The sequence below is a fragment of the Varanus komodoensis genome, unplaced genomic scaffold (genome assembly GCF_004798865.1).
Source record: "Varanus komodoensis strain SLA01 unplaced genomic scaffold, ASM479886v1 scaffold9, whole genome shotgun sequence".
In the NCBI taxonomy this organism is placed as follows: Eukaryota; Metazoa; Chordata; class Lepidosauria; order Squamata; family Varanidae; genus Varanus; species Varanus komodoensis.
The window spans coordinates 7,019,653-7,082,813 of NW_025336598.1; the positions used below are offsets into that span (position 1 = coordinate 7,019,653).

General features: G+C 43.0%; 1 protein-coding gene across 1 annotated transcript; it reads right to left on the minus strand.

Annotated features, from left to right (window-relative positions):
- Window positions 1–7,108: 7,108 nt before the first annotated feature.
- On the minus strand, window positions 7,109–44,331 carry HTRA3 (HtrA serine peptidase 3). Its single transcript, XM_044418245.1, has 9 exons — window positions 43,935–44,331; window positions 33,899–33,998; window positions 31,209–31,431; window positions 27,620–27,814; window positions 26,779–26,811; window positions 19,335–19,449; window positions 12,616–12,664; window positions 12,046–12,141; window positions 7,109–9,099 (listed from the first exon to the last, which is right to left on the minus strand). The coding sequence occupies exons 1-9, from the start codon at window positions 44,329–44,331 to the stop codon at window positions 8,934–8,936; spliced, it is 1,374 nt and encodes a 457-aa protein (XP_044274180.1). The 3' UTR covers window positions 7,109–8,933.
- Window positions 44,332–63,161: the final 18,830 nt, after the last annotated feature.

The window sequence follows — 63,161 nt, forward strand, 5'->3', positions numbered from 1 at the left end:
TTTCTTAATTGTAGACAACTTTGAAGGCCCATGGAGCATCCTTTGGCCTATTCAGGGAATAAAAACAGCCAAAGAAAAGGGAATCTGGAATCCATATTTCATTGTATTCAATAATCTGTATATTGTCTTTGACATAGGTGGTTTTCCTTCTTCCTATGCACCCTTGAATCTAGTGTAAGGGGCCTTAATTGTACCAGTCTCCTGATACTAAAGCAGGGCATTCCACTGCATGCCCCTCCCACCCAAGGCAGACACCCAACGTGGCCTTCCCAAAAGAGAATGCAGTGGTTACAGATCCAAATACTCCACGGTGGTGGCACTGAAACAAAGATACTAGGTAGTGCAATCCATGAAATCTACTGCCTGTTAGGTATGTAACCCTTCTCCTGGCCATCTCTTAAACCTTACATTCTTTTGCTATCCTTCTATAACCCCTATAGGTACCTGACTGCTTTCTCTCCATCTTTTTAGTCTCTTTCACGACCACTGAAATAGCCACAGTTGCTGTCCTCAGTCTGAACAGTGAGGTGCAAATTTCCCCAAGTGTTTCCCTACTGACGCCAAACCTCTTCTAACAATCTGTGTGAACTGAAAGAAGAGCACTCCTATGAAAAAAATAAGCAGCCCAGCAGAGACCAGTTATGTATGTACTTATTCTTGCAATGGCTTTCTCTTGCTTTAGGCTCTCTTCTATGTCACCTCCTGTCCTCTCCCTTCAGATCAGTCTTTGACTTACTTCAATGAATCTCTAGAGCAGACTTCCCCAACCTGGCATATCCAGACATTCTAGATTACAACTTCCAAGCTTCCTTGCTATGCTGGTTGGGCCTGATGTGAGTTGAAGTTCAGAATACTTGGAGGCCACTATGTTTGGCCATACTGACCTGGTTCTCATTATTCCAGGGAGTAATAATACACACTGGCTTATTTCTTCCCCCACACATAGGCAACAAGCCACCCAGAGCCCTACTATAGCTCATGGATTTTGGATGGCTTGTTAACCAAGCCATGTGCTGGGTTCACATAACATGACAAGCTATGTTGCCGAGGCTAAAAATGCTAATTGCCTGCTGGCAATTAGGATGGAGAGTGGAAATAAACCATCATAACTTAGTGCCTCTCCATGGTAATTGACCTGGTTCACACAATCACTGCCATCCATCAATGGCTGTGTGAACCCAGGGAGGGTTCTGGGTGGCTTGTCAAACATACCAACAACCCCTACTTGCTGGGTTCATAGATGCTGGGAAGCTACAGTGTGCTTCCACCACATCCCAAATATTCAAACTGTCCACCACTTCCACAAGAAGTCCATCAGGGAAATTCACCCATGGTGGCTTCTTATGTATGAACTGGGCCCTTAAGTCATGCTTGCTGAGTGCCCTTCTTGAAAAATCTCATTTAAACCAATGCACCAGTTTCCTTATTGATGCCCCCAAAGGCCAGTAAAAAGCCTCCCAGAAAAGCTTCTGTTCACCCAGAGATGTGCATACAGTAAGAAGGGCTTCCACAAGTGAAAATAGCACAGTCAGGGAAAGAAGCACCAAGCTGTCCCTCTTACGTGCAGCCTCTCTAGCCCATCCCTCGAGAGCCCAATACACCTTGAAGTCAGCATATGAACTGAGAAAACCTGAGTGTATGGCATGGAAGGATTAAGTGATGATCTCCACACTGGTGGTCTAAGGTGACAAAATTTTCCTTCAGAACAACAGAGTGCTTCAGTGCAGGGAGGGCACTCAAGTTTACAGTCTCACCCACTGCTCCTGAAGCATCCAGAAAACATGTACTCCATCTTTTTCAAGTCATCATTACGTCTGTGTGTGGTCATCCATGACTTTCTCTGCTCAGATAAAGCTCTCCTTTTGAGGTCAGGGTTAGAGATGAACGGAGGGGGGGCTTTAGGATGGAGGATCCATCCTCTGCTATCATCTGTCCTCTTGTGCTAAGCAGATTTCTACCCCTGCTTTATGACCTGCTCTTGCAGGTGATGGAGACAAAGATATGTGTTTACGCCCCTTTGTGTCAGTGCCCTGTTGCAGATGATCCAGAACGCAGGAGCGAGAGTCTCCTAGGGAGATTGGAAGGCACGGCAGTAGGTGTCTAGGAGTTGTCAGCTAAATGCATCCCTGATAAAATTGCCTACTTCTAATCTGACTTGGATACTGCTTTCAGGAACACCTCATAAATGTGTTACATTATTAATGTTCTTCAAAACCTGGCTACCTTTAGTTTGAAGAAAAAACCATTTTATGACCTGGACCAGAACATGCATTCAGTCCAGACTGGGGCCCTGTGCAGCTTCCTGTCTGATATTTGCACATGAAGCTGCTGTTTGCAGACAGAGGTGGGGAAATGGTTTGGGCTCCAGGTTAAAAATATCAAATGCTATTTATAATGCAATCGTAGTCATCTTTACTCATAAGCAAGTGTGTACAGACTTTCTGCCTGGCATTTGTAGCAACTCTTTAATGAGTTTAGTTTCTGCGCACCAAAGTCAACTCACATCAACAAGTTAAGACTGCCGTACACCACAGCCAACCATACACAGAAGTGGGGCAAAATGGCAGCTCCTCTGGGTCACCTTAGAGCAGCACTGAATGTTAATCAAGAGGCAACAGGAAGCCCAAAGCATTCATGCTGCCTGTCCCCCTGCTTCTCCAAATAATCTATACGGAATCATCTCTAGCCCTCCTCCAGGAACTGAGAACTGTTTATATCTGTCAAGGGGCAGAGGAAGTTGAAGCTAGATGTAGGTGCATGGGAAGCAAGAAGAACTTGCCCTTCCCAGCCCCACCTCAGCTCACTGTTTCAGGGAGCCTCCATCCAGTGGGTTGTCACATGCTTGATACCGTTTCCACTGTCCAAGGTTCACATCACTGTTCATGGAGCTGCAGCTTAAACCAGCACATGGAACCCCAACACTAGGATAGTTCTTCAGGTATGTGTAAAGCAGGGGTGGGCAACTTGTGGCTCTCCAGATGTTTTAGTCCACAATTCAAGAGAAATCCTACCAATCCTTAGGGATGCTGTGAGTTGTAGGTCAAAACATCTGAAGGGTCACAAGTTGTCCACTCCTGCTCAGGAGTTTTACTTTTCATGGTAGTTTATTAATGGAACCACAAAGCAGTCACTGACTCTTTTTTTTGGCTAGGTAGTTGTAGCAACTCAGTTCTGCCACTGCCCTGTTATTCTTTAGTAACCATAGAAATGTAAGAGTTGCCAAGACATTGTTTTCAAACAACTGAAGGATGAGACAGTTGCTAGTTAGGACTGTGATACTTCCCCACTGTTCTGACCTCATTCACTGGCAGTGAGAAGGTGGCAAGGATTATGGTGTTCCACTGTCTCAATATTTATACCTAGACATTGAGCCACTGGTCATTTCCTTCCAACACACATCAGGTAATAACATCCTGACCCTGTGTTTGACTCCTTATTTTAGCTTTTTTAATGTGTCTCCATAACTTAAGGTAGCTCCAGGCATGCACTATCAATAGAAACAGCAGGTTGTTATATGCAGGTTTCCCACTTGTGTGAAGCAAGTTATTAATTCTCTCCTTAAAACAAGGTCTTCACAAAGGGGTGAATGGGCTCTGCGTGCATCTCTGGCTCCTCTTTGCCATTACCGTCTTCTGCCTTGGCTTCAGCAGTGATGCGGATGTAGACGATGAGCGGGTGCCTGCCTCAGGCCCAGCAGCTGCACAGGAGCACTCGCACCCGCCGTCTCCTCTACTGCACAGCCTGCTACTGCCCGTTTTCAAAATCCAGTTAACAGCTAAGCTTTCCTCACTTGTTCCAATAGTCAAATATACTGCGTATGATAGCATTCCCCAGTTTGTGGATGTTTTGGAGTACAAATCCCAGAATTCTTCACCATTAGCCATGCTGGCTGGGGCTGATGGGCATTGACGTCCAAAATGTCTAAAGGCAGAAGGCTGGGGAAGGCTGGTCTATAGACCTGGGATATTATACTGCAAACCTTCTGAACCAAGTAACTTGTTTATTCTTAGAATTTTCATGAAGTCTTGTGCTAATGAAGAAGAGTCATGTCACAAAAGTTTTCTAATTAATTATGATGGAATGCAGATCAAATTCTGTGTAAACGTATTGGGCTGATGAGGTATCTTTCTGGAAATAATGGAGTGAACTAGCTAATGAATCTCAAATGCTTTCATTCTTTTGACCTCTACTTGACCGAAACAAGTTTCTGCTGCCAGAGGGTTTTTTTTTCCTCCTTCAGACTAAGCCCATTCTTGGATGGAGACTCAGTAACTGGGCGTTTCTAAAAGAAAAAAAATCCTTGTTTTACATTGTTAGCCAAGTACTTAGCTGTCCAAAAGTATGGCCTATAAATGAATGGTAACAAAGAAAAGAAAACTCTACAGTGGTGAAGTTGGAAGGGACTTCAGAGATCATCTAGTCCAAGCCCCTGCTCAGCACAGGCTCCGCACAGCAAGATGCAGCCACAGCATCTCCGATAATTGACCATCCGTGCTCTGCTGAAATACCTCCAGCCAAGGAGAAGCAACCACCTGCCAAGGCAATCGGTTCCCCTGCTGAGTAGCTCTTACCACTAGGAAGCCTCTTCTAATGTTTAGCCATTTAGTCTGTTTCCCATTTGAGGATTGAGTTTGGGTTGTCAGTGAACCATGGGTTCTTGTTGAAACATTACTATTGTGTTAGATTGTCTGAATCTAGCCAAGCTAACAATCCATGCTGAACTCACAGTCAGGGTTCACATGTCATAACAAACAATTGTGTGTTGTTTTGTAATGACTGTGGGCATCTTATATTGTCTGGATACACTTGTGATATGCCACCACAGCTTGTTTCAGGCCCCAAAACAATGCCTAGAAACAATGGTCTGTTGTATGGGTTCTGCTTACTGCAATTGTCTTTCATGACATCTGGACTCTGGAAAGCCATTTTTCTCTGTGTGGTGGAAAAACACCTGTGGGAAGAGCAGAAACACCAGGCATCCTTACTTGTCGTGGCTTTCCAGCAATACATATGTCTTTGCATGCGTTGGTCCTAATGGTGGAGTGCTGTGCCAATCACACTGTTTACTTTCTGAAATAGGGAGGAAGTCAGTAAGCAGTAGAAGCTGACGGGGTTGGGGGAGTCACATCAAGTGATGATTTTAATGTTAAAAGCAAATCTTTTAGTGCTGAAAGATGTTGGCATACTCAGAAGGGGTAAGAGGGAGAATCTATCTCAAAATCTCAGAGGATCAATCATGAAGAGGCAGCTGACCTGGCCACAGAACATTCCAGTAATGAAGGGGTTGTGCTTGTGGCAGCTTGTGGGAGGCATGGCAAGAGGAGGAGGCTGGGAAGGGCAGGAAACAACAGAAACAGCTGGAGTTCTTGCTCATCTGTCAGGGAAGAAGTGGGAATGTGCTACCAGTCATGGCAGTCCCCTACCCTTGCTGGCTGCAACGTGTGAACTAGGGTTGTGACAGTCCTCGCTTCTGTTCATCAGACTTGTACTTGTGACACCAGCAACCTTCTCCTGCAGTGCGTGCAGCACAAAGGCCGCAAACCATGTGCATAGAAGGGGATGCCACTTGCCAGAAGTAGTCTTGATTCCTGGTGGGTGCCTGCATGCATACTCAGCACGCTCAGTGCCAAGTTGGACTCACAGTTGTGAAAAGCAGGCTAGAGTACAGGGAGACAAGCCAGGGGAATCCAATGCCTTCTCACCCTCAAAGTGGAGTCCTCACACATCCCTGTGAACCCACTCACAGGTTACAATGCAACATCAAACGTGGGTTCTCTCCATACGTGTTTGTGGTTAACAAGCCATGGCTTGTTAGCACAGCTGGGCTCATAGAATCATTGAATGGTAGAGCTGTAAGAGGCCAAGAAGGCCACTGGGCCCAACCCCCTCCAGAGTGCAGGACCCCGAGTCAACGTACCCCTCTCAGATGGTAATTCAGACAATACAACTCACATTTCAGCAACAACCCACGTTCAGCAAACCACACTCTTGGATTATTCTGTTGTCTTGAGCTCATGTCTTGCACAATACATCAGCTCCTCCGTGTGTGTGTGTGAAAAAATAAATGTCTTCCTTTTCTTTTGACCACTTGGTAGAAAAGATGGCAATTGTTGTATTTTTTTTTTACTTGAAATGTATACCTATTTGTTTTTCTGCTGTTTGTGTAAAAGAGTCATTTCATTTTTTAGGATTATGCTGATATACTGTCCTTTTATTATTTTGTAATCTACCTCAAATGGTCATAGCAATAGGATATAGACACCATAAATCAGGGATGAGCAATGTTAGAGGATCCTAAAGCCAGTCTCTCCTGCCGGAAAGCACAGCCCCTGCTTCCACTGATATTGTCCATTTAGCAGGGAGGGGGAAAAAGGCTGAATTGTAGCACTGAAACAAGGAATGAACACTCCATATGCTTTGTTTTCAAGCAAAGGGATTTCTTCTTGTCATTGTGCGATAAATTTGGGGGCATTTGGTGCCATTACAGATTTGGGGTTATATGTTTTCTTAGATCATTACGGACCTCTGTAAACAGCTCAAAGATAACTTGGATTAAAGCACTGTCTATTAGTATGTGAATATAAGTAAGCACTGCAAGAAGGTCAGAAGAGTCAGTTGTAAGAAAAAGAGTAGTTGATGCTTTCAGGATGCAATTCCACAGCCTCCCAACATCATATGGGGAGATTTGGATTATTAAGAGTCCCACCTCTGAGGTTCTGCAACCTCAAGCTGAAGTTCACCCGCCTCACAGCGGGCCTACCAAAAAGCACACCCCTGCTGCTGCAAACTGGCCTTGGAGAGGAAGTGAAGGGGTAGCTTGAGAGGCTGTGAAGGGAGATGGCTGGTGCTGACAGCTCTTGCCTTCTACCAGGGCATCCCAGCCACTTTCCCTTCCCCTCTGCACTGAAAATCGCTGTCTGGATGAAATGCAGATGCAAGAAATGGCAGCCACAAAGACTGCTACCTCCATACCTCACTCCATGAACTAGATGGATGCAAGTCTTCCGGTTCAGACTGGCTTGTGCCCTAAAGCAAGCTGACTGTCTCTTATGGAGCAGCATTCCAATATGAGCTAGTAACAGGAAGGTACAATAACAAAACACAAAACTTTTCACTGATGTAAACTTTAATCTTCGTACAGTAAGAACATACAGTACTTGTCCTAAGTATACAATCTATACAATAATGCTTTCCAATACAGAGAAAAAATAATTTTAAACCCCTGAAAAACTGTGCACTTCCTCAAAGTTTTAGCTTTGTTTGGCACATTCTTTTGAGTTTATATTAGGCAGTAATTCTATAAGAATCATTTACTACATTCCACTTCCGCATGACCTCAGTTTAACACTAGCCTGTGACTGAGACCAAATTAACCATATAGCCTAGTGGAGCAATAGCTAAGCCTGTATTAAAATATTTTTTTCCTAAAACTTCTCTTGCACTTGTGGCTGGAGAAAACAGCTTGGAAATGCGTGGGCTTCATCAATTGAAATCGCAGTAAAAGGACTCCTGCTGTTGAAGCATGAGGGCAAGGGAGTGGTAGCCCTCTCCCTAGCAATTGCATGTGGCACAACTGCCCATCTGTTCCTGGTAACCCCTCCACCCCAGCGCGCGCGCACACACACACCCATATATCCAGCTTTCCTGTTCAGTTCATCCTGAGCATCATGGGAAATGGTGTTCATGAAGGTAGGACCCCTTCCTAAGCTGGGCTTTGTGACAGGGTCCAGCTTCTGATTTACATATCAAAAGGGGCCTCTCCATTGTGGAGGGGCAGCTGTGCCCCTGCCATCCATCCCAAAGCACTTCAGGCCTGTTGTGGCAACACACTGGAAGTCACAGCTGTTGTGCATTCCTGGCTTACAACACGTCTTCATGTTTGCACATCTGGTTACACTCCTCTTGCTACACTCACACCATTTACAAAGAAATCCACATGTTCCACACTGTGTGTGTGAGGACATGCACATATATGTGCATAGGCAGGCAGCCCAGTTATGTACGTCACAATTTCTTAACCTCATTTGCAGACCTGCTGAACTGAAATGGCTTCCCAGTCTTCACTGAGCTTGAGATATCTGGAACAACACTTCCAGTGTGTGCTATCCTCTGTTGGGTGAAGTTGCTCACTAGTTCTGGGATGACAAATACGACATCATAATCTGGGCTTTCCTATGAAGAGAAGTGACTTCACAAATACCATTTCTGTTTATTTCTATTCATGAAAAAGGGATCTTGTGTGCTCAGCTACAGCGATGTTGTAAATTTGACATTTGTATATATATGATGCAAAGTGGAAAGTCATTGCTTTTCTACCTGCCACGTACTCTCGGACAGTCACTGCCTTGAATCTTTTTTAGCATTTAATCACTCTTCTTTCTTTTGGTATTTATCATTGCTACATTTTGTTGCCATGCAGAACAAACAGGCCATTTTTCAATCAAAGCAGATCACTCCTGAGTCATCCTGGCTTATACTACTGATCACAAAGCACAGAAGGGCAGCAGGCTAGCTCTAGCTGCAGTGATGCTTGTGGGACGGGGGACAAATCCAGCACAGAGTTTTGCAGAAGTCGTCTTCTGTCGGTTAAAGTCTGACCCTAAGTAATCAGAAATAGCTTCCTTAAACCACAGGAATGGTCCCTGCGAGCTCCTTTCATATACAACCATCTTAAACTACATGAGATCCAATATTTATGCAGAACTAACATAAGGAATCTGGCTCTACGCTCAATGCAATGACTTGAAATATGCTGCCATGCTGAAGCCTCATTCACAGTCGACTACCAGGCACAGCACAAGATCTGGCCATAATAGCAGTTCACCTTGTCATTAGTCAACACCAAGGTGTAATTGCTGTCAATGTAAAGGAGGTATCTGAAGTTCCAAAATAAAGGCGTTTAGTTGTGTCACAAAGATCTTCCTCAGTTTGATTTACATAAGTACTTCAGGTTCTATGTTAAACAACAAGTCGTCATTTCCTCTTCTGACTTCAAGTAGCAGAGGGGATTCATTCATCACTGCCTCCTGCAGGTCAGCAGCAGCTGCCAGCACACGTCCATTCACCTTCACAATGATATCTCCGTCCTTAATCCCACCTCTGCGGTGCAAAGAGAGAAACCATTCTGAGTGTTTGCTCATGCACCCTTCTTGCTACAAAAGCAAGTCTCTTGCCCGAGCATCATGTCTGCAGGGGCTTCTGCACTCTGCCAGAAGGTTCATGGGCGGACCTAGGGCCCTTGCCTCTTTATATGCAGCACATCGCTTGCTGGCCTCTTTTCAGGGACCGCACTGTGTGAGGCCCTGAGGCAGTGGGGACACAGGCACACTCCTCATGATGGGGAACATGTCCATGAGCTTTGGTCACATGGAAACTCAGGCTGGCCTTGCAAGAAATCCTTGTTTTGAAAAAGCAAGGATCAACAAGGAGCGCTTTGCAGCATGGTTCCCAAAGAAGCACTGCTCTAGTCAGACTGCACTGCTAGCATACAGTCTGCCTTTCTTAAGCATAACAGTTCTGCTCACCAGAGGTGCCTCTGCCTGATTTTCAGGGACCCTGCCCTCCACAAACAATGGCTTACACCATCAGCAGGGTCCTCTGACCCCGTTTAGCATTTTTAGGGGGCTGTGGAGGCTGCCATGCAGAGGAGGAACACAGAAGTCCTTTTCTGCCAGCCTGGTTGCACATGTGAGAATCCAACCTGATGCATTCCCCAGCAGGTCATATCATCAAATAATTTCCTTTTCTATGAACAAAGTTATTCTAGGATCAAACCTCCTTCACTTTTAAAAGGGAAGTGTTAAGATGCTTATACAGTCACTCAGGTACCAAAATATATGGACAGCGTGCCAGCTGTGTTATGGACTACAAATCCGCAGATGGTGCTCACTTCCACATGCCCACACCTTCCCCTGCTCTTTCAGCTTTACTGTTTTTCTCACTCAATGCCCAGGGTTGACTCAGTGTCATACCAGATTTTAACAAGATATGAAGATCAGAACCCTGATGTTGTTGTTGGCTGGAATGGTGCCCTTTCTCTAACAGACAAGAAGAGGTATGCTCCCCAAGGCCTGGCTAACTTGTAAACACTTAATCCCTCAGGTGGTCTCCCAGTAGGGTGATGATGCCCCTGAAGCGGATGGCCCTAAACGTGACAATGCCAACACTTTAGGATTGTTTCCACTTTAGCCAAGATGGCACCCCCATGGCTTGTTTTCAGAGCAGTTGTGCTCCCTTCACAGGGCCTGAGTATGTGGTAGGGAGGGAGGTGGACCAAGTGTGGGGATGTGGACATGACAAGAGGAAACTGCTTTATGATGGGTAGAGGGAGATACAGCACAGGCTAGGGGAATGTAGCCAATTAGCACCTCTGCCATGTTCCAGCCCTCCTCTCAATCACAGGTTTGCTGGTTGCCCTGTCAACCTGCCTTTGGTTCTCCAGATGCTGCTTTTACATGCCCAGACCTCCCTCATCCACAGCTTAATAGTGTCCTTAACAGGACTTGGGTGGCTGAGCAAGGAGGAGTTAGTCTCTCCTAGTTGTGTCCACTGGGGTACCTGGTACAGCCAAGTTACACCAGAGGGCTGAGAAGGGCAGCTATCTCTTTCTCCAGGCTCCCTGTCCATGTGACTCCTAGTTTAGAGTGTTTATATCTTGCATTGTACCAGGGGGACAGATTAGGGATTCTGCACCGGATTCTTCCTGTGACTCAACAGTTGCCTTCCTGACCTGATAGAGGGAGGCATTAACATCCACGCCAAGGCCACTCTATCTGGATGGCTCAGGATTGTATGGACTCCATGGCAACCCTAGGACTTTCCTGACATGTCACTGGCCAAGCTTAAGTAATAGGACACTCTCTGTTTTTTGTACTGGGCATGGGGATAGTGAGCTGAAGGTGGGAGACTTTAAAATAGATCCTTTGTCATGGTCTGATCACTGAAATTTAGACTACTGGTGACAATTCCTCCCCAGAGGATGATGGATCTGGATAGTTCCAGAGCACTCTATGGAGTTTTCTGGTTGATATGGGGTTGGTAATCCTGTCCAATCCCTGGTTGATCACTGGAAAACAGAGATGACCCAGGTCATTGACATGATTTCTCCTAAGTGCTCTCTCTCTAGTAGAATTCGTACAGTTCTCTGGTATACCCCAGACCTGAGAGCAATGAAAGAAAACAGGAGACAGCTTGCTAACACTGATCTTGATTGCTGCCAATGCCACAATATTCTGTCTAAATTGGAAGAAAAGCACAGAAAGCAAGAAGTCACTAAGAAACTAGGTGGCTACTTCATTCCATCATGGGTTTTAGTGTTTTCTTAACTTGCAATGAAAAGATGATCCAGGCTCAAAGATCAAGGGGAAGTGGAGATGTACAGAAGCTAAGGTGTAGACCATGTTTGCTGCTTATGTAGTGTTGGGTGTGCCTTAACTCATTTTTCCTTTTTAACAGATTAATAATTTGTGAATACCCTAACTCCAAGAATTTAGGATCAATGGTTTTTAATCTTAGAATACTTTCATACATTATTAGTGTTTAAAGTGTACAAAATATGCCATCTAAAAAGACATTTTGCTAGCTTTTCCTATATACATCTTCATAATCATTATGATGATAATAATCACCAGAAAAAACTAAAGTTTGGAGAAACTCATAATAAGTACAAGTTGCACCCAAAGGTTCCCTTCCTGGAGAAGGAAGGAATCTTTGGATGAACTCAACAACTTTACCTTTCAAAGTGTTCTGATAATATTGATAGGAAATTTGCAAAAGTATTCTGAAGAAGAGAAGTTAGAGAGGGCTCTTTTTGCCTTCCAGATACACATTATGAACCTCATAGCTGATTTAAGATTAGAGCAGCCAAGACTGTACAAAAATATTTTAACATGGAATAGTATAAGATGTACTGCTTCTGAAAAATGAAAAGACAAATTTCTAAGATAAAAATAAAACAAAAAAGTCAACCACAAAATCTCTGTGGGTTTCCTTTGGATATAGTATGTTTAAAGTAGAGCAGCAGCTTCTAGCTTGGGATCCACATACCTCTGTGATGGTGAATTTGGAACAACTTCATATACATAAATTCCACTACTGACATCTGGAAAATCTGGATCATTAAGCTTAAGTTCTTCCACTAGTCTAAAAAAAGAAAAGCATAAGTATTACCAAAATCAAACCATTAAATTACTACAGCTGCTGCTACTTTAAAAAAAATACCCTTATACATTGTGTCTTTTCTTCTGACAGAAGCTTTTGAAGAACCTAAGATTTCTGGCCCTGATGGATTCTTCAAAACAAAACAAACTTACTACATTTACACATATTTTAATATTTGCATCAATGAAAGGCAAGGTGGGTAGGCAGAGGATGTTTCAACAGCAGGAGAAACAGAGACAGTGATGGTACAGGCACAGTATTCCAGAGGCAATGGAGAGTACGGTCTCACCAAGTAAAAGCAACTGGGCAGGGCAGCCAGCCTCCCTAGATTTGAGGAGGGGAAGAAGGGGGAAGAAGGGTATAAAAATGACTAGGAGAACTCTGTCTTCCCAAGATGTTGAACATCTTGATGCAGCTCAAAATGTTCTACAGTCATGTATATTAAGGGAGACTTACACCGGTGTTATGGTCAACATCCTTAGACCAATGAACCGTTTTTTTCCATCTGGAATAAAAAGTAAAATTCTTGTTAATCATTTTTAGTGGTTCCAAGAAGAAATTCAGTGTGAAACAGAATTGTGTAAAACCAAAATGTGACATGAACCTTGATGGAGCTTCTCAGTGGAACACAGATCATCCCCTTAGGCTTTGAAAATCTGCTCTGTGGGCTATAAATGGCCTCAGTTGTCATTGTGGGTTCGCCACAAGCCTAAGGAGAGAAAGTGTCCACCTGCTCCTCGTTCAAGTGGCAACACTGTGCATGGCACAAGTATGCCACACAAGGAGGTTTGATAAGAGGTTGAGGGCCAGACTTTGCCCCCTAGGTAGCATTCTTAAGTATTCTTCCCTTAAAGCAAGACAGCCTCCCCTCACCTGGGCCACTCCATGTTTGGAATGTCATTCTTCATCAGTCCCAGGGAGCATGGCCAGTAGTGGGAATGCTGGGCATTGTAGTCCAGAATATCTGGAGAGCAACAGGCCTAGGAAGATGGCAGTAATGAACTTTTTAAAGGGAAAAGGAGAGGGGAGAAGGCCAGTTTTCCTGCTTTGTTGGAGTTATCTTTCACTGTATGGACAGCTAGCTGGAAGGTCACAACTAATGTGAATTAGAGCATCAGACTATTAGAAACATTCCATTCCCCTTCAAGAGACATGGTGGTTTCTATGAGGAAAAGCTGGACAAGCTGCCAAGTTTTTAAAATATTAGGCAGATTCCTTTCGGGGAGGGCCTTATAAATATACCATTCCTATATACCTATTTAGCTAATAGTCAAACTTTCACCAGACTATTTTTGAGCAAAAAGCAAATCAGGAAGATAACTCCCTTATATGAACACACCATTTCTTGAATCTTTCTTTTGCCGTATGACTCTAGGGCAGCTAAGATGCCTGACCTTTGGATAACTAGCATATAAACAAACCTATTCAGGCTTTTCCAAAGCTTCAGTAAACACCAAAGTTGAAGAGCATTCTGGCCACCCCATGCAAGGCCTCTCTTTATGGAGTATCTTTTCTACTCATGGGGGCTCCCCATACCCCCCATGACGACTAGTTTGTGTGACCCAAAAATAATTTTCTCAACTTTCAGGATTTGCTGTGCTGGCAGCCTTACAGAATTGCTCCAAAGAGGCAAACCACCTGACATGTAGGCATGATGAAATCAGCCCAAGCAGGAATTTCCAAGACAAATCCTGCAAGGTATAAGGCAGATGCCTGCAGATGGGTATAGTGAGAAGCAGCCTGTGTCCTTCTACATAGCCTGCTTTGGGGGTTCATGCTATGTATACCATGAATCTTCAAAACAAAGTTGGAGGTCTTCCATTGGTGAGTAACAGTGCAACCCCCTTTCTAAAAGTGTGTGTGACTGCCACCATTACAAAAATGTCCCAGCATCCATACTGAGGTACAGCTGGCTTGGTACCTCAGTCAGTTTTCACAATGTATATGAAGTTCTCAAGAGTGGTGAATGCACTTCAAACACTATAATTAGAACATCATAGGAATGTCACCCATAACCATTATGATAATCACAATGGGAATCATGAAACGAAACCCACGGAGAATCCCTTCTTCATTCCGTATGTCCTACTGCAACCTCCAAGAGCCAAATCAGAGGAGAAGCTGATGAAATGTGACCAGTTCTCCTGTTTCTTTAACTTTATTTTCAAAGAAATGCAATTCCTCTGTTAAGGGTATGATGAATCCTTCCAATGCCCATGCGGTTGCATAGTGGAAACAGGGTCACAGGGATGTAGCACCACCAGTTTTTTAATTAGCAGGAATACTGACATCATCTGCCATGTACTGTCCTAAAAAATTGATTTTCTCTCTGAGCTGTCATTCCACAATAACAGAGAAAGTAACAGAAACAATACAGTGGTCCCTGTTTTAAAGAGAAGCATTTTGTGAGGGTTTTACAAAAGTCCCATTTCTAGTGGAAATGGAAACTGCCAGAAATGGCTTGATATGGATCAACACAGCTGCCTGCATTTGTGGCTATGGCTAAGGAGGGGAGTGCCCTGAGGAGAGCCTGCACTTCCGAATGTGTGACTACACAACTGCCCCATGCCCTTTTCCTCATGTTAGGTGTTTCCAGACTAGGCTTTTATCATGCCATCACCCTGCCTCATTCATGGCATGTTATCAGGCCATCCAGATGACAGTGACTTCTAGCACTAAGTTTTCCATGTTTTCCCACTGCTTTTTTTCCATCTAATTTCTTACTGGGAAAAACATTACAGAGAAAAGGGCAGAATAGCCACACAATGCCTTCTAACTGTTACCACTAGGAGCCCTTGGTGGGGCTGCTGCAGAACAACAGGGGGAGGTTTCACTGGAATCCCCTTTCCTTGTGCTCAGTCCAACTGGAGGTCTTGTACTGCTTTTAAAATAGACTGAAAGAGGCAGAATGGCCTTTCATGCATCTCCAATGTCTTACCTGATCCTAAGACTGATCCTCCAATGTCTTATTTGATCCTAAGACTAGCCAACGCTCTCCTGATTCTAACAGTTATGCATCAAGGGAGGCATGTGGGATTTCCTTCCCACTAACACATGCTGCAGATTAAGGCTGAGTATCTTTCAAAAGTGGCTATTATCTGTATGGTCTTTATAACAGCATGTCTTGTTTCATTTTAATTGATTGGTTTTAATGTTGCACTGGTACAGGAATTTGTTTCCCATGTTGCTTCTCAGATCTGAAGCATGTTTTGGCTGAAATCAAAGGAAAACTAGAAAAACTAAATTGAATATTAGGGTTAAGGTTACCCTGGAACATCTGAGGCAGCAAGATTAAAAGTCAATAATGAGGCGAGGATATTTTACCATTTTCTGTTCAGATGCACCACCTGTGAAGTACTAGAAAGGGATTTCTCCCAAAAAGCTCTTGATTTGCCCCATTCTTCTACAATGTCAGGGGTCTCCATTCTTAACGGGGAACAGCTATTAGGTGAAGAGGTGATGTGCTCCCAATGACCCTCTTGCCCTAAACTGGGCAACAGGCTTCCAGACTCATGCACTGCTGTACAGCCATATACAGTGGTACCTTGGTTCATGAACTTAATCCGTTCCACGACTCTGGTTGTGACCCAAGTCAAATTTCCCCATAAGGTTCAATGTAAATAAGGTTAATCTGTTCTGTAACTATTTTAATCAGAAAAATTTGAAACAAAGTGACAAAGAACAACAAAGTAACAAAGTACTGTACAGTACAGTGGAGAACACTAACCTAGTGTGAGGGGAGATTATTGTTTTGAGGGAGAGTCGCCCTCCAGAAGGTCATTGGGGAGATCTCTTTCAGGAGTTTCCTCTCTTTGTCTCTTAGCTGCAGGGTCAATTTTGGTGAAAAATCTGTCTATAGTCACTTGTTTTTTCCTGTGCTGCATAACCCTCTGGAAATGAGAGACCACGTTATTATTCATCAGATTCAACACTCTGTTCATTACATTTATGTTGGGGTGGTGCTTCTCAAAGAAACCCTGGCATGGGCACACTCCTGCAGGAAAGATGGGCGCAATCTCGGCACAATCATGGCCATCTCCACCCCCACCCCCCGAGTGGGGAGATGGCCAGGATTGCAGTTGCATTCGTGCAGGGAAGACGTGTGTGATCACGGGTATGCTCCTGCAGGAAAGACAGGTGCAGCACAGCCGTGATCACTCATGTGTTCCCTGCACGAACGCAACTGCGATCGTGGCCATCTCCCCACTCGCGGGGGTGGGGATATGGCTGCGATCTTGGTCGCCACCCAAAGCAGAGTTCGTGACCCAAATCAAAATTTTCATGAAATTTTTGTTTGTGATCCAATGTGTTCGTGAGCCAAGGCGTTTGTGAGACAAAGTACCACTGTATATGAACAGATGTGTGCCAGGAATGTAGTTCTCTTCACTGATCCAAGAATTCTTTAACCTTTCCAGAAGGGTCAAAATTTAGCTGTTCAGCAGGTGAGAACAAAGAAAGAAATGGTGGCCATTTGGTCCTTTCCAAAATTGCTTTATTATCTGGAGTCATAATCATCCATACATTCTTTTCCCCTTTATTAAAATATTCTCCAGACAGGCAGTAATTACTTCTACAGCTGGAGCTGGAGCTTTTTCTGGAGCTGGCTGTAATAATATCAGATATTACATATTCATTTAAAAATGCTTTAATTGAATTTGATATTGACTTCCACACTTTGAATGTAATCCATTGGTCACAGCCAGATACTGAAATATGAGCAAGAAAAAACCCCAACAACAATGTAAACTGGCAGTTTTGCTGGCTGGCTAAGCTCAGCATCCGGGCCTCAACCCACACTTCTAGCACTTCATTGGCCTCACGTTGCATGGCTTCCAATGTTTGGCAGGAGCACAGCAGATGCCAGAGAAACAGCTTATTGTGCTACGTCCACTCTGCTGGTTAAGCACTCTCCAGAGCACTTGGTCTGGCAACTCAAATGAGCGCTTGTTGCTAAAAGATTATGTGAGGAAAGGAAGAAAGGAAGCCAGCACAGAATGCAATGCAATGAAAGGCTTATAAAGTACTCAGCAACTTACCTCACAGTAAGTTGTTCAAATACACTGGAACAGCCAGTTTCACATATGGAAACATTATCAGGCCTAGGCTCACAGAGAAGCCTTAAAAGGCCATGAATCTGGACAGGTACTTCACAGTGTGAAACACTTTAGAAACCCTGATTTGCAGCACTGTTCTATAGCTCAATGGGATTTAATCCCAAGAAAATGTGTGTTTGACTACAGTGTTAGCCAGCCTGTTACATTGATGGTCCACCAGCAGAGTAATTCAGTATATTAGTTCCCATAGGTTGAGAAATACTCTACGGCTCTGGGGATGACTTTATAAGAGACCAGATAAACAAATAAGAATACACACATGAGGCCTACAACACACCTGCCAGAAGACAAAACCAGAAGGGAAAGGCAACTATGTGGCTGAGTGGGCAAATGTTGTCCATGGGGTCGCGATGGGTTGGACACGACTTTGTGACTAACAACAACAACAACAAAGACACCTGCATCCCAAGGAACTGTAGCCCCAGTGCCAGAAGCAAAACAGGCACATCTCCTGCCCTGGAAAAGCTACAGTTGCTGTTTCTGCTCAATGGATGATCACACTCATTGTCTGGACTAGTTCCAATCAGTACAGGGCTTGACATAGTCAACTTTCAACGTACCAACAATTAGCTGAAAGGCCGCAGTAGTGGGAGAAATCCAGTTATTCTTCCTATGAAACACTATTAACTTATTTGATATTCCTTTGATGTTTATTTGACTCATTTCTTACCCTACTGAGTACCAGCTTGAGCTAGTGAAGTAAGCCTAATCTTGGAGCAAGGCTAAGAGAGGAGTCAGTTCAGTTCCTGTTCTATTTTGGCTTTCTTTACCAGAACGGCTGAGCAGAAGCAAGAGGTAAGAAGAACTAATTGCATTTCTCATCTCATCTCATGTTCTGGAAGCAAGCACAGCCTCCCCTGCAAACACTCCTAAAGGGGGGGAGGGGTTGGCAGGAGGCCCAGCAGTGCTTGTAAACGGGATTCTAACTTCTGTAAATGGTTGGAGCAGAGCATGGTTGGAGCATGAGGAACTACTGTACATTATACCCACTTCTTTGGAGGTTGCTGCAGAGGCTTCACAACACAGCCCTAGGCATGTGTTGCACTGTTCATGAGCGCAGGAAGCGCTATCCCAAATAGCACTCACAATCACATGGCACATTGTTCAAACAGTTGCCCTCATAGTACTTACGTGATGTGTGGCAAACTATGTAGCTCAGTAAGTCAGTCTGACATTTTGCTTTTATTTGGAATTATGTGTAAGTGTGTGCGTGCATGTGTGCGGGCATGTGCATTTGCTTCTTTCCTTTTTTTATATGTAAATTCCATTATTCCGTTTGGACATGTATTAGTTTAAAAGGAATTTCTCATTAAATTCTTCCCCACATGAAAAACTGCAGTTACAAAACCAGTGCTTGTGTTTTTGGGGACTTTTGAAATGGGGGTTGTTAATTTTTGTGTTTCTAGAAAGCCCCTAAGAAAAGCCCAAAGCACCTTTCTTGTTTTCTTTCCTAGGGCTGGAATAGAGGAGTCCTTTGCAATTGGGCTCAGAAACTCCCCAAACAGCTGGGCTGACTAGGATACATCAGGAGATTAACCTACTGGTGGCAGCCTATCAGATTTTTGGTTTTTTTGAGGGGGAACCCCTGTAAATAAGGGAAAAACCATCCCTCCTCCTGGTTCCATAATAGGGATAGAGAAAAGCTATATAAAATAAGATCAGCAAATTATGCCTGAAATGAGGAGGCTGAACAATGATGCCACCAAAGGCTATGTCTGCTTAATTGAAAGTTGCATTGGGAAATTCCCTGCCGCAAGGAAATCACTCAGGCAAGGACTTTAGCAATTTCCAAAGAAGGATCGGGTATCCATATAAAATGAAATCAGAAACTGCCAACTGCCAAGCACACCTTGGTATACCACCATTTTGCTTTCATTCTCACCTCTCTCACATATTCCCTGCAGGTAGAAATTCTGGAAACTTCTGCTCTAGGTCATTATCCACCCTGCAGCCATGTACATATGATACTGGAAAACTGTCATAGCGATATAGGGCATATTCTTGAAAAACAAAGGTGCACTGAAACAGATACAAGGCATCCTACTGCTTACAAATGTTTACCTTTACTTTGCTTGTCATAATTCTCTGAGAGAAACTGAGCAATTCGATCAGAAGGAATAGCAAAGGAAATTCCTGCAGTCACCTTTAAAGTATTGATGCCAATCACTTCTCCATCCTGTTGAAATAAGATATGGTCACAAGTTTTATGTATTGTTTTTAAAGGTTTTAACTTTAAAAAGAAATGCACTCATAACCAGCCTAATTCACTCTTCCCAGGCAAATACGTAAAACAGAATGCAACTCTCATTTGGTTTTTGCACTTCTCTAAATTTTGCAATGTAGTTTTCATAACAAAACATGTGTACAGATACATGTACATTGGGAAATATAGTGTACAAAGGGTCATAGTAGGGAAAATGATTGCAAAAGTTCATACATGAGGGGGAAATGTGTACACTGAAATGCATACGAAAACTGTATGAAAAAGGCAGGTTGCTTACCGGTAACTGTCATTCTTCGAGTGGCCATCTGTGCATTCACACATTATAGGTGCTGCACCTGCACAGTGCCTGTAGCCGGGAAGATTTAACAGCTTTAACAGTTTTTGGTGGGAACTCTGTGCCCTCCCCCACATAGTATCAATGGGCGGAGTGCCCGCCATTTCTCCAGTCTACTGTAGACCGTCTATTCGCCCCCAGGTGGATTCGGTGAATCGAATTCACAGTAAATGACAGATAAAATAGAGATGCTCAAGTAAGTAATCATATAATATATAGTGTATATATATATATATACTATATCATATAATATATATCTATACTATATAGGTATAAGAGTGTAGGAGAACAGACATAAGTAATTCTTATCAACCCAGTAACTGACACCAAGTGGGGCTGGTGGGTGGGTTGTGTGAATGCACAGATGGCCACTCGAAGAACATCAGTTACAGGTAAGCAACCTGCCTTTCTTCGTCGTGGCCTCTGTGCATCACACACATGGGTGATTAGCAAGCTTACCACACCTGGAGGCGGGACGGTGTCATCACTGAAGAACTGAGGAGAGGACTGCATGGCCAAAAGAACAGTCCTGTCTGGCCCGAACATCTAGTCAGTAGTCTTTGGTAAACGTGCACGGGGTAGTCCAGATAGCCACCTTGCAGATGTCATGCATAGGGATGCCAACAGAAAAGGCAGAAGAAGTGGCAACAGCCCTTGTGAAATGACCTTTAGGCATCACAGGTAAGTCCAACTTGGATAGACAGTAGGAGAGTTCAATAGTTTGAACAATCCACTTAGAGAGTGTCTGAGAAGTGATCAGAGAGCCTCTGTTGTGTTCAGAGTATTTGACAAAAAGGCATTTAGTTTTCCTGAAAGACTCAGTCCAGGATCGATAGAATGCCAAACATCAGCAGACGTCCAGTGTATGTAGAGAACGTTCTATCGGTGTCAAGGGCGTAGGAAAGAAAGCCAGCAAGATGATATCTTGATTGATGTAGAAAGGCAAAGCGTCCTTAGGAAGGAAGGTCGGGTTGGTACGGAGAATGACTTTCTCTTTGTGAAAGTTGAAATAAGGAGGATCAATCCGTAAAGAACAGAGTTGTTGTTGTTGTTGTTGTTGTTATTATTATAACAGTTCACCAGCCCTTCTAGCTGAAGTAATGGCTATAAGGAAAGCCATTTTCCAGGATAAAAGCCGTAGGTCCATAGTAGCTAGCAGTTCGAACAGAGGTTTGGTGAGAGCCTGGAGAACCACTGAGAGACTCCACATCAGTACCACTGAACGGATTGGTGGTTGGAGATTCTGTAGTCCTCTCAAGAAGTGATGAATGAGGAAATGTGAGAACACTGATGAGCTGGATATGGAACCGCAATGGTGTGAAATAGCAGAGATATAAACTTTAATAGAAGGCTTAAGTCCATTCTGGTGTAGAGAAAGAAGAAATTGTAAAATGTTCTCAATTGAAGCTGATAGAGGAGTGAATTGGTTGGTTAACACGAACAAAGTTAAGCGTTTCCATTTAGCCTCATAGGAGCAGCGAGTAGCTGATCTTAGAGCAGATTGGAGAATAAACTGTATGTCAGGATGGAAAGTGTCCAGATTCAATGAAGAACTAGGTACCGATGTTGAAACCGGCTGAGGAGGTGGGTCAAATCCAACGGATTTGTTGATATTGAATAGACAGCGTCAGTCATTGAATAAGCCAGGCCATAAGGTACAGAGAATGTAGATCCGGATGTTGAATGGCACTGTGTTGAGTGAGAAGATGTGGAATCAGTGGAAGATAATGAAAGGTGTTTCTGGAGAGGTGGAGAATGGTGGGAAACCACAGTTGACAGGGCCACCAAGGTGTGATGAGAATCCCTTGGGCATTGTCTTGACTGATTTTGGCTAGAGTCTTTGTTATCAGTGGTACTGGAGGAAATGCGTAAAAGAATCTGTTCGTCCGGGGACCATCAGTGTGTCTCCAACCAAGTTTGGACCGATGCCTGCCCAGGAGCAATAAATTGTGCATACTGAATTGTTGCGGGTGGCAAACAGGTCTATGTCTGGTGGGCCCCAGCGTTGAAAAGATGTTGGCAGATCTGGTGATCCAACTCCCACTCGTGAGTTGTCGACATGCATCTGCTGAGGGAGTCCGTTTCCTCATTGTCAGCTCCTGCCAGATGAACAGTGAGAGGGACAATCCTCCTTGCAATACACCAGTCCCATAGACAGAGGGCAAGATAAGCCAGCAGGGCAGATTTTGTGCCTCCCTGTTTGTTGATGTAAAACACTAAGACTACATTGTCCGAAGTGATCTGAATGACTTGGTTCCAAAGGAGATTCTCAAAGTACCAGAGGGCTTTGAAGACTGCCAGAAGTTCCAGATAATTGATATATCTGGAGGTCCTGTGTCCCTGCCAAGTTCCCTGAATGCAGAAGTCGGAACAGTGTGCTACCCATTCCGCAAGGGAAGCATCAGTGTAGAGTGTCAGAGCCAGCTGAGGCTGTCGAAATGGGACCCCAACAGATAAGTTGTTCTCCACGGTCCACCATGACAGAATCCAAGGCAGGTGGTTGAAGCAGGCAATGAGGTTGGTCGTGTTGCGGATGGAAGAGACGGTTGAACCATAGCTACAATGGTCTCATCTGCAATTTGGCATTGGAAACCACCAAGACCATGGAAGCCATATGTCCAAGCAGCTTTTGTACGGACAGCGCGGAAACAGTCCAATGCATGGAGATCCGATGAATGAAGGAACACAGCTTGTCCTTTTGAGCCCGAGGGAGAAAAGACGGGTGGAAAGTGAGTTGAGGCAAGCTCCGATGAAGTTGATGACCTGTGAAGGAACGAGGCAGGGTTTTTCAGCATTAATACACAGTCCAAGTTTATCAAGGAGGGCACAAATAGTATCGATGGCTGCTAGGAGACCTTCCCTCAAAGAGGAGATGATCAGCCAGTCATCGAGATAAGGGTAGATGTGGATGCCTTGTAGCCTCAGATGGGTGCAGACAGTGAGGGCGATGGCACCGATGAGACCCCTTCAATCGCAATCGACATGATGTCTTGCCATATTTAGTTGTTCGATGGCCAGCTGCATGGCTTTGCAGGTAAAGACACGAGTAAGGTCCCTCTGCTGTTCTGGGGAGACTCGAGGTGATGGATTCCAGCTTCTGCTTCAGAAAGTACTGCTATCTGGCCATTGTAGCTTCATAATTGAAAATGTGAACCCTGAGTCCCATGGCAGCATAGATTCGGCAATACATCATGTCGATTTTGCAGCCTTCCTTATCTTTAGGAGTAGAGTGCTCCTTATTTTCCCAACCTTGAGAGGACTCGATGACAATCGAGTTAGGCTTGGGGTACTTCAAAAGGAATGGGATGTCTTGTTCCCGAACCTTATACGTGGACACGAGTGTTCAGGTCAGGTGTGGCTGGTTTGGTAACTGTCAGGTGTCAGTCATGGCTTGCCGAAGAGTCGTAATAAACGGCAAGGAGATGGTAGAAGACTCTTCCTTCCTGACAATGTCATAGATGTTATCTTGGTTGGTATCGGTGCGATTCTGTACATCGGTCTTCAACGACCTGGTCAGTAGAGCCTACAGTTCTCTGAAGCTGGAGATGCCGGGACCCTGTGTGGAGATGACCGCGTCAGGTGAGGTAAGATGCCTGCTCCAAGTCCTCCGAATCCAGATTGGAATGATACGGGGGACTGGAGGATGAACCAGCTGGAGAAGGAGGAGGCTGGGGGAGAGCAACCCCCAATTCTCAGAAACGGATGAGGTGTCGAATGATGTGGGCGGATGAAAGGCTTGGATAGTAGCCATACGGTGGGTAGTAATCCCATGGGTAGGACTGAGATGGGCTGATGTCACCGTATGGCATGGGCACCCAGAACTTAGAAGGTGGAACCGGAGCGTGCTGTTGTTGGTGAATCTGCGACTGAGGCGGAGCCCGCGGAGAAGCCTCAGGAGAAGTCAGCACTGGAGTTCAGCACTGAATGTGCCAATGGTAGTCCAGTCTGAGATCGTGGAGGTGAGTCCCGGATCTCACCATCAGACATGGACCCTCTAAGAACAGCCTATGAGAGGTCTGGAGTCAATGGGGCCAAGATGACGATTCTCAGAGGAGATCCTGGTGGGGTCAGCTGCATGACTGATTGGATATTCAGACCGGTCAGTGTCGGGATCGGAACAGCAGTCAGTACTGACGGAGTGGCTGAAACCGAGTCTCCTTGTGGCCGCTTGGCAAGCTTTTTATGCTTGCAATCCGATTTATCTGCCTTGTCCTTCTTGGCTTTCTTAGGCGCCGAAGGTTCATTGGATCCAAGGTGCTTTCTCTTCACCTTCTGCTTGTGATGACGAGAAAGAGAGGAGCGTTTAGTCTCCTTAGGAGTTGTACTATCAGCCGATGGATGAGGAGGAGGAGCGGTCGAGACCTGATTAGAGGCAACCAAAGCCTGGTTCCATGGGATCTTCCAAAGGCGGTTCTCCCGATTCTTACGGGCCTACCTTGTAAAGGACTGGCAATGGCCACACTTATCAATCCTGTGGCCTTCCCCCAAGCAAAGAAGGCACAGGTCGTGTGGATCAGTGGGGGACATTTTATTTATTTATTTTATTTTATTTATAACATTTCTATGCCGCATCCATCGCAGAAGCCTCGGGGCGGCTCACAAGGAAAATAAATAATCATAGAATAGAACAACATTAAAAATTCGGAGAATCTCGGCCATAATTTAAAACCAATAAATAACAACAACCAATTAACAATTAAAATATCATTTAAATAAAAAAGTCTTGGCCTGGCACCGAAAAACAAATAAGGATGGTGCCAGGCGGACCTCTCTGGGGAGCGCATTCCACAGGTGGGGCGCCACCGCAGAGAAGGCCCTCCTCTGGGTACCCACCCTTCTAATGTCCTTCACAGAGGGCTCCCGGAGAAGGGCCTCGTCCGCCGATCTCAGGGGGTGGGAGTGCATATATGGACGCAAGTGCTCCTTTAGATAACCAGGTCCCAAGCTGTTGAGGGCTTTATAGGTGATAACCAACACCTTGAATTGGGCCCGGACTTCAATGGGGAGCCAGTGAAGCTGACGGAGAACTGGGGTTATATGAGAACAATGCCCAGTCCCCATCAGCAACCTGGCAGGTCTATTTTGCACCAATTGAAGTATCCGGACCGTCTTCAAGGGTAGCCTCATGTAGAGCACGTTACAGAAATCTAATCGGGAAGTTACCAATGCATGTGTCACAGTTGCCAGGCAGTCGTTCTCCAGGTAGGGACGCAGCTGATGAATCAGCCGAAGCTGAAGCAAAGCGCTCCTTGCCACCGCTGTTACTTGAGCTTCTAATGACTGCTCCAGGTCGAGGAGCACTCCCAAGCTGCGTGCCCTGTCCCTAAGAGGGAGTGCAACCCCATTCAGGACAAGGTCCAGGTCCCCCATCCCGAAGCCCGACCCACCTACCAACAGGACCTCCATCTTGTCTGGATTGAGCCTCAGTTTATTGGCCCTCATCCAGCCCATTACCTCGGCCAGGCACTGGTTCAGTACAGCCACCGCCTCACCTGGATTAGTTGAGAATGAGAGGTAGAGCTGGGTATCATCAGCGTACTGATGATTCCGCAGCCTACACCTCCTAATGACCTCTCCCAGCGGTTTCATGTAGATGTTGAATCTGCCTTGGTCGCCCTGTACAATGACCTGTGCAGGGAGAGAGACAGGGGGAGTGCGTTCCTGTTAGTTCTCCTGGACCTCTCAGCGGCTTTCGATACCATCGACCATGGTATCCTTCTGAATAGGCTGGCAGGACTGGGAGTTGGAGGCACCAAGTGGCGGTGGTTCCGCTCCTATCTCAATGGCCAATTTCAGAAGGTGGTGCCACAGCATAGGCCCGATAATGGGCTCTCAAGTGTGTTCGGTCAGATTCATCCCGTGATTTCCTCCACCTACGCTCTAGATGTCTCCCAATTTTAGCCCCGCACTGGGAACACTTACAAAATGCCACTCGCTGAGCCACTGAAGAAAAGAGAGGATAGCGAACGAGAGAAAGATATAACAAGAATAACGATAGAAAGGGGAGAAAACTAGAACGGGGGGGGGGGATTAGGTAGTTATAACTTAGGAAAGGAAATTGAACAAGAGAGAAAAGCAGAGAGTTTATGCAAACAACGGCAAATATAGGTACAAGAGAAACAGTGAAAGGCTTGAGGCACAGCGAATGGTGGTTGCAAGGAGACTGGGGAAATGGCAGGCACTCCGCCCATTTATACTATAAGGGGGGAGGGTGCAGAGTTCCTGCCAAAAACCATTAAAGCGGTTAAATCTTCCCAGTTACAGGCACTGCGCAGGCACAGCACCCATAATGTGTGATGCACAGAGGCCACAATGAAGAATGTGTACAAATACAGACTTTTAAAAATTCACAAACTGATGTGGAAATGGGATGGAATGTACTTGTGCTTGAAAAAAATGAGAAGGTTACAGAGAGCAAAATAAATTCCCTATTTCTGATGTTGGACTGATGCACTGGCCATTGTACCTTGCCCACTGGACCAGAAGGTCAGGCTTCTACAGCATTTTCAAAATAAATAAACAAACCCAAGGCATCTGCCATAGCTCAGTGATGGAGCACTGCATATATAGGGGTGTCCAGCATCTTTGTTTAAGGAAAAGCAGGGCTGGGCATGACCTCTCTCATCCTGAGACTTTGGAAAGTCTCAGCCTGGTCATGAAGAGTACAGAATCTAGTTTAGATTAGGTGAGACAGAGATAGTGTTTTTGTGGCTCTGTCTGCTTTACACTCCTGTTTTCACGGCTTGGGAAAAAAAGAACTAATAGACTGTGATTTTGTGATTTCTGAAAACATTTGCTTTCACCTGACAAGTCCCCCAGAACTACTGGATTTGAGGTAATAAAGAGAAACATTTTAATAAGTATTTTGGATTTCCCCCATTTTGAAACAACCACATTATGTGAACAAATAATTTTAATTGGGCTCTGTTAATGTAAGAAGCTCCTACCAAGTTTACCAGTGGTCCTCCTGAGTTTCCGTACTGTAAAATAATAAAAGAAAAGTGAGCGTACATTCAAAATGTCAAAATTGTATTGCAGAGGCATGTATCCATTAAGCAGACATTTCACATTCTGTGCCTCACAAAGAGATTCACACATACATTTCACTGACTTGGGGCAAATTCCTATGTATACTTAAGAGAACAAAATCTGACAACTGGGATGATGGCTGGCATATAGTTGGGAGTCACAGTAATTTTTTCTGATTAAACTTGCATAGGATTGCACACTTATTTGCTTAAGGATCAAATTGAAAGTTGTAGGAAAATCAATTCATGTTTTTTCATTAATCACATGTTACTGCCTTTTGCGTCTACATCTATAAAAAGCCACTTTGTCACACTAGAGAAAGGCAAAAGTAGATGAATTGGACAGCCATGGAGCTGTCCTCCCACAGTTCCTCTCCTGTCTGTCTCAGTGTTTGTACTCACACCTGTGGGAAGACCAGGTAACACATGAAAGAGTTGCACCAAATTCTACAAGCTTAAAAAAACAAAGAGATAAGTTGAAGCATTTATATCAATAAATAGAAAACATACCACTATACTCAAGTGGTCTTTGTAATTTTACCATGTCGACTTAAGGTAGTTTTGAAGTAGTGGTTTCTCTGAAGCAGCCAAAAGAACTATGGCAGGATGTGCTGGGTGCCTGCAAACTAAAGAAACTGCCAGCTGCGATACTTGACAGCATTTCCTTTATCAGTGATTTCACAGATGGGCTGACAGAAAAGGACTATCTCTGGTACTTCAGTAGTTTAGAGATTACTGAAGCCACAGAGCATTCACTTACATTGATAATGGCATCAGTCTGAATGTAGTCCATATCAGAATCCTTCAAGCCCAGCTCCTTGCCATCACGTTGTGCTGTGCTGACAATGCCTGTTGTTACAGTGTTCTGTAATGCGAAAGGGCTCCCAATAGCCACAACAAATTCCCCAGGCCTCAGATCACCAGACTGGCCCATTGACAAGGCCGGCAATTTTTTCTGGAAAGCAAAAATCCTGGTTATGTCTGAGCAAATCAAATTATCATGCTCACTTCTGATAAAGTTTGGTCAAGCAGGAAAGGCTATTCCTGCAATCAAAAGTAATGTCACAAAGGGTGGAACTATGAGTGTTTTGCATTCACATTTTTTCTCAACAATAAAGTTCACATGGTTACTCTGAAGGAAGTCCCTACCACTTACAGTAAGGCGTGTGTGTGTGCGTGCGTGCACACACACCATGCGCATATGTCTGTCTCACACCATGGAAGTAGAAGGCAAATGTAAGCAAACATGTACCTGGATTTTGGGAAAGGCCATTTTAATGAACTCAGAACAATGATTAAGTCCTATGGCAAGTGCCTACAAAGAAAAGGAATCCAAGATGGGTGAGAATTTTTTTTTAAAAGGGAAATTCTAAAGGTGCAATTGTAAACAGTTCCAACATGGAGCAATGGTAGAAGACAACATTCCATGTGGGTTCACAAAATGCTTAGAGATTATCTGAAAACAAAAGGGGGCATGTATAGGAACTGGAAGAAAGGCCAGGCTACAAAGGAAGACTACAGGCAGGTAGCATGGAATTGCAAGGATGGCATCAGGAAGGCTAAGGCTAGGAAATTGATTTTATTTTTATTTAGCTCAATATTTATATACCGCTTCATTCCCTTAGGCTCTGGGTGGTTTACAAGAAATTCTAAAGGAATGAACCAAGACTAGTGAAGTGACAAAAAAACCGTTGTCAAATATGTTCAAAGTAAAAGACAGAGGACAGAGATGGGGGTTCAGCTACTCAGTGTTGATGGCAAATGATAACAGGTGACCAAAAAAAGAAGTACTCAATTCCTACTTTGGCTCAGTCTTCTCCCAAAAGAAGATCTATGACCTTATGAATAAAGGGAAATGCAAGCTGAAGGAACAGGATGGCAGCTCAAGATTGATAGACAAATGGTCAAGGATCATCTAATTGGGTTGAATAAGAGCAAATCTCTAGGGCCCAATGAACTCCATTCTAGAGTCTTAAAGGAGCTGGCAGAAGAACTCTCAGAACCCTAACCCCAGCCCTCTCAGAACCATTGTCTATTATCTTTGAGAAATTATGGAGAGGACAGGGAAAGTGCCAGATGACTAGAGAAGTGCTCATCTTGTCTCTATCTTCAAGAAAGAAAAAGAAGAAGAACCTGGGTTCTACAGACCAATCATTCTAACCTCCAGCTCTGGGAAAATTCTGGAGCAGATTATAAAGCAATCAGTCTGCAAACACCTTGAAAGCAATGCATTGATTACTAGAAGCTAAAACAGATTTCTCAAGCATAAATTCTGCCAGACTCAACTGGTTTCATTTTTTGTCTGGGTAACCTCCCTGAGAGACTGTGGGAATGCTGTGGACATAATTTATCTAGATTTCAGCAAAGCTTTTGACCAAGTGTCCCAGGATATCCTGATGAAAAATCTAGCTAAAAGTGGGCTGGATGGAACAACAATCAGGTGACTCCACAGTTGGCTACAGAATCAGACTCAAAGGGTGCTCATCAAGGACACCTTTGAGTGAGGTACTGCAGGGTTCAGTCTTGGGCCCAGCACTCTTCAACACTTTCATTAATGATCAGGAAACGATGATCAAATTTACAGAAGACACAAACAGGGTGGGATAGCTAATACCCTGGAAGACAAAAAGAAGATTCAAGGTGGTCCTGATAGGTTGGAGACCTGAGCAGAAAACAACAGACTGAAATACAATAGGAACAAACGTCAAGTTCTACATCTAGAAAAAAGAAACCAAATGCATCATTACAAGATTGAGAGTACTTGGCTCAACAATACTGCAAATGAGAAAGATTTTGGAAGTGTTGCAGATTGCAAGCTAAATGAGTCAATAATGTGATGTGGCTGAAAAAGGGGCAAATTCTATTTTTGGTGGCATTAATAGGCTCAAGTTTCAGATTCTGGCTTAATATCAGGAAACATTTCCTGACTGTTAGAGCACTACGGCAATGGAACTAATTAACTAGGGAGCTGTGGGCTCTCCCATACTAGAGACATTCAAAATGCAACTGGGCAGCCATCTGTGAGGGATGTTTTAAACTGGAGTCCTGCACTGAGCAGGGGGTTGGACCTGATGGCCCTCTGGCCCTTTCCAACTCTGCTATTCTATGATCTCCTGCACTGTGTCTCTAGCACAAACTTCATAGACTGAACTCTGTTTTTCAAGCCTGCGCCACCAACCTTGCCATCTGAATGAATATTCAGTAAGGACCAGGCCCTACATAACCTAAAGAACTTGCATGCTGATGTATTTATCTTACTAGAGAAGACATACCAGGTTGGCTATGATTGTAAGTAGCCTTGAGTGCCATTTCCTTGCAGAAAGGCTGAAACACATGAAATAAAGGCCAGAAAAGGGTCTGAAATTTGGAAAAAATATTTGATCCACTTCAAGTACAAATTTAATTTGAATTTTAATTAACACATGTTCACATGGATGGACAATGCCTCAAGAAAGAGACAAGGGCTACAAAAGACTAGACTTATTGGTTTATATGCAATCTGTATTTGGCAAATATTGGGTGCACTTATTTATTAACTTTACAAATGGGCATGAAAATTAAAATTGAAGAGTGACTTAAAAGCCTGACTGGAAAGAACAGACTTCACTGTTCATCTCAGTCAAAATAAGGAAGGGACCAGTCTTACTTTGGCATGAGAAAAAGGTTCCGTAAGCGGGGTGCTGCTCCTGGAAACATTCTGTCTTGAGTATTCACCATGCTAGTCTTTCTTGGAGGTGGACGTATTACAGAACTTGGGGGCAGGTTCATATGGAAGGAGATAGTCCTCCAAATAGCCTCACTTGAAATAATCTAGGACATTACTGGACAAATCACAGCACCTTGAATTGTGCCCAGAAAAGACTGAAATCCAGTTAAGTTATTCTAATACTTCAAAGTACAGTATACCCCTGTGAAGTCGCAGGTCAGCAATTGCTGCTTCGGTCTTTCGCTGGATTTTTCTCCAAGCGAGTCCAAGCCGATCTCCTCACTGTGCGGCTGCTTACTTGCAAGGATATTGTTAGCTCTGAGTTTGGACTCGCTCGGAGAAAACGATTTCTGCGTGCGCACGCACACCCCTGCCCCTGCCTCACCATGCGCGCACACCCGTCCCCCAGTCCAGCTCGTGCCTCTCACCCGCACCACCTTGGCAGCCGGCGCCCATCGCCGGCACCAAATTCGCAGTTTTTCACAATTCGCAGGTGCTTTGGGGAACGTAACCCCTGGGAATTTCGAGGGACTACTGTACTCTTAAAGTCTAGTGACTACATCCTGCACTAGCTATAAATTCCAAGCACTTTTCAGGGGTAGCTTCATGTGTAGTGCACTGCAGTATTCTTTTCTCAGCTTACCAGTGGATTGATTTTTATTGTTGCAATGTCAGATTTTTTATCAATGTCTTTGATTGTTGCTTCATACGTATCCCCATTCTGTAGTTGCACTTTTAACTGTTGCCGTCCAGTCACTGTACTGCTGCTGGAGACTACATGGGCATTGGTTACAATTAAACCTGTGTCTGACATAATAAACCCAGATCCACTGGAAAGAGGAACATTACGGCCAAACAAAGGATGCCTGTAAAACAAATGCCAAGGACATCTGTTAATCAAAACAGCTTACAGAAAAATATTGAAGGACACAACAATTATCTACATTTGTGTTTCAGAAACCATCAAACACAGGCAGACACTGCCTTTGGTTGATTTTTTATTTTGCCAAGTCCTTGCTAGGCAGAGTTTGTGCTTGCTCATGATGTTTTAAACAATCCTGATTATTTTTATGTAGTGAAGGAATGGGCAATACACAACCCTCACATGCAGGCTCCTGTGGCCCTTTTTGTGTCCCTTATAACCCACTGCTGCTGTACTGCCAAATTTGCTGCTGAAATGCAATGGTACAGCTGAAAGTAGAAGCAGCCTTGCCTTCAAAAGCCAAGAGTACTTTGCTACCAAAATTCAGTGGTGTGGCTGTGCAGATGAGGCTGTTCTGCTATTGAACAGCTCGTACGGCCTCTCTTGTGCCACTTAATTTCAACAGCAAACCACACTTTTAGCTTTTAAAGACAGGATATTTTTCCTTGCTGTTGGTGCCACTGCACCACCAAAGTTTGGCAGCATAAGTCACTAAGAGCAGGACTGGGGGAGCAATGTGGCCCCGCAATACTGGGAGTTGTCCACATCTGATGCATTGGCCTATTTTATGGTTATTTTGTAACTCGGTTGTGAAGAACTGGTTCTAAAAGGTGGAATACAAATATTTCATAGTAAATATTTCCTAGTGTCTTTTTATCTTTTGAAAAGCAGCTACTCACATAGATTGAGGCTGCAGGGTTGGCCGTGGACTGGGTTATGATTACTTAACTAATTTATTATTTGATTTCTAGCCTGCCAGCCACATGGCTCCCTGGGTGGGTTACAACAGTAAACCATAGAAAAACACAACGATCAAATAACAATAAAACAACAAGACAAAAAAATGCACCGTACCACAAAATGGGGGCGGTAGCCACAACTGATGAGCAGGTACTTCGGATCCAAAAAAATCTGGACAGACTATGGAAGTGGGCAAGGGGCAACACAATGGTGTTCAATGCAGATAAGTGCAAGGTCTTGCACTTAGTGCATAGGAATGGGTGTCATAAGTACAGGTTAGGAGACAAATGGCTGGAGAGCAGCACTTGTGAAAAGGATCCTGTGGTGCTGGTCAACTACAGACTAAACATGAGCCAGCAGTTTGATGCAGCAGCCAAGAGGGTAAACGCCACCCTTGGATGCGTAGCCAGAAGCACGGCTTCTAAATTGAAAGAGGTATTACTGCCACTCTATACAACTCTGGTGCACCCACAACTGGTGTGTTGTGGTCAATTCTGGGTCCCTCATTACAAGAGGGATATAGCAAGGTTGGAAGCAGTGCAGCAAAGGGCCACTAGGATGGTGGCTGGTTTGCAGGGAAAGCCATATGAGGAGAGACTGAGGGAGCTGGGTCTCTTCAGCCTTGAGGGGAGGAGCCTCAAAGGTGGTATGTTAATGTCATACAGGTACATGAGGGGGTGCCATGCAGAGGTGGGTCATGACCTTTTTTGCCCTGCAGTGGAGGGCAGGATGTGTTCCAATGGAGCAAAGCTCAGGGAACTAAGGTTCAGTTTGGATGCCAGGAAGCACTTCCTGACGGTTAGGACCCTGAGGGTATGGAATGGGCTTCCACGGGAGGTGGTTGAAGGCCCAACGGTGAGGGTGTTTAAGGAAAGGCTGGACATGCACATGGTAGGCATGTCATGAGTGGAGCTGGCTGGAACCAGGGGTCAGACTAGATGGCCCAGAAGACCCCTTCTGACTTAATTCTGTTAGTATGTTTCTATACCAAATTCTATTAAAATGCCACTGAAAACAGATTAACACTTAAAATACCAGCAAAATAAAAAGGTCTTCGCATGAGCCACCAGTGGAGGGATGCAGACCTACAACTTTGGGGGATGAACAAGTTCCATCTAGGAACTGATGCAGGCAGAGAGTCGAACTCATCACCAGCATGATGATACCAATGCAAACTGGTGACACAGAGCAGGGAGCAGCAGCTGCTTTTAGGGGAATAAAAAAAACATGGGGTATCAGGTCACAGATATACTGCATCACTTGTCCAGTTGCAACTGTTCCCTGTGCAAAATGATGAAACTATAGATTTTGAACCATTCCTGCAGAGAAATCATTACCTCAAACTTGCATTTACCATGAAATTTACTTTTCTGGTATTCCCTGCTGCCATTTATACCCAGGTTAACTTATTATGCTCACACTAAATAAGCAGACCATTCCCTGGCTACTTCTGCCAACAGGCTTCTCAGTGCCGATATGCAATATAAGAGATAGGAAGTATTTTACACAACTTGGTGACACAACCAAGTCTCCACACAGACATTAATTTAATGCATGGGACCCATATGCAATTCTGGAGCAGCTCTGTAGTTATCTGTTAAAATAGATAATCTTTATATATTTAAGTCAAAATTATTTTAATTTTTTATCCTAAAATGTTAGCAACTCACCTTAGGAAAAGTTCAATATGTACTACTGCTGGTGCAATCTTCTCCACCACATCTGCAATGAAGTTAAACTTAAATCTTGGGCTGTTTGGCTTTGGATGACCTATACTAGCAAAAACATGTGGACATCTTATTAAGAAACTATATATTAATACAGATTTTGCTTATTGCTATACAAGTTGAAGTTGCAATGCAAACATTTTCCTTGTACTACAAGAATGTTTTGCCTGGATAACTGTTTCTACTCACAGGGAGTGCCATTGCCTATATTATCAGGCAGGAGCAAAAATAATGCTGACATGTAGAGATGCAAAAGGATTGTGATTTCCTTTTGTACCACAAAAGTAGGTAGACACACACATCCCTATCATAAAGGCGTGCTAGGCTGAGCTGAAATATAGAACATTCTGTCAAGAATTCAGTGTCATCAGGCAGAGCTCACAGAACAGTAAATTAAGTGGCTGACAGGCAATTCTATGAAAAGTCCATATGGGCAAAAACAAGGGGCCCAACTCATGGGTGAAACAGCCAGCACAGATCGAACACCACAAGCAGACATTTCATACACTTCAGAGTGGAAAAAGGAAATGGTCCACCAAGTGATGTCAAAGCTATATCAAGTACTAAGGGTTTTCCCAACACTGGAACATTTGGTTCAGTTGCACCCCACACTGCACACTCACCAAACCTGAGTCCTCCTCCGACTTCCATCTCTCTGTAGACCCATTATATGATTATCTTTTATTGTGATTTACTGTGGCTGTTTCCTACTGACTGGCATGGACAAATGACAAACAGTTATGAGCGGTACTGGTGGGAAGAACTTCAGTCTGCAGAACAGTGTGGCAGCTTTCCTTCCCCACTTTCATTGTTCCAGGGGAAGGAAAAAGGAGTCTTCTGTTCACAATCAGTCAGGCTGGATGGTGAGCTTTTAGCTTTTTGAAGAGACACTTTTGAATTCATGCCTATACAGCTGTGCATTTGGGAATAACTGCGGAGTTTCAGTGTCAAGAACAGCACCTGCCCAGTTGCAGAGTTGTGGGCAACTGCTGTAATGTCTTTCTGTTTGTCCTAGTGTGATAAATAAAATGGAACGTAAGGACCATTGCCTTCAGTACTGAGTAAATGGCTATGAAAGGAATAAAGAGAGGGAAAGGGTATGCTTGAGACATACCAACTGGAGCACTGTGGCAATGAATAGCCCTGGCTTTCCTGTTGGAATGAGAGAAGGGAGCATGGGGTAGATGCTGACCAAAAGGAGAAGGGATACCCTATCTATGATAAAGGCCTGGAGTAACTCTTGCTGCTCTCAGATTGCAGCTACAAAGAGCAAGACACTTGAAAAAGCAAAGTAGCTCTGAAACAGGGACTGAAAAAAGGAATAATGTACTTTATTTAGAAACCTATAGCCTGGTGTTTTCAAAAAGAAACCCAAAATGACTTACAGAACTTTAAAAAAAATGCATACCATGAAACCAAATCTAAATTATGAGGAAAAACTGGTGATCATGGCAACTGTGTAAGGAGGAGGATTGGGAAAGGCATTGCAGAGGAGGATAGAAACCAAAATAGGAGAGGAGGCAGAAGCAGCAGGAGAAAAAAGGAGGCAAGAATACAGTGCGGCATGTGTGGAGAGAGAGAAGAAAAAAAGAGGGGAGAAAAAGCCAGTCTCTCAGAACCACTGGCTATCATCTTCGATAAATCATGGAAAACAGGAGAAGTGCCGGACGACTGGAGAAGGGCTAATGTTGCCCCTGTCTTCAAAAAGGGGAAAAAGATGAACCTGAGAACTGTAGACCAGTTAGTCTGACATCAATCCCTGGAAAAAGTATGGAGCAAATAATTTAAAAATTCATCTGCTTAAAAAAATAATAATAATCTTGAGGAAAATGCAATGATTAATAGAAGTCAGCATGGATTTATCAAAAATAAATCCTGCCAGACTAATTTAATCTCATTTTTTGACTGGGTAACTACCCAAATGGACAAATGGAACACTGTGGAAATAATCAACCTTGACTTCAGCAAAGCTTTCGACATAGTGCCACACAATATTCGGATAAGCAAATTAGCAAAAACTGGACTAGATGAAAAAACTATTAGGGGGATCCAGAATTGGCTGCTAAATTGGTCACAAAGAGTGATCATCAATGGCACCTTCTCAAATTGGATGAAGGTAATTAGTGGGGTGCCACAGGAATCAGTCCTGGGCCCAGTGCTCTTCAACATCTTTATTAATGATTTAGATGAGGAAGTACAAGGAAAGATAATCACATTCACAGGTAATACAAAACAGGGTGTAATAGCAAACACCCTAGAGCAGGGGTCCTCAAACTAAGGCCCGGGGGCTGTATCCGGCCCGCCATGCCCATTAGGACCCACTGCAACCACACACATGCCTACCGCCGCCCACCTCACCCCGCATGCCGTTTGCTCGCTCGAAGAACCTTCTCAAATTGGATGGCGGTAACCCTGACTGCTCTTTAGAAGGCCAGATACTGAAGATGAAACTCAAATACTTTGGCCACCTGAGAAGGAAGGACTCCCTGGAGAAGAGTCTAATGCTGGGAACAATAGATGGCAAAAGAAGAAGGGGGCGACAGAGAATAAAGTGGCTAGATGGAGTCACTGAAGCAGTTGGTGTGAGCTTAAGTGGACTCCGGGGGATGGTGGAGGACAGGAAGGCCTGGAGGAATGTTGTCCATGGGGTCACGATGGGTCGGACACAACTTCGCGACTAACAACAACAAGAAGTAGTAGGGTGCCACAGGGTTCAGACCGGGGCCCAGTGCTCTTCAACATCTTTACTAATGATTTAGATAAGGAAGTACAAGGAAAGTTAATCAAATTTGCAGATGATACAAAACTGGACAGAATAGCAAACACCCTAGAGGACAGAATGAAATCCAGGGCAATCTTGATAAACTTGAACACCGGGCTGAAACCAACAGAATGAAATTCAATAAGGACAAGTGCCAAGTCCTCCACCTAGGAAAAAGAAACCAAATGCATCAATACAAGATGGGTAATACGTGGCTTAACAGAACTGGACAAGAAAAAGATCTTGGAGTAATTGTGGACAATAGGTTAAACATGAGCCAACAACGTGCTGCGGCTGCCAAAAGGGCAAATGCTATTTTTGGATGCATTAACAGAAGTATTCCTTCCAAATCACAAGAAGTAGTAGTTCTTCTATACTCCACATTAGTCAGACCGCACCTGGAATACTGTGTCCAGTTCTGGGCACCAACATTTAAGAAAGATGCAGGTAAATTAGAATAAGTCCAGCAGAGGGTGGCAAAAATGATCCAGAATTTGGATACACTGCCCTATGAGGAGAGACTGAGGGAACTGGGCATGTTCAACCTGGAGAAGAGAAGACTGAGGGGTGCATGATATCCCTCTATAAGTATCTCAAAGGTTGTCACAAAAAGGAAGGTCAAGATCTTGTCTTGCTAATGCCAGAATGTAGGATATGGATTAATCAAATCAAGTTGCAGCAATCCAGATTCAGGCTGGACATCAGGAAAAGCTTCCTCATGGTCAGAGCAATACAACAGTGAAACCAACTGCCTAGAGAGGTGGTGGATGCTCCCATACTGGAGACATTCAAAAAGAACCTGGACAGCATCTGAGTGGGATGGTGTAACATAGTGTCCTGCAACAGCAAGGGGTTGGACTCGATGGCCTTCATGGCCTCTTCCAACTCTTCTATGAAAACCTGAGGACTAAGTGGTGGTGAAGGGGAGAAAAGACAGGCAAGGAGAAAACGAAAAACTGGAATCTCCAAACTAAATGCCCATGGGCCCAAATGACCATAAGACACATGGTTCTGTAGATCCTCCAAAATGAGAAATGTGTTCAAAGGTCCTAATAGGTCGTCTAGTCCTGCATTATATATACGGAGGGCAAGCCATTTACTCCTGCAAAACTCAACACACAATATTTTGAATTGGCCCAGAAACTGGTACAACTGAATGGTTAATCCAGCAGATCTATACTGAACAAACTGAAATTTCTAACTTATCCTCTAAGCTAGTCTATGTATAATGTATAATGCAGTGCAGCAATCAAACTGGGAGATTGCTGGGTGTGAATTCACCAGGCTATCTCAGTCCAGATAGGCCCCAAGCTGGAAGAAGGGGCTCCTAGCCATCGAGGCCATTGGTGCCTCAAGCAATAATGATGGATTTCTAAGCACCTGAAGGCAAGCTGCTTATCTGATCCTTCAGGGAGAGCTGAACCTCTCCAGAGCATGCTGAACACTACTCTCAACTGGGGAGAAGATCAACAAAATATCTCTGTCTTCTTTGGACTGAGCTTGTAATATTGGCCTTATCTTTATTGGTCATTATCCTGCTCAGACACCTGTTCAGGACATCCACTGCCTTGTCTGGGCTACTTGAAAAAAGGGACCTCAGCCCACATCCTGAGATAACTTTTTCCAGTTGCTTCACATAGATGTTAAATTGCACAGTGGATGAAATTGATCCCTATGGCGCTAAGTGACATAACTATCCTCAGTGGCACTGTCTGGAAATGACAATATTAACTTTAATTATTTTTACTGATTAACAAGGATATGCTTTAAGCTTAACAGTTTATGTGTTTTCCAATCCCCATTTAATTCCCTAATCATGCCTTTTTTTTAGCACTCTTCCAATGATCTGAAATCCTCCCCAAATTTTCCTCCCAGTGTTTTTTTTTTTAAATCTGAAGTGTAGTGGAAAATCCTATGAGACTTTTATACCATTCATATTTCTATATACACAACTTGAGCCAGTTATTAATTTCAAGATATGGGCTTTCGTCTCTCCTGCCAAGTATTAATTCAGAAAGATTCCATCAGCCTTATCAAAATTTTGTCAAGTGGCTTGCTTTATTACATGAAACAATTATTCTTTCATTTAAAAGAATCACAGTCTGTTATCCATTTATTTTCATGACTTAGCTATGCAACAGAGCTGTGAAATAGCCTGTTGTTCAAAATCTCAAATATTATTATTCTTTCCCGGGAAAACCAAAATAAATATTTTTGGACTGTCTGAAATGTGTAGAAAACAACTAAAATAAGAACACCCACAGTTTTACATGTTTGCATTTCTAGCCAGTGATGCAGATTTTCTGAGAAATTTTGGATGGGAAAGTTTTCCAAAAAAATTTGTGTTGTGCTAAAAAGCACAGGTTTACTGTGTTTGATTTGCCTTTAGATTTTGTTTTTACATGTATATCATGCTAACTTTACATGGTGTGTGATTATCTGTAGCAGATTTCCAATTGTCAAAAGTATTTACACCAAAATTTTGCTTAGAAAAAAGCATCGATGCACTATACCTAATTATGCCAGGGTTAGGCAAGATACAGCCATTAGGCTGGCATGACAGTCACTGTATTCTATATATGCTCAGCCCATAAGATGAGGAGAATATCAACCAGAAATCCAAACTCAAAACAGCATAGACGTGCCCCAGCACATACCCATCCATCACCACATGCACAACGCTGCCACAGCACCCCTGCTCTGCCAGCCCCAGTGGTATAATGACCCCAGAAGTGCCTGACTAGAAGTTCCAGAACCTCGTCTTTAGGCAGAAGTGCCTAATCTATTTAAGCTGTTCACAAGCATCATTTCAGAGAGCAGCACACAAACAAAAGTGCAGGACAGGGCAGCCATGCAATACCAGGCCCATAAAGTAAGCTATGCACAGACAAGGGTTGGGTGGGAAGAGGAGCAGGGGGCACTGATGCCCTGCTGATTCTTTCTCCTCCCCCTGGAGGGGTTTCCTCTCAGGTGGGGGAGGGAATCGGCCAGGTGGCACCACCCATTCAGGGCAGCCCCACCCCGCCTCTTGGACTGGCTCCTGCTCCAAAAAAACATCTCTGGTGCAGGAGGAACTGAGACTCTGACATTTGCACCAAACTAGAACAGCTGCAAGCTGTGCTCTCTGGCTAGCTGCTTGGCAAGGGCAGCAACTGCTGTTCTTGCCAAGTGGCTCTCTTGTTCTGGGATTTCTACCACAATGGGTCGTGTGGTCCAAGTTCAGATGACTCAACAATTAATTGTGGCAGGGAGGAAACCTAGAACAGACCACTGTATTTTATAGTGACTGGCAATACAATAAGTTGCAATGGCTGGTTAGCACAACTGTGTTTGGATAGCATGACAAGCTACCTTTTTTAACATCGGTTACTTGCTGTATTGTGTGTACCCATTCAAGGAATTACAAGGCAAGGTCAACAGCATGTCTTCACTTTGATGGCACATATCTATAAAATTACTCATAGGCTCTAGCATATCAAATCTGCACCTGTTGTTTTACTGACAAATATACAAGATTGCATGGCTGTAAGTAAATGGAGAGGAAATTTATGTTATGTTTCACCTCCATTTATTTCCAGCCTTGAAATCTGCATGTACATATGCAAACAACCCACATGACATAGCTTATTTACATGGTAGGTTGCCATGTCAAGTGAACTCACCCATTGTGTGAGGCCAGCTTATTTTGTGCAAAATGACCTTTTGTGTACAGACAACCCTTTCTTGATGTTTCCGCTCACAAGACTATTCCCGTCTGAGTTCCAAGGGCAGAAAGAGACACCTCCATGCCACCCAACTGCCTTCCCCCAAGCTTTAAGCTAACGGTTTCCTTCTCTTCTTCCAGAATGACTGGAAGCTTCCATTTTAAAACTAAATTTAGTTTCCACTTACATCCAAGAGGGGCAAACTGGTTAAACTATAGCTGATTACTGAAACTACCCAGAGTTAAACTCTAGTTTCTGATTCTGGCTTGTTTCAATAAGCCATCATTTAAACTAACCAGTTTGGATGTAGTGAGAAAACCCTGCTAATTTAAAAGTGGATTCATCATTCCCTCTTAGCTGCCTTGTATATACAGGGGCACTACATGAATTTGAAACTCATTCCCATTCTGCTAAAAGTGGGTTTAGCATTATGCCCAAACTCAACCAAGGTCTCCATCAGTCATGAAGATCTTGACAGAAATACAACTAAGAATGTTGCTTTTAAGCAAGCTAATATACCAAGCCTCATTTCTGTCACAAATAAACAATGCAGATGTGCCCACTACCAGTTTGATCTTATGCTTATAGGTGAGCCACAGTGAATATGATGTGGCTCACATCTTCGTACATGCAAATTGATTTGCAACTATATGGCCTAGCCCTAGCCTTTGATTGATTGGAAGGATGCACCACAGTGTCCAGCTGGCCTTTCTTCCAAGCAAGAGTGCACAGGGTTGCTATGTTCAAAGAAAAATATCAGACCTGTGCTCAGGACATCTTATGCATTTTTGAAAGTCCTCAATGGCATTGCTCATGTTTACAAAATTACTTCTGGGAATCAGTTCCCTTCAGGGTCAGGGATCACTACACAATGCAGTGACTGAACTGCAGCTACTTTTGCCATGCTAGCTAAATGGAACCTTCATACACAGAGGAATGAAGAAGAGGCCATGTGCTGAGGCCAAGCCAGAATAGAAAGGCCATTGCCACATTCATGTCTTCCTGTGAAATTCTTGAAGCTTCTGAGTGGGTGCTAGAACTAATGGGCTTTCATCTAGTCAAGCATTCCACTTCTGATGTGATCCAAAGCCAGAAGGTAAGAGCAAGAGGTGACATCTTTAAAAATTGTGTATCAAAATCACCCAACAGGGAATGTAAGTTGTAGTCTAACATTGTAGATTGAGCTGGAACCTGTGCCATTATCTAGAATGATTAATAGCGTGTTTTAATTTATTGGTGCAACCTCAATTTGGCAAGCTAAAGAAGGAGAGGCTAACACTCAGGCCCAGTTCAGACAGGAACCAGATTCAATAAAGCTATGGATCCATTACTGGTTTGATAACGTGGTTTGTGGAGCATCCTTAATTCATAGCTTCCACCTTCAGATATCCCAGGAAAATGATTTAAGAAGCAGGTGGGAAGCTTCACCCAAGCCAGGCAGGAAAAGGAAAAAGGGGAAGGAGGAATCTTAGGTGTATACAGTTCCTCCCTGGACTGGTGAACTATGGTTTATTAGACCAAGATTGCTACACCTAAGATGGGCTATGGCTTTTAAAGGGGCAAACACCTTGGAAAGGATGGAAAATTAGAGCAGAGGGTGGGCGTCATTTAACCCATACCCTTTCAGTTCACTTGCCTGTCAACTCCCACCCTGCTTAACTACTCCCCCCCCCCCCAAAAAAAAGCTTCTAATGGCCTTTCTGGAGGCCATTCAAGTCAATGCATAAAACACCTAGTTTGTGCCCAGGTCAAGGAGCATGGCACACTCCAAGCAGGAAGGTTTCTTCATTCTTGCAAGTGCAAGTACGAAAAGGAGTACTCAATCCTTTCTTTAGGCCTGCTGTTTTTACCAGGGGAGGGGTGGGTGAGTTCAAGACATTTGCAGGTTTATCACTAGGAGATAAAGGCAGCTGAATGGGGTGTGTTTTATAAAAACAGCTAAGAAGGGAAGGACCAAGTATTCTCTTCCTTCTTGTCCTTTTTCTGCTATAAAGCACCTCCAGCACATGGTTATGATGGAGAATGAACTGCTGGGACTTCAGCATCTACAGCTACAGTAACACATACATGTAATTTTCCTTTTCTTGTTTTGGATACAAAATTTGCTTCCATTTTATACTAAAAAAACCGATGTAGCAAAGTTATGCAATCAGACTGTTTATTTCTGATGAGCATGATGGTCCACTGAAAGAAGTTATTGGCTGGAATGCTGTTACTAAACAACTGAGTTAGCACAGAATGAATGATCTGGGCATCACATTTGCTCAAGATCCTACCAGGATGTATGTCCCTACCTCACCTCCAAGGGAGCCATGAGAGCAGGACTTTGAGACAGGAGTCCAGGGCCCACTGAGCAGAATGAGGAGGATTCCCAAACACAAATAGGATAGTTGGTTAAATTTTGAAATTAAGTATGTGAAGAGGAGATGCCAGGAAAAACATCAAATCCAGAGTACAAAATTATCTAATCTAACTGCACCACTGCATTTACAAACACATTTACAAACATCTTACTACCATCAACAAGGCCTTAATATTCTTCTAGCTTCTCTACTGTGCGTTACCATAAAGAAGGAGAGAAAGCAATTCCTGCCAGATTGGTACTGACAACTGTGGTTACTTTGGCCCTGAAAGTAGTTAAGATAAAGAAACTGGAACAATGGCTAAAGAAAATAAAATGGTTTGAATTATGAAAATTTTGTATCGGGTTATGCAAATGTGCCATTCAAATGTTTGGCTTTCCCCTGCAATAGCTTGCAAAATAATAATGTATGACAATTCGGTGAAGGTGGTATGGTAGAGGCAGAGTTTCAAATGGTCAGCACACTTATCTCTTTTTCAATCTCTGGGGCAGCAAATTTTGCAGGGTTTAGAAGTGCAGAAAACCCTATAAAATCTGTTCAGTGGAACTGAGAGTGGGAAAAGTGTCAACACCACTGACCTATCATACCACCTTCAATTCTTTGAAGAACTCTGGTAGTTCTCTAGCTTTAATCCATGCTGCATTTCTCAAGTGATAATTAAGAAGCAGATAATCAAAATGGCCCTTTGGAAATAGAAATTGTTGAAAGATATGAGGCCTGTAAAAGATCGAACAGTAGTGAGGAAACGGAAGATGTCACTGTTACCATACAACGGTTGAGTTTATTGGAGTGAGAATGACTCCTATGACTAAGCAGATGTCTGCATTTCCGGTCAATACTCAGCAGTCCGTTTCTACATTTCATCCCCACTTATTAGCCATCTCCCAGGACCAACTTGAGCCTCCAGTCTGCCACTGTTGGCAATTTTAGAGTAGCAACACTGCATTACCACATGGGTTGCGCAACTCTGCGGGGTTCATCCTACCATCGCAAGCCCTGTGCTAAGGAACTCTACTCAGGTCTGAAGCCTGGTGGCGGCAGCAACAACAACACACTAGAAATGCGGCAGGTAGAACAGGACCTCCTCGAACCGTCCGCACCAGGTCACCGTCGAAGGTGCAAGGAGCTAGTACGTCTCTTCTTGCTCTTACCGGCTCGGCAGGCGCCCTTCTGGACGTGGCGAACAGGCGGGAGCCCCTGCTGCAAGGCCTGGCGCTCGGCTGTTTTCAGGCGGCACACATTGGCATAGGTCCTGCCGTCGCTGCCGCAGACGGGCGCCCTGAGCTTGCACAGGCAAACACCCTGGTTGGGAGCCTGGCCCGCGTCGAGGAAACGGCACTGGAGGCTATCGCCGCACGGCGGGTCCTCCGGGCGACCGCACGCCTCCCCCTCTCCCGCCGCGCACACCAAACAGCAGTTGCAGCCGTCGGGTACGTAGCCGCTCAGACAGCTGGGGCTCGGGCAACGTGATACGTCGCAGCGCGCCGGACATCGCTCTCCCCAACTCGGCGCCAGCAACACCGACAATACAAGCACCAGCGCCCTCATCGCTGGCACAGTGCAGTACACAGCTCGGTTCAAAAGGCGCCGTCAAACAGCAGCCGCGGCGCGCCAGGCTCTCCCAGACTGTCCGACAGGAGCGCAGACCCAATCAGCGCAGCACAGCGGCGAGGGCCGTGCCCATTAAGGGGCGGGGCTTGCGTGCGCTCCTCCCGCGCGGGACTCCCGCGCCGTCTGTACTGCGGCTTGGTTCAGTTCTTCTGGAATCCTGCTTGGTGTTTGGATTGTGTATCCGCAGTAACCTGCGAGAAGAAACACCACGTAGCCGGCGGACGGCGCTGGCAGCAGCTCGCAGCTCGCTTGCGCAGTCCTGAGTCGGGACAGACTGTTTTACTGGCTAGCGAACCAAAGTGTCCGTGCCGGTGACCCTGTTTTCAGTTAGCAGAGCGCCAGAGTGCTCATTCACGAAGGAACTGGGGTTTTGTTAGGTGACTGAACCTTCTATCTTCTACAGTGCGGGTGACTAAAAGCGCTTATTGAAACGAGAGGCTGTATTTCCCTAAAAGTTGCATCACATTGTCTACCTCTTTCCTAACGAAGAAGGGAGCAGCCCATGAATCGGAAGGCAAGTTTTAGAACTTCGCTTTTTTAAAAAAAATGGAATTGCAAAGCAGGCCGAAATGGGCAAATTCAGCCTAGACAAATGGGCCACATACAGTTCAGTGTAAGCATAAATGCAAGTAGTGTAAGTGATGTTGGAGCAAAACATGCTTCCATTATACCGCGAAGGGATCGAGCCAGCCGTGACTGACCAAGATACAGAAACTGGGAATTGTGCTGGATAGCTAAGAGGAAACGTCCATCCAGTGTGAAAAAACGTTGGACATAATTAGAAAAGGAAGCAAAAAGAAAACTGCCAATATTACACTGCTCTTATTCAAATATTTGGTTTATTTGGGCTGCCCCTGAAAACTGAATGGATCCTGCAGGCAGAGCAAAACACAGCAACTCGATTGCTAAAGGGACAAACTGTTTCAAGTGCCTCACCCTTTGTTACCTCAACTGCCCTGGCTGCTGGTACATTTCTGGGCATGACACAAAGTGCTGGTAATTACCTTTCATAAAATCATAGAAGAATAGGGTTTGAATGGGACAGAGGACCATAAAGGCCAACCCCCTGTTCAGTGCAGTACTCCAAGTTAAGCCATCCCTCTCAGATGGGCTGTCCAGTTGCATCCTGAATGCCTGTAGTGTGGGAGAGTTCACAACCTCCATAGGTAATTGGTTGCTCTAACACTCAGAAATTTTTCTGAATCTTTAGCCAGAGTCTGGCTTCCTGTAAGTTCAGCCTTTATGCCATCTCCTGCCATGTCTGGGATGATGAAGAAGACTCTTATCCTTCCTCTTCGTGACAGCCTTTCAAGTACTTGTAGAGTGCTATCATATCTCCCCCCCCCCTTCTCAAGTCTAAACATGCCCAAATCTTTCAATCTCTCCTCATAGGCTTTGTTTTCAGTCCCCAGATTGTCCTTGATGCCCCCCTCTGAATCCTTTCCAGCTTGTCTTTATCTTTCTTCAACTGTGGTGCCTAGAATGGGAACAGTAAGGCCTAACCACTGCTGAGTAAAGAGGAACTAGTACTTCATGGGATTTGAATGTAATATTTCTATTAGTGCAGCCTAAAATAGCAGTTTCCCCTTTTGCAGCCATATGAATATGTTAATTCATATTCATATTGTAGCTTGTTACCTACAGTAATTCCAAGATCCTTCTTACTTGCAGTATTGTTGAGCCAAGTGTTCCCTATCTTGTTTGGTTTCTTCTTCCTGGGTGCATTTGCCCCTATTGAATTTCAGTCTGTTGTTTGCAGCCCAGCACTTCGATCTATTATGATAACCTTGGGTATTCTTTCTTTCTTCCAGGTGGGTACTAGCTATCCCACACAGTTTTGTGTCATCTGCAAATTCGATAATTATTCCCTTCCTCATCCAAATTATCAATAAAAATGCTGAAGAGCACTGGGCCCAGGACTGAACCCTGCAGTACCACTTGCTTGAAAAAGTGCCATTGATGAGCACTCATTGAGTTCATTTCTGTAGCCAACTATGAATCCACGTGATAATTGCTCCATCCAGCCCACTTTTAGCTAGTATGTTAATCAGGACATCATGGAGCACTTTGTCAAAAGCTTTGCTAAAATCAAGATAGATTATATCCTCAGCATCCTCACAGTCTGGCAGAGAGGTTATTTAATCAAAAAATGAAATCAGTTCGTCTGGCAGGATTTGTTCTTAAAGAATCCATGTTGGCTTCTAGTAATCACTGCATTGCTTTCAAGGTGTTTGCAGACTGGCTGCTTCATAATCTGATCCAGAATTTTCCCAGTGGTTGATGTGAGACTTTCTTGTCTATAGTTCCCAGGTTCTTTTTTCCCCTTTCTTGAAGATAGAAACAACATTAGACTTCTTTAGTCATCTGGTACTTCCCCTTTCTGCCCTTCCATGATTTCTCAAAGATAATAGACAATGATTCTGAGAGTTCTGCCAGCTCCATTACGACTCCAGGGTAGAGTTAATTGAGCCCTGGAGATTTAAACTGATTTTGCTTGTATTGTTCAGTGTCACTTGCCATGGGACTTTACTTATCAAATCAAATTTTATTTGTTTTGATAGCCCATAGGCCATGCACCACAATTTAATATTTTAAAAACACATGTCAAAAATTAGCTACATTTATAATACATGTTTTACAAAAACTGCTCAAAAGTAGTTTTAATCTTACAACATCAGGGAGGGGTGAATATTTTGACAACTATTTCTTTAAAAACTCTCTCTTACCTTTTTATATTTTGGGCAGTAAAAGAAAATGTGTAAAGGTGTTTCAAGCTCTGACAAGGGTCAGTTACAATAGAATTAGTTTGGTGGTACCTTAAGAAATCAGCCCCTTTTCTGGGCAGTTGGAAGCACATTGCAACATGCAACCATGTAGGATTGTCTCAACTTTGGAAATGCCAGTATGTTAAAGTAGAGCGGTAGATCAGATATCATGGAGTGTTTAATTCTCAATGTAAGGGGGAGCATTTATGTCTCATGTTCTCTTGAAACATGTTCTCTTCTCCCAGTTGTCCTTAAATAATTTTTGTATGAGTAGCTTCTGCCTTTTTCTGCCATTTTCCATAAGCCCAGTTTGCTTATTTTTGTTTCTACCACGTTATTCCATATCAAACAGCAACACTCTTGTATTGCCAGTGTAGTGAAAGTTGGAATTTCTTCAGTGTTTACTAATCAGCATTTGAAATCAGCATTTAATTATGGTCTTCCAAATCAAACTTGAATTTTTTGAAGCCCTAGTTTAAGCCGTATCACTGCAGAGGCAATACAGGGTGGCAAAAAAAAAAAAAAAAAGCTTGCTGGAGTTTTCTGAATTGCTCTAGGAAGCAAAAAACCAAATCTGGGAGCTGTATAACGGATGAAACAGCACCAAAGTTTTGTATACCTTCAAGAGAGTTGGCATATATTGACTACTTGAATATATAAAAATCCTTTTCAAGGCTAATAAGCTTAATTTGACTTTGTCCTTAAGATATTTAACATGCTTAAACAATGTTAGATTTGGTTGGAATACAATTCCAAGGTATCTAAACATGTTTACCTGGTGTAACATATGTGCCAATTTTCCATTTTTTATTGGATCATTTTGTTGCTTTGGGAAATTCCATAATTTTAAATTTGTCTTCACTTATCTCCAATAATTCTTCATTACAATAGACAACAAAAGCTTTAATAGCACATTTTAAGCTGATCTGAATTCTCAAAAATAAGACAAGGTCATTGGCATAGAGTAAAGCAGGTACTGATTGGTTGTTTCCCAGACATATTGCATGGGTAACAACATTTCATAATCCTGGAACAAACTTGTTTAAGTGTAGGTTAAATAAATGGGGTGCCAGAACACAACCCTGTCTCATACCTCTTTGAACAGGTATAAAGCTAAATTCGACACCCTACTATTTAGTTTGACACACAGCAGATTGTTAGAGTAAAAATTGTAGCAATCTATTGGGACATTACTTATCATTGTTCTCAGTTTATTAAAATAATCTTTCCTGAAATCCATCATACATGTTTGGATACATTTGGCTTTTGCTTTCTTTACAATCAAGAACTCAAGTGTGGCATGGTCACTTTCTCCCAGAAACCTATCCCTTGCCAGCAGTCCATCTTCTAGGAGGTGTAGCCTGTGGTCCCGGAATCCAGATATCATGTTGGCACCACCTTCATAGCCAGGCATTCACTTGAAGTATTTTCCTTTTATTGTCTATTCCTCTTCCAAGAACTGGAAGGATTGAAAAGAAAACCATCTGGGCCCCATAGTTCTTGACTTTCCTGCCTAAAGCTTCAAGTGTGATGTAATTTCTTCACAGCTCCTCTTGGCAGTGTCATTTATTCCCACATGTAAAAGAATGGAATACAGTGCATGTTAGTGGACTGTATGAGCCTTGACAATATTTCAATTATATCACTAATCTGTCCCTCAGGGAGACAGCATACCCAAGAAGACCACAGGCTTTCCTGACATACATGTGTTTCCACCTCACCCCTCAAAAGGAGTCTCCAACAACTAACAATCTTCTCTTCTTGTTCTTGCAAGCCTTGGTATCATTGCCACCACTTGGTTGCCTTTTAGCCTCTTGTTCAATGTAGCACAGGATGATTTGCAGTTCTTTCATGGCAGGCTGCCCTCCAGATCCATCCTCAAGTAACTGGAAGCTTACTGAAAGTTTGATAGTTCTACTGCTTCCAATGGTGCAGAGTGTCTTCTAGATCTTATGCACCCATCACCCTTTTCCAGGGAGTTTCCCCCTCATTTTCACTTCCCTCGGGATTATCCTCTCTGCCTCTGCTTGCTGTTGCACTTCTAGCTTCTGAACTGCTCTTAACTGTTGTAGTTCTACCACTCTGTCTAAAAATGTTCATCTTCTTTTATTACCTTGAGGGTGGACACTTGCTGCTCTAGTGTTCTCACCTTTTCTTCTAACAGGGCTACTAGCTTGTACTTGTTGCACATGTAGGCCATGTTGACCTCAGGCAATTAAAGAGACATAACACAGACACTGCAGGTCACTGCCACTGGGGAGTCTTCTTGGTCCATTCTTTTTGCTACCATTTTGATTCTATTTTGCTGGGCCTGTTGTAACAACCGGTGCTTCCTCCTGTCTTCCTTGAGGGTTAACAAGATGGTCCTACTAGTAAATGGGTGTGTGCTTCAACAAAGAACACAGGAAAGGGGCTAAGGGGAAAGAAGAAAAAGGAAAAAAAGTTAGGGACCACCCCCTTCACCTCCCCTGCTGAACTCCACTGCCAAACTCCCTGTTTGTTCTCCCTGTTCACTTGCTCAGATCAGTCTCTCTGGGAGCTTGGCTGCTTGCATCACTGAGTCCCGAGACCAGCCAGGCAGATTCCTCTGATCTACTCAGCTAGGAGTCAGGAACCAGAAAGAATCTCCCCACCCACACAACTGCTGTTAGAAATCAGGCCAGTCCCTTTCAGTTGCAGCTCTCAGGAGCACATGGTTACTGAGTGAATCTAGGCTCCTTACCCTTTGCCTCTGCTTTTGCTTCTTCTTCCACTACAAGTCCATCACCAAACTCCTGTTTGTTTGCTCTGATCACTCATTCAGTCTCTGGGAGGTTGACTGCTTGATTCCTGAGTCCCTAAACCAGCTGAGGCAGCTTCCTCTAGGAGTCAGGAACCAGAATGACATAGGACCACAACCAAGCTGAAGAATTCCAATCTAAGACAACTCTTGTAATAACTTGAAGTGGCCAGGAAAGCATTACTATATCTCTGCTCCCAGGGTAGAACTACAAATCCAGTATTCCTGCACAAGGGACAAAGAGAAACTTCTTAGATCAGTGGCTGAAACATGAAGTTTTCTAAGAAAACACAGAAGACTGATTTTTTTAATTTTTTTACAGAGGTTCTCTTTGCCATATTCTAAACCATAGTCCAGCCACCCTAACGAAATCAAAATGACTAGCATTCCAAGTGTCAGGACTCTTAACAGACATGCACACATGCTGTAGAGTTGAACAAGGCCTTGTAGGCCATCTGCTTTCTGCAAGCAAGTACAAGGTTAGGATGCTTAAAGACCTCCAGTGACTAGTTATTGGCTTAGTTGCTCTTATCATGTAAAATGCTTTCCATCAACTATAAACTTCCCTCCTATGGTCCACTAGTTCTAGCTGTATACTCTGAAACAGCAGAGAACACGCCCTTGGCTCCTTTTACATAAGCCCCCATCAGAGTGCTATCATATTTTCCCTCAGCCTTCTCTTTTCCAGGCTAAATATATCCAGTGGCTTCCATTCCTCCGCTTCCTGAAAGAGGATGTTGTTAGCAAGACATGCCAGGATCCAACCTTTCACGGTGGGAATGGGTGTCCATGCTAAGTGCCCAGTCCAGTCAGCTAATTCTAATAATGTTTTCTCATTCCAATGAGCTTTAATTTGTAGTAGGGATATATGAGAGCTGACTAACCTATGATGGCCATGTTTGCACGACATGAGGCAGACCCCAATAGCCCCTGTTGGGGGCTGCATATTCAAAAGGCTGGCTGCATATGCCCAGCCTGCACCATGGATCACCATGAGTTAAATAAACTCTGAGTGTCCTTTCTTTTTACCTCCCTGTGTAGAGGTATTTGAAGTTACAGTTCACAGTTCAAGCTGATTTTTTTATGGCAGATGGAGAGACTGTAGAAGCTGCCACTCTCCTCCTACCCTGCCTGGTCTCTGCTAGCAGGCCTTTGCACAGATGGAAGGCTTCATTCTCAGTGTTCTCTGTCAAGTGGCAGAACAGCTCCTGGTCTCTTTTTATTCTACTTAATTGGTTCTTGTATTCCACTTTATTTTTTATTGTAATGTTTGTGTAAATCTTAAATATTTGACAATTTCTCTGGAATCTTTCCAATGAAAGACAGTTAATACATAGCTATATAAATAAAGGTTGTTATTATAATATTGCATTTATATCCTGCCCCTTTTCTTTTTGTGCAGAGCTTCTCTTGTCAACATGGAATCACAGCTGGGTGCCTATGGATTTGTGATTTTTTTCCTGCATCTGCTGTTCCTCACGTCTTTCTGGTGGAGCCAAATTCACACTGACATGGAGGCAAGGCATGGATGCTACTTCCATACCCGTGTGGCCTATGGTAATTTATTAGCAATGTGGAGTTATCACTGGCTGCCGGCATTAGTGTACAGACATCATCCATTTAAGGGTTGGGAGGAGACAAGTCCAGATGGCAACAGGCCTTTCTTACTCTTGGAACAGAACCAATTAACTGAGCAATCCATGTGTGTGATTATCATGCACAACTCTTCTTCCTTTCCCTCCCCTTGGCTCAAAACCATGAAATACTTGAAACTGTTGTAGTCTCTCTCTCTCCTTCTTTCTCAGTCTCCCTTTCCTCTCTGACTTCATCCCAATGCCATTTCCTGCTGCATGCTGTTGTTTATTCTCTCTGGCTTGGCTTCGATGCCTGGTGCTGCATTTGACCTGGAGGCCTCTCTGACTTAGAATTTTAAAAGAAGTATTCCCATCAACAACCTCTGAAGCATGTGATTAAATACAGTTAAGACAATAGGTAAATTGCAGAAAACGGGAACCAAAAAAGCTGTGGAAAACTATAGTTTAGCAAACAGAGAAATATTTCACATTCTGGTCATAACTCATCTCTGAATCTTGCTAACCAAAACAAGTTCCAGCTAGCTTGAGTTTTCAATTGCTACAGAATGGACCCTTTATTTAAATCACCATTAAAATTTATAGAAATTTATAGTAGTAGTCAAAATTTTCCTCCTGTTCTACACTTACAGAAAAGAACCACCCTGGCCTTCACCAAAACATCTTTCTGAGAGCCATTCTCATGGGTAGGAACTTTGTGACATCTGTTTCAATCCACACTTTGTGGAAACAGGCAGGATTATTGAATAGGAAAATGTTATTTTAATTTACCAGGATTTAGATCTTAAGAGTAACTGCATGGAGTGCACCAGGATGTCTTAACATGCACACATGACTTCTCTCTCCCCCCGCCCCGTCTCACACACACACACGCACGCACGCACGCACACACCGGTTAGAAAACACTGGTCTACAAGGACAAAGCCTCGGAAATGAAAGAAGCTATATTGACCAGAATTGGGTGACTAATAAAGGAAAATTAAGGCCTGAGTATTAATTGGCTCCAGTTTCCAAGATACAGCTTCAGGTCAAATTAGCATCAAAATAATTCAAAATTATGAGGGGGATGTGCGATTATGCCCCATAACTTTTCTGCAAAATGTGATATGGCAATGAGAATGGTGCCACACCAATCATTCTAAATTTATCTTTTTATTGATACCAATAACATAACTTTCCATTCATTTATTGATTTTTAATTGGGGAAACCATGCAAAAATAGCAGTTGCTACTATGATTGGTGGGTTTTCTCCACACCATTGAGACTGCGAAAGGTGTGGCCTTTTTCTTCTTGTTTAGCCAATAAGTTGCACATGTAATGCAACAATAATGAGGGGCCCAACTCTTATCCTGATCCCCTATTTTGCATCCAAAATATAGGTGGTATGCCTTTTTTTACCACTGCTGTCATGCTGCACTTTGGAGATGCAAATGTAACCTCGCCACAAATGTAGCAGAAGTTATCTGCATTGTTTACACAGTTTCGAGGCATCTTGGCTTCTGAGGGAAAATATCACGCAACTGTTCCTTGGAAATGTTAGGCAATGACTTTTTCACAAGCCACCAGATGTAAGCATATGGTGCGTTGATCAGACCAAGACAAATGTTCCTTGCAATAAAAGAACAATAAATTACAGTTAGGTAATACTCTTTAGTCGCAAAGTGAAGATAAATTTATGCACTTCCATGTGGTACCATTTTTATTGTTCTACCCTACTTTGTCGAGCAGTTACGCGGCATCATGATCATCAGACACTTCCCTCCCTTTTTTTTTTGAATAAGTTTTATTTAAAATTATAATCCTAAAAACAAAAAACAAAAAAAACAAAACAAAACCAAAGACAAAAAGAAAACTACAAACAACATCCAGCATCAAAAACATCGAGCCCGCTGGGTCAGCCCCCACACCCTTCTTTTTCCATTTATGATAATTTAGAAACATATCTAAATCTAAGCCAAGTCCTGTTTCCTTAGCCAATAATAAAAAGAGTCCCAAGTTTGATAGACGTCAGTATCTTCTTTCTCCTTCAGTGATAAAGTCAATCTATCCATTTCTGCACAGTCCAGAATCTTTTTTAGAATCAGTTCATCGGTGGGTAATCAGTGTTGAGCAAATGCAGTCCTTGCCGCAGTGGTTACATGTAAAATCAAATACATTTCTTGTTTACTAATATTCTCTGGTATAATGCCTAATAAAAAAACTTCAGGTTTAAAAGCTAAGGATTTTTGTAACATTTCCTCAAGCCATTTATGTATTTTAATCCAATACTTTTTCACATTATCGCAAGTCCACCACATATGATAAAAAGTACCCAATTTATGTTTGCATTTCCAACATCCATTTGACATATTTGGAAACATCTTAGCTAATCTATTTGGCGACAGATACCATCTATTAAACATTCTATACAGGTTTTCTTTATACGAAGTTGCTAATGTTACCTTAATATTTCTCTCCCACAGCTTTTGCCACTTTTCTAATTCAATATTATATCCAAAATTTTGTGCCCACGTTATCATAGTTTCCTTAACTTGTTCATCTTCCATTTTCCTGTCAAGTAAGAAGTCATATAATCTTTTAATCATTTTCTCATCTGATTTAAGCATCACTTGGTCAAATGCTGTTAAATCCTTATAAAAACCCCACACTTTACAATCTTTAGCATATCTCGATTGTATCTGCACCTTATGCCACCAAGAGATATTAGATCCCTGTTCTTGTGTTTCTGGATTTAATTTCAGACTTCCATCCTTATCCAAAATATCATCATATCTTATAATCCCTTCAAAATTCAATGCATTTGGATACACAAAAGCTTCCATAGGTGAAAGCCATCTTGGTAATTTATTATACAGTTTTATCTTTAACTTTTCCCACACCGACATTAATGATTTTCTAATATAGTGACTTAAAAAAGAGCCATGTGACTTGGCCTTCTCGTACCACATATAAGCATGCCAACCCATTTGCAAATCATGCCCTTCAAGATACAAAATTCTCTTATTTCTTAAAGTTATCCATTCTTTTAGCCATGTTAAAACAGAAGCTTGATAGTACAACATCCAATCAGGGAGCCCAAAACCCCCATTCTCTTTAGCTTCCTGAAGTATTTTTAATTTAATCCTTGGTTTCTTCTTTCTCCATATAAATCTTGAAATTTGAAAATTTAAATCATTAAAAAATTTTCTATCAATTTTTATGGGAATCATTTGAAATAAAAACAAAAGCTTTGGTAATATATTCATTTTAACAAGTGCTATTCTTCCCATCAAAGATAATTGCAAATTAGCCCATTTTTCCAGATCACTCTTAATATCCTTCAATAGTTTATCATAATTGTCTTCTTTCAGAGTAGTACATTTAGCTGTAAGATAGATTCCCAAATACTTAGCCTTTTTGACAATCTGCAGATCTACTTGTTCCTGCAGCATTTTTCTCTGGTCTTGTGTAAAATTTTTAACTAACAGTTTCATCTTTTCACAATTTATTTTCATCCCCGTAACCTCGCCATATTCTTCAATCCTTTGTAGGAGTTTAGGCATTGTTACAAAGGGTTCCTCTGTTATGAAAACCAGGTCATCTGCAAATGCTTGCAATTTGTAGCTTTCATCTCTAATTCTAGTACCTTTAATATCCACATCATCCCTGATATTTCTATTCAACACTTCTAAAATCAGTATGAACAACAGAGGTGATAACGGACATCCTTGTCTTGTACTCTTTTGTATCTCTATAATCTTTGTGAATTCCCCATTATATTATAATTATAATCCTAGCCGACTGCTTTTGATAAATGCTTGATATCGCATTAATACACTTTTCACCAAACTCCATTTGGGCCATCTGTTGCTTCATAAATTGCCAGCTGACATTATCAAAGGCTTTCTGAGCATCCATAAATAATAAAGCCATTGGTTTTTCCATATATATCTCATAATACTCTAGGATATCCAAGATAGTTCTCAAATTATTCCTCAATTTTCTTTTAGGCAAAAAACCATTTTGGTCTGAATGAATAAAGTCTATTTAAAACTTGTTTAACCTTTCTGCCATTATGGAGGCAAAAATTTTTATGGAGGCAAGTGTAAGAATATTGCACTTGCACAAGTTCAACTATTAAATTTTTGTTGAAATGCTTAGCAAAAACCATTGCATGCCTCGGGGTTGCATTTTTTTTTTCTCTAAAAAGGGGTAGCCAGCCAGTGATAATGTCTGTAATATGTTGCTTGGACACTTTGGAGGGGCTGTCACTGGCTGTCAAATCAAATATCATGGAAACTGCTCAGTGCAAAAAAGGAAAAGGTTTAAAAGGGAAAATGTCGCACAAAAAGTATCTGATCATTGTGCCAGGGAGAGGGAGACAAATCAATTCTGCCATGAGGAAAAGAGCCCATGGTGAACCTAACCATCTGTCAGGTACAGGATAGGTTGTTATCAAAACAACCAACCTACGGTGGCTTATTGCCAGTGTGGACAATTGTGAAAAGTAAACTCACCATACGTGTCAAGATCTATTTTATTTCTCAAATTAGAAGGGAAGCAACAATATGAAAGAGCAGCCGGATTTAACCTGGATGGGATGTGCTTCCTGGGAGAAACCAGAAAGTAGTTGAAGAAACATCCATTGTTTCTGGCCTGCAGAGAGAAAAGCTTCAGCCCGAAAGAGCTCCATAAAGGGGCCTTATTTAAAATGAAACCTAGAAATTGTTTGTAAAGCAGAGTCTTTTGGTTCAATGTGGGTGCAGTCCGCCAGATTTAAAACACTGAAGCTTGAAAATAAGCTTGAAAATAAACAGAGGCCTGAGATGGAAATCTCTGCCACTTTACACCAGCTCAATTAAGGATGTGTGTGCGTGTACAAATGTGAGATGCCTATGAACTTCCATAGTGCATTTTGTTAGGCTCTGTTAGTGGACAGGAAGCTAAGGTAGGTCGCTATTCAGCATGGCAGTACTTCAGTTAGTAGCAATCATAATGGTATGTAGTCATAGGCAGGGCTACTCAGAAGTAAGTTCAATTTTGTTCACAGGGACATACTCTTGAGCATCTATTCATAGGATTGCAGCCATGATATCTGTGATGATTAATGAATTAAAAAGAACCAACAATGAGATCAACATACAGCTGCATGCCTAGAACCACTGTGGTCATAAATCTTAGCGGGAATAATTGGATATTTGAGGAGACAAGTCAGATTTTAATCTTCTTCTGTATTATTAGTTCAAATCCAAATGTTGGCATTGGATGACGAGGCCATATCAGCCTCTGAAAGACATAAAAATGCAGCACTATCAGTCTGGCCTACACTAACAAAAGGGGAAATAGGCCCACAGCAAGTAATTTTCTAAAGAAGCTTCTTTGCTCAGCTGTATATGCTATGTGTGTGGATTTTTTTCTGCAACGGAGGATAAAATTCCCCTTCTTTTCCTAAATTTACCACATTAGAAGACTAGAAGACTGTGCCACACAGTATGAGGATCCCAAGGACATATTTTCATGAAATAAATGCTGTTTTCTCATGGTTGGTATGTAATGCTTGGCCTTTTAGGAACACTAGAGGAAATTTTGAGAGGAGTAGTTTTCTAAAACAATTAGAAATGTGCGTGAGGAACATTAGTGGAAGTTGGTTAGAGGAAGAGTAGGCAGACTTCAGGTTTGTGCAATCTTTTTTATTTTTTAGGTAGGGTGCTGCTGTACCAACCAGAAGCAGGCACAAAATGGTGGCTGAGGGTGCAGAATCAATTATTTATTATTATTAAAGGTGGGAGAGGGCTGCTAAATTATAAGCTACGTTAAATAATTGATACCTATCCATTTTGTTTGCTTGCTTGCTTGTTTGCTTTAGAGTAAGAATGCATGGACCTGGTCCAGATTGGATTTCCCAGTGCAGGTAAGGGAGCCAGCAAGCGATTTCCCCCCATAAATCCACCCTACCCCCAGCCACATACACAGTAGCTTTAAAAAAGAAAGAGAGGACATTTTGGTACACTGCCAAAAATAGCAAACAGTCTTGGGCTATGGGCTCTGCATTTCTCTTAGCGCTGCTTAACAAAATGGCTTAACAAACTATTGTTGGTTATACAACAGCCAATCTCACATGGATAGAGTGCCCTCATGTGGCCAGTAATCTTATAAACCTCTTAATAGCTAAATCTGAGCCATCTCAAACTGATGTTGGCTGCCAAGGGTGCTTCCAGACAAGCCCTTTATCTTATGGTCATCCTACCTCCTCGTCATTATTTGTATAGAGTCCAGTTGCCATCATCTTCCTTTTGTAACTGTTTGTAGTTTCCCACTACTAATGTGCCAGCTTTGACGTTCTGCAGAATTCTTTATTAGACCAGATAGTGAACAAATCAAAGAGATTGTGAGTGTTGAATGGCTGATGCTCCAAGCATGGAATCTGCATTTAGTTACAGGTGGGGTTTGCCCAATAAAACATACCACGCCATGTAGAAAGTTACAGAGTGTCCCTTGTTTGCCCTAGGGGCTCATGATAGGTCCAACAAATGGTGAGGCCTAGGGGGGATCCTGAGGCACCTCCTTCCCCTTCAGTCCTTTTGCTGGTACTCCAGGGGACATTGCAGGGCCTGAATGGGGATGTCAGCTGCCCAAACGTACCCAAGTGCCTTTCTGCTGGTCTCAGAAGAGATGGGATCCTCCAGCAGAGAATAGGGAGAACATATCTCATGTCCCCTCCAGGGGGAGGGCCCTGTTCTTCTGGCCATGCTCTGCAGAACACACCTTCTCATGTGCCAGTCATCCTAAAGTATGCACAGAAGGGAACAGGAGGCTGCCCTGGAGAACATCTCTTCTTCATGGTCCCTCAGTGCAGCACACACAGGTGCCATACCAAGCGAGGACAGAGGAGGTTGGACATAGCTTGTCCCCCAACCCAAAATGGCAGGCAGAGGTAGCAAGGAAGAAAACCTGCCTCCTCTTACCCACTTGTGGGATAATGTCTCCTTTAAGATTTATGATCCATTTGCCAGATGCAGGTAAAAAGTATTTGATCAGGCAAGTTCTTTTGATCAAAGAAAGAACCTTTCTTTAGATTTGTGTTTGCTATGGTGTGAACAATAAATCTGTTTTCTTTGTGGGAAATATAAGTGCTATTGAAACAGCACTGCAGAAGTGTTGAGGGCCAGATATTACATGGTGTCAGAAGCTGGTGTCAGCTTCTGATCCTTTTCTGTTTGGAGTTAAAAGTTCCTTGTTCCTTGTATTCAATGCTTAAAGGTAAAGGTAAAGGTTTCCTCATGACATTAAAGTCCTGTCATGTCTGACTTTTCGGGGTGGTGCTCATCTCTGTTTCCTAGCCGAGGGAGCCAGCGTGTGTCTGCAGACACTTTCCTTGGTCATGTGGCCAGCATAACTAAACACTGAGGTGCATGGAATGCTGTTTATCTTCCCACCGAAGTGGTACCTTTTTATCTACTTGCATTTGCATGCTTTTGAACTGCAAGGTTGGCAGGAGCTGGAACAGAGCAACAGGAGCTCACCCCATCATGCACATTCGAACTGCCAACCTTTTGATCAACCAGTCCAGCAGCACAGCAGTTTAGACCACTGCGCCACCCGCAGCCCTTATTCAATGCTTAGCAGTTGTTAACTGGGGTTCATTTCAACCTCTATCTTCAATGGTTTTACAAAGTCACATGACTGAAAATTGGAAAGCTTTTCAATTATATCTCACTGTAGCTGGAGCTAATAATGTCTCTTAAGAAAGAGTCAGATAGCAATTCTACTATATTGTGTGATGGTTTGTAATATTTTTGCTTCTCCTGATGAAGGAATAAGAGATATTGCTAAATTCATTGTAGGACCACTGCTTCATTTGAAATTGTTCACAGATATGTGGAGATGACACTGAACAGTTTGTCACTGGGTTTAAACTGAAAGCTAGTTGCTGTAAATTGGGTTCTCTAGTGAATAATTCCTTATCTGCTAAGGGATTAGATTGTATTCAGTGTGAAGGAAGTGTAAGAAAAAGAAAGACTTCTGATGGATCTTGATCTTTCTCTGGAGAAAGTAACTGTGTAGCTGAAACAACAGGAGCTGTCACCCATGGTCTATGGGCAGCTCCCTCAAAGCATTGTAAGACACTCCATGCAGCACATACAAGTGTCAAGGATCCTGTGGGAATTCCAGTCTAAGTTTCTGGTCCTGAGAAGTTGCAACTCAACTGTAGGTATGGTCAGATACCTAAACTTTAGCAAAGCTTTTGACATAGTGCCCCACAACATTCTGATAAGTGAATTAGCAAAAAGTGGACTAGATAGAAAAACTATTGGCTGCTAAATTGGACACGAAGAGTGCTCATCAGTGGCACCTTGTCAAACTGGATGGAGGTAACTAGTGGAGTGTCGCAGGCTTCAGCCCTAGGCCCAGTGCTCTCCAACATTTTTATTAATGATTTAGATGAGGAAGTACAAGGAAAGATAATCAAATTCGCAGATAATACAAAACTGGGTGGAATAGCAAATACTCTAGAAGACAGAATGAAGATCCAGGCCGATCTTCATAAACTTGAACACTGGGCTGAAACCAATAGAATGAGATTCAACAGGGACAAAGGACAAGTACTTCAGCTAGGAAAAAGAAACCAAATGCATTGATGGGGAATATGAGGCTCAACAGAACTGAAAAAGATCTCAGAGTTACTGTGGACAACAGGCTAAATATGAGCTAACATTGCAATGCAGCCTCAAAAGGGGCAAATGCTATTTTGGGATGTATTAATAGAAGTATTACTTCCAAATCACGAGAAGTAGTATTCCCCTTTACTCCTCACTTGTCAGACCTCATCTGGAATACTGTGTCCAGTTCTGGGCACCAACATTTAAGAAAGATGCAGGAAAATTAGAAAGAGGAGGGCAACAAAAATGATCCATGGTTTGGAAACACTGCCCTACAAGGAGAGACTGAGAAAACTGGGCATGTTCAGTCTTGAGAAGAGAAGACATGATATCCCTCTTTAATTACCTCAAAGGCTGTCACAAAAAGGAAGGTCAAGTCCTCTTCTCGCTGATTCCAGAGTGTAGGACATGGAATAATCAATTCAAATTGCAACAATCCAGATTCAGACTAAATATCAGGAAAAGTTTCCTCTTTGTGCGAGCAATATGACAGTGGAACCAGCTGCCTAGTGAGGTTATGGGCTCTCCCACACTAGGGACATTCAAGGCGAAATTGGTCAGCCATCTGAGCGGGATGGTGTAAATTGGTGTCCTGCAGCAGGAGGTTGCACCTGATGGCCTTCATGGCCCCTTCCAACTCTACTATTCTATGATTCTAATTGCTGTTTGTGCTTAATTTGTTATGAGGACTCAAAAGGGGCCTCTTAAACCACACGAATGTCCTGACTTACCACAGGATAAATGGGGTACAGATATTTTGGGGTGTGGTTCTTCCCCCTATCTTTTTGTGGCTTGTTAGTTTTCAAAATATTCAGAGTTGCTTAGACTGTCTGACAAGACTGCAAGATTTGTGACTATTAAACTTAAATCTATTGTTGCTCCTTATGCAATTCTGAGGATAGTTGTGAGCAATACAACAGCCTTGCTAGCCAAGATCTTACACTTTTGACTTGTGATTGGGAACTTGAACAATGTTTTAGTACGTCCAGTTACCCACAATAAAATAGTATCATTGAAAGAGCAATCTAATTCAATGAATGATTGAAGAAGGTGGATGATGCTTAAGTAGGTCTGTTATAGTACAGCAGCCAGTTACTGGAATCTCATACTCACCTGCTTAAGTGAATGGACAAGATGCTTAAGAAAAAGCTTCCACTAACAACTCATTGATTACATTCCAAGATACCCACCAGTACCAGAAAATTCAGGGCAGACAAAAAATGATACGCTCGAACAGCAAAGCCCATGGAGACCCTAGATTCAAATTCCGAATGTGCCCACTGACACCAAAAGTTTGGAGACCCTTGCACTAATATGAAAATACAAAAACCTGTTGAGGAAGAATTGGGATACTAAACAATGCCTTTTGACTAGCAGTGTTAAAGGTCAGAATCTCTTTGCTGCCCTTGGAGGAAGCACCGCTCAACTCATCTGACATTTTGTAGTGGTAGCAACAGTAGTGAAGGATGGGATGAACAGGAACCCAGTGGCATTTCCATGCCCACAGTCCTTAGCACTACTAGCCAAAAGGTGCTGTGCAGCAATTTTAGCTTTCACTTATTCATGGATTTCCTGTAGTAAAAGAAAAAAGAAACAAGGATGGAGAAACATGGGAAGGTTACAAGCAGAAGGTGACATTGGCTGCAAAAGTCTGTTTGAAGCAGGGCAATTACACAATGAATGCATCTGGAAGCATCCCAAGAGACTTGAAGCAAGGTTCCCACCTCAGGATGGAGAGTTCTGAGGAAGCTGGAGATTCTACCTCTGTCATCCTCACACCCTGAATCCCAGACAACACTCTTATTTGTTAGATTTATATCCCATTTTTTTCTTTTTTAAAGTACTCAGAGAGACTTGAATTTCTGATTCCAATCTTATCCTCACAACAACCAACCTGGGCTGAGAGTCTGTGACTGGCCCAAAGTCACCCAGTGGGCTCCATGGCTGAGTGGGGACTAAAACCCAGATCGCCTGAGTCCCAGTCCCATGCTCTTAACCACTGCACTACTGGCTCTCTTCAATCTGTGTGAAAGTCCCTCCCCCCACCCCCACTTGCTGCTCATGTGTCAGTAGTTTTTTACCACTGGAATTTTAACTGATCTTATAAGCCACTGTGTATATTGTGATTGCAATAAGAAAGGAGAAGTACTCATTTTGCTTAACAAAGGACAGGCATTTCAAATGACTCCATTACCATCTGCTGCAATTTTCATAGATGAAAAACAAGAAAGGATCCACAGCAACTGTGTTTCTAACAAAGTTTTAGCAAATTCACTCAGAAAAACAAAAACCTACTTTATGTTAGCCTAGGAAGTTGCTGACGTGCTGCTCTGGCTCCATGGGCAACTGCAGGTGCCATCGGAGGAACAATGATCACATTTTAGCTACAATTTCTCTTTAGAGCAGCAACCGTGTCAGCTGCTGATAGAAGGCACTGAAGAAACCAAGAATGTGATTGCCGTTTACCTGACAGCAAGCTTCTCCCCATTCTTTCCCTTCAGAATGTGAAAGCAGAATACATGTTTTTTCATACTGTGGTATTCTTGTATTACATAAGCACCTGGGGAAATTAAGTCTTAATCCTAAAAATGCACTAGGAGGGCAGGATTAAACTGCCCCAAATTATCCCTAAATTGTAGGTGGGATAGCAATGAGGTAAAAGGTGACTACTGCTAATCCTACAATATAATCCAGTATTATGATTCACACAGCACCAAGAGGAAAAGGTGTGGAGTATGCTTCTGGACAGCGTAAGTAAGTCAATTCTCCCCGTACTTGTCTAGCTAGAGACACTGTCATGGTTATATACTAATCATATATATAACAAAGGTGTAATCTCTTTAATTTATTGGAAACAGTTTTCCTGTCAATTAGTGGTTATTAGAGCCTTTGGCAACTCATTATATTAAGAAATACATTTTTTTTCTTTTTTTATTCTGTTTACATACTCCTGAATTTATATTTTTTTAAGTCCAAACTCTTGAAACTTCC

Bases quoted from the DNA above. Each gene is read 5' to 3' on its own strand.
- HTRA3 (XM_044418245.1), bottom strand. From the start codon at position 44,331: ATGAGGGCGCTGGTGCTTGTATTGTCGGTGTTGCTGGCGCCGAGTTGG. The intron at 26,812-27,619 runs GTAAGTGAATGC...ATTATTTTACAG, and splicing joins AGACTGATGCCATTATCAAT to TACGGAAACTCAGGAGGACC. The intron at 19,450-26,778 runs GTAGGAGCTTCT...TTATTTCAACAG, and splicing joins GAGGACCACTGGTAAACTTG to GATGGAGAAGTGATTGGCAT.